The 72,089-nt window shown below is 43.9% G+C and overlaps 2 protein-coding genes across 3 annotated transcripts; one reads left to right on the top strand and one right to left on the bottom strand.

Annotated features, from left to right (window-relative positions):
- Window positions 1–17,261: 17,261 nt before the first annotated feature.
- LOC147616961 (alkaline ceramidase-like) lies at window positions 17,262–64,703 on the bottom strand. 2 transcript variants are annotated; one of them, XM_086776609.1, is made up of 4 exons: window positions 64,496–64,703; window positions 64,296–64,372; window positions 24,970–25,302; window positions 17,262–17,850 (listed from the first exon to the last, which is right to left on the bottom strand). In XM_086776609.1, the coding sequence occupies exons 3-4, from the start codon at window positions 25,224–25,226 to the stop codon at window positions 17,340–17,342; spliced, it is 768 nt and encodes a 255-aa protein (XP_086632735.1). In that variant the 5' UTR covers window positions 25,227–25,302; window positions 64,296–64,372; window positions 64,496–64,703; the 3' UTR covers window positions 17,262–17,339. The 2 variants fall into 2 exon arrangements, with proteins under 2 accessions (XP_086632735.1, XP_086632736.1); XM_086776610.1 differs by having other exon boundaries at window positions 64,282–64,372; window positions 64,496–64,645.
- LOC147616962 (uncharacterized) lies at window positions 38,431–49,236 on the top strand. Its single transcript, XM_086776297.1, has 3 exons — window positions 38,431–38,612; window positions 38,681–39,311; window positions 48,970–49,236. The coding sequence occupies exons 1-3, from the start codon at window positions 38,431–38,433 to the stop codon at window positions 49,234–49,236; spliced, it is 1,080 nt and encodes a 359-aa protein (XP_086632423.1).
- Window positions 64,704–72,089: the final 7,386 nt, after the last annotated feature.

The following is a 72,089-nucleotide window of genomic DNA, read 5'->3' as shown; positions in this document are numbered from 1 at the left end:
AAGCTTAGCTTTTATAAAGCTAAAGATTTAACCAAGCCTTTTTCACGACGCCTCCCTGGTGTGCTTGTGGCCTTCAGTGCCCCAGCGCGAGAAGGCGATGGCGTGGCCAACGCAAAAATAAAAGGGAGAGAGGGAATAGAAAAGTCTGCGCAATCGATAAAGAGGGAAAAAAAAAGGCTAGTAGGTAGCACAATTCAGCCCGAAAATCAGCAAAATGGAGAAGATGGAATGAGAGCCCTCAAATCAGCAGACTCCTGAAGCTTCTGGCCTTAGTAATTCTAAGAGTAGGGTGTTATTGCTCTTGACTTGCTGATTGCATCCGTGCTTCTTGATCCTTGAGGGATGAAAGATTGAAAAAATTGGTTTTAACCAGTGATCTTGTGGATACTTCTTTTGGAGATGTTCCTACAGTGAAGGATAGCGGGCTAGTTTTGCTCACTGCATCTGAGGAGTTTGTTTCTCCTGTTGCCTTGCCTTCAGTTTTTGTGCATACTTTTCCTTTGCCAGGATGATATCTCTCGTAATGTTTTTGAGGAAGATAGTGGGCTATCTTTGCTCACAGCTTCTGAGGGGGATTTGTCTCCTATTACTTCGCCTCCAACTCTTTCTTCGTCAACTAGTGACCAGGATGTGTTGTTGGTCCCTTTGCCTTCTATGGAGGAGGAGCCTGCTTCTACGTTGTATGATGCTATTGAGGAGGCTACTACTACATCAGTTACCACTACTATGAATGTTCCTATTTTCCTTACTCTTCTGTGTGAGGATTTTGGATTGTGGTCATGTGTGTCCATGATCGTGCGTGGGGCATAGTGGTACTTCTAGGGATTGAAGGATTGGGATTTGGATTTGGTTGGGCTTATGGAGTCTGGACATCAATTTTCAGAGGGGGAAGTTGAGTTCTTACATCTGACGATGTCGACCTTCAAGGAGGATGCTATTGTATAGCATTTGGCTACTTTTAGTAGTACAGAGTTGGAGCAGATGAACTGTATTTCTTTTTAGGGTATTATCTTCTTGGAGCTACAGGCTTCTAGGGATTTCTGTGGCACTGTGTTTGCATTTGGGTTTGACATCGATATTTGGAGCAACACGACGTAGCCTACATGGTTGTTTTCTTCTAGAGGAGTGGTGTACCTGGCAGCTTGTTCTGTTGCTTTTGTAGCTGAGTTTTACTGTGAAGATTGCTTGTGGAGCTTTCTTGGGACACCTATTGTTGTTGCATTCTTTTGTCTTTGGATAGAGGACGACTTCTTTGGCTTTTCGGAGTTTATTCAGTATCTGGTGCTGATGAGAGGGGGTGTTAGCATATTCATCCCCATATTCTGTCCATGTATTGTGTCCATATTTGATCCCTTTTATGGCCCTTGGTTGTGGGTTGGCCACCCCTATTTTTTCCTATTTTTTGGTATTTTTCCAGTCGGCCATATTATTTGTCGAGTCGGCCAGGTCTTGTGCTCCAGTCGGCCAGCCCTTCATGACCTCCTATATATAGGTGGTCTAGCCTCTTCACTTTTTTCATAGCTTGGTCATCTTTTTGTATCCCTCACTTATGAGACCTTTACGTCTCTTGCTGGGGATTGCTTTCATTACAGTATATTCAGCATAGTTGCTTCTCTCTCTCTTGCACTTCTCAGATCAACACACTCTAGTTCTCATCTTGCTTCCGCTCTGTGCACTCATCCAGAAGAGAGGTGGTTTTGTGAAAAAAGTGACTTAAAACCCTTGCCCTTAATCCAAATCTTCATCCAATGGTCCAAAAATTTCCCACGATCTTCCAATCCTTTGTCCAAGAGTTTCTGAGTCTTTGCCCCCACTAGATTTTTGTGAGCTTGTTCTTTTTTTTTTTCAAGTACAAGTATCCATAACTCCTATACCACTGTCACAAGATCTCTAGTACCTCTTTAAGAATTAATCAAGCACACATACACATTAAAGGAACAAAGCATAGACTTAATTCAAATTAACAAGATTAAAGAATAACATAAAAACAGAAAATAGAGTAAACATCAACATCGACACAAGTTTGTTTGCAATCTCCTCCCTCATGCATGCAACTCCCTCTTTTTCACGACATGAATATTTTGAGAATTGTATTCAAAATTTAGCCCAAGGAGCTAATAATAGTTGTGTGTACAAAATAGGGTTTTAATTTTACAAAAATAACTCAAGCACTAAATTTTAGCTTGTTCACATACTAAGTATTAAATAACCAAAATTCCTCTAATACATGTGCTATTAAAATAGCAAATGCTACGCACAAGCGCGCATAAATAATATGTACAATCATTTGGCACATGGCCAACCAAAATAATCCATATGAAATAATAATCCAACATGTCATAGACAAGATCCTTCATGTGTGACACAGGCACTACGCATCACCTATCTCACAAACGTAAACACATTAGTTGTTCCAATTAATTTCTATCACAATAATTAATCCCAATATAAAATATTGATAAGCATAAACACAACATACACTCACCATTTGTTACACTTCAATGAGAGTATCATTATACACATCATCTAGCATGGCATGTCATTTGCATAAACCACTTGCTACACTTAGACTGTGTAGTTATTTAGTGTAGTCCACTTGTTTTACTTAGACAACACACAGTTGTAAAGCATGGCACTACTTGTTACACTTCGATAATATATACCCGTCAAGCATGGTCTCAAGCGATACCAATAACACTAGGTAACTAGTATTTAATGTGGGCTCCACCCACAATACCAATTCACTAGCATGGCACATTAGCTTCACGTGCATCCCCGTTAAGCCAAAGGGTGGACATTATGTAAGACCACGACACTTCAGTCCTTCCGTACTTAGAGTCTCCTCCTTCTAATCTGAATGTTTTTGGAATATTTCCTCCCATGGGGACTCTAGCACTTGAGGGGTTCCCTCTTGCTAATCTTTAATTTCTCTCCTATAATTCTGACTATATCTTCCTCACCATTATGGCACTAACTATTGGGTCGAGTAGGGGAGGCGTTATTGGCTTGGGTTGCAGCTGTCATTGCTTGGGTCACGGCTCAGAGTTTCTTGGGGTAAGTCAATGAGGTATGCCCCACTATGTAGCACTAAAAACAATGACCCTCGTGTTAATATTGGATACGTCTATGAGGTATTCCCTTCTGCATGACCAAAATCGATGGCCCTTCCTCTAATATTGGGCCTTTTCAGTCTCGGTCCAACTGCCCACTCGTCATGCCTACTTGGGCTTTTTGGTGAGCTTGGAAGTGATCATGGTGGCTAGCTTAGAGCCCGCGGCTCTCGAAGCCTAGCATGGGCTTGCCCTCATGTGGGTCTAGGTATGTTTCTTGTTCTGGCCCTTTGAACCTGCATTCAATGCCTTGGGTGTGTGGGGTTAAACTATCTTAAGCTTTCCACCATTGTACTTCATCTCAATACTCTACGCAAGCAAGAGAACCAACTTGAAGTCCATGGTTGAAACATTCACACATCCTATAGGATCTGCGACGTGCCCATATAAGGATTTCCCCTTCTTGTTCACATTAGATTTGTGCAGCTATAAGGCTAGGTGAGTGAACTTGATGGATGGCATCGCCATTATCCCCACAGGGACTACACCCCTCAATTTGCCTTCACTCTCTTCTTTTTGAAAGCCCTCTCTAAGGTGCTCTGTGTAGCCTCTATGGCACAGAGCACCAAATGTATAGTTCTGATTAAAAAATCCCTTGCCTTCGATGTTTTTGGTTCTGGATTTAGGGGTAAGCTTCTTGCTCGTATAGGTATTGCCAAAAGCATAGGCATAGAGGATCCTCAAGAAATAGCCCAATCACTCCTTGAGCACACTCTGCCCAATCACAAGAGAAGGAAGCTCAATATTGTAAGAAAGATTTTGTAAAGATGATGTCTCACTTCTTATTATGAATACAATACAGTTTTTGCAAACTTATTTTCATCAAGTATATCATTGTTTTTTCTAGTTTGTACCATCAATGTTTTTGTGAATGCATCAGAAATGACCCTGGGAGCCTAGGGGAGAGTGCCAGAACAGTGCGAATTTTGAGCCTACACCGCCGCTGCTGTAGAGCCCAAATTCGCACTATTTTGGCACAGCTTCCTCAGCCCTTCAGGAGCAATTCTGATGCATTGGATGACAAATAATGTATTTTTACACATGATTAAAGGTATTTTTATCTTATAAATTACTGTTTTTCATAATCAATGTACTCAACTTCATTATAAATGCATCAGAAGTGATTCTGAGTGGCTAGGGGACCAGTGCCGCAGAACAGTGCGAATTTTGAGCCTACACCACTGCTGTAGAGCCCAAATTCGCACTGTTCTAGCATAACTTCCCCAGCCCTCCATGAGCAATTCTGATATATTGGATGACAAATAATGTATTTTTACACATGATTAAAGGTATTTTTATCTTGTAAATCACTATTTTTTATAATTAATGTACTTAACTTCATTATAAATGCATCAGAAATTATCCTTAGTGGCTGGGAGAGCAGTGCTAAAATAGTGCAAATTTTGAGCATGCAGTGCCGCTGCAGAGCCTAAATTTGCACTGTTTTGGCATAGCTTCCCCAGTCCTCCAAGAGCAATTCTGATGCATTGGATGACAAATAATGTAATTTTACACATGATTAAAGCTGTTTTTACCTTATAAACTATTGTTTCTCACAATTAGTGTACTCAACTTCATTATAAATGAGAAAGAGAGAGAGAGAGAGAGAGAGAGAGAGAGAGAGACTGTTAAAACTTTGCTGTTGTTGGAAGTTTAACACAAATCCGTTTTTCTAAGTAGAAAATGATATTTTTGATATACAAATATACTAACATGGATTTTTTCACCAATAAATTACATTTATGAGAAAATTTAAAAAATAATAATTTTTGGGGTCCCCACAATTTCGAGATCTCATGGATGTAGTGGTTCCTGACAGTTAGTTATGTTTATGGGGTTGTGGGAACCTGACAGTTAGTTATGGATGTACTGGCTCCTGACAGGCTTGTGACGTGACCCTTGAATTACAAGCTTTTTGGAGGAAAAATTTTATTTTCATCATACATATTGGTTGGGTGGTGTTTTTTCCACCTCAAAATGTAAAAAAATAAAAAAAATCACTTTTTGGGGCCCACCTAAATACGAGAATGTTTTGCTGATGTGGAAGGGAGCTATGGTGGGAGTTAATGAGAAAGGAGATTTCAAACTGACAAGAAAGATTCAATTTGTAGAGAGTGAAGATAAAAAATTCATACATATTGGTTGGGTGGTGTTTTTTCCCTCAAAATGTTTTTTAAAAAATCACTTTTTGGGACCCACCTAAATACAAAAATATTTTGCTGATGTGGAAGGGAGATATGGTGGGAGTTAATGAGAAAGGAGATTTCAAACTGACAAGAAAGATTCAATTTGTAGAGAGTGAAGATAAAAAAAATCAAAAAGTAAGAGAGAAAGTATGAGAAAAGTCAAAAAGTAAGAGAGAGAGAGAGTATGAGAATATTCCCTTTAAAAAGTGAAACTAGGGGGTATGGCTAATGTGGCAAGGCAAAAAATAGGGGTCATCATAGCCTTTGTCTCCCTTAAGCCCAGCTTTTTAAGCTCTAATCCCTTAAAATTAGGAATCCTTAGGAGGCCCTTTTTGGGTCCAAAAATTTCCTAATGAGAAGCTAGACAAGAAAAACTTCCAAGTATGCAAGTTTAGGATGACAAACTTCCTCATCGAAAAAGTATATTAGGAGTTTGTTAGAAGTGATGAGGAGCCCGAGATTCTAAAAGAAAATCCCACTCCACGACATACATGCCTTAGGCATGGCATAAGAAAATCCCACTCCATGACATACATGCCTTAAAGGCATGGCATAAGAGGGCCATCAAGTTTATGTATTAGCTCTCTATTGGTGTGTCTGATTCTATTACTGGTCACATATAGGATACAACGACACCTAAATATGCATGGGATACCTTAGTTAAGTTGCATAACACAAGTAACAAGGCTAGGAAGATATAGTAAATGATGCAAGAGCTACATAATGTGCAAAGGAATATGTTATGTATCAATGATTACTAATTGAAGATTACAGATACCCATGCCTCTATTGGAGCACCAATTAATGATGATGACTTGGTGTCAATCACTTTGAATGGGTTTGGAAAAGTCTATGATTAGTTTTGGACATCTATCCTCCAAACTCAAATCCCTTCTAATCAGTGAGGAGATGAATGTTGGGAATGAATCATCCTCTAATACTATGAGCAGGCCTTGTATATAAACACAAGTAAAGGTAGAGGTAGATCTTCAAGTGCATGCTGATATGGAAATAGGAATCATGGAAAATAATATCAAGATTCCAACTCGCAAACATGTGGAAGAGACCACTCTAGAGGCAGGGGGAGTTAAAGAGAGGCGGTGGATAGCAAAGAAATTAAAGTGGAAATAGCAATAATGCAGAGTTCTATTATTAAGGCAAACCAAGGCATGTAGCAAAGGATTGCTATAAAAAAAAAGAATGACATAAAAAGTGGGGGAGTTATAGCAATGGAACTATGCATTGTCAAGTAAGCATTGAAGATAAAAGTGAGCAACTCTTTGCGATGCACAATATGCTAAGTTCTACGACTGTTAATGCACAAATTTAAGAGATGTATGGTATGTTGATTTGGTTGTAGGACTTACCATGGTGGTTCATAGAATTAAGGGATTTGGAAAAACCAGATTATGTAGAAACATGTGATGATATAGCATGCCACTCTATTGCACATGTTGGAAAAGTCTCTTTTTCTATGTAGGAGGATGGCAAAATGAAGTATCTTGCTGATGTGCTTCATGTGCCAAACATAACAAATGAAGTATCTTGTTGATGTGCTTCATGTGCTAAACATAACAAATAACCTAGTTTAAGTTAGAAAAATGATTAAGCGGGGTCTACAAATTGAGGTTTAACCCTCATGGATGTTACATGGAAGATTCCAATAACTAGTGCCGCTTAGTTCTAAAATGAATCAGATTTGGGAGAATGTTTAATTAGATGTACACATGCTTGAATTGAAGGCTTAATGTTTGCACGTACATATGTGATTGCATAAATTATATTTGGCATAAACGCAATGGATATGTCAATATTCAACTATGTAGGCCTAAAGTATGGTTACAAGTTTGCCAAGTTCTAAGTGGATGGAATGCACAAAGTATGTAAAGCATATCATTTCGATACGCAAGCTCAGCATGCATTTTTGCATGATAAGCATGTAAGTCAAAGAGCTTTCGGATGAGGTTCATTCTAATGTTTAGGGACAAACAAAGATGGAATCAATCATAGGATGCCATTATTATGTATCTTTCATTGACAATGATTGCAAGTGAAGTGTTTACTTACTTTCAGAGCTTCAAAGCTATGGTAAAGAAAGACAATGGCATGCACATAAAATTCCTAAGGTCAAATGGTGGAGGAGAATATTTCAGCAAGGGATAAAGGAGAAATTTAAATGCAAGTACACCCCACATCAAAAATGGGATTATAAAAAAAAACATCTATTATAGAATTTTTCTTTGCATTGATGAATGAGAAAGGGATGCCTCATTATTTTTGGATTGAAGTAGTATAGCAACTGTAAAATTATATTATAAACAAAATGCTCAAAGCTAGATTTGGCACACTTAAAAGTGTTTTGGTGCATTATGTGTGTACATGTACTAGATGAGGTGAGAAGGAAGTTGGATCCCAGGGCAAAAATTATATTATAAACAAAATGCTCAAAGCTAGATTTGGCACACTTAAAAGTGTTTTGGTGCATTATGTATGTACATGTACTAGATGAGGTGAGAAGGAAGTTGGATCCCAAGGCAAAAACTGTATATTCATTAGTTATTCCCTTGAGTAGAAAGGTTATAGATGCTATAATCCCACTATACATGTAATGCGAGTGAGGAGGAATGTTGTGCTTCATGAGGTGGTTGATATATATGAGAGTGAATAATTCTATAGAGGCTGAAGCAAAGAATCAGATGGGTGCCTTAAATACTGAGCAATAATCACAAGCACTTAGCAGGGATGTGTTTCATGAGGTGGTTGGTATATGCAAGAGTGAAGAATTCTACAAAGGCTGAAGCAAAGAATCAGATGGGTGCCTTAAATGCTAAGTAAAAATCACAAACACTTAGTAGAAAATGAGAGCCAACATGACTATTGTGAGATCTTGGTCAAGTAGGTTGAGGTAGAATGTTAGGCATTCTAATGTGTCATGTGGTGGTACTACATGTGTTGAAACTCAGCAAGTTCACATGTATCACGTAAGGGAATATCAAGCATTATAAAAGGTTGATCCACCTTTTCTTTTCCCTAGCATGATACATGTGAACTTATTGGATTTTGTGGATTGTGCTAGTTGAGGAGCCTTCAGAATGGCTAAAAGGACTAGTAGTTTCTTTAGCACCGAAAGCATGGGTTGTGGTGCACCTAGTTGCCTTGGTACCAACAATAGTTGTATCATGGTTCCCATGGTGCTAGCAATAAGCACCAATATTATTGATATCTAGGCTTTAATAATGGACACTCTATGCTTGTAAAGTTTTGGTTGCAAATTACAGACACCAAACCATATCTCTTCGTGGAAATAAGTGTAGGGGTGTCCAACTTTAGGAATTGTGGCTTGAGTTTGCCCTTGGGGTTCGACTGCCACTGTTGGCCGATTTGGTTGAGAAAATTTAATGCCAAATCATCCATGCTTATGTCCTTTACTAGTACTCTTGTTGGTGCTAGTTTTGGCTCCTTTAACTACTGTTGAGGCTTTGGATGATGTATCCCCTTATCTCTTAGTTTGGGTGGACAACGTATACATCCTTGTCTTGGAGATTGTCTACAAAGTCTATTACCTTGTGGTAACACTCATCAAAGGTGTAGTGTCTATACATATTGAGATGGCCATGAAACCTCTTTCTTGAGACACATTAATGATTTGATAAATCATCTAGCCTTTTGAGAACATCTCATAAGGAGATAATTAGTTACACATCGACCAAAAGTCCCAAAAATCACACGGTTATTTACATGATTACTTGGCCAAAAATAAAAAAGTCTTATTCTCTTACCCTTAAAAGATTCTGGCATGAAAGAATCAATTTTTTTATTTTTCATGACCGTGAAAATCAAGGATTTTCACGTCAACAACCAACACAATTACTTGGCTAAAAATAAAAACTTTTATCCTCTTACCTTGTTTTTCACAACCATGAATGTTTTTCATGCATGAAAAATACCAAGATAATCATGTCGTGAATTTCTTAAGAAATTCACATCAAAACATTTTAATCAATTGAGGATATTGAGATGTCCACATGAACTAAATTGATCATCTAAGTTCACCACAAGTGACTTTAATACAAAAGGCTCAAAAAAGTTTTGCGTGAAAAACTAAGGTTTTTTTACATGAATTTCTTGAGAAATTTACATCAACATTATATCATTTATTTTAACTTCTAAGGTGACCAATCATTGGATATAACCTATGAGACCTTATTGGTGGTGATTTTTCATCCAAATTTTGAAACAAGTTTGGTGTGAAAAACCAAAATTTCTCACGATCATAATTGTCTCAAGTTATTTACGTGACTATCTTTAGATATTCGCACCGGGATTATCTTTTGAGATAACTTATTTGTGAATGGTGCTTGGTCTAACTAACTAAGGGAATAGTAATCAAAAGGGTAACCTTGAGCTAGAGGGATAGGTTTAAAAAAAGTCAAACATGAAAAACCAATTATTCACATCATGAATAACTTAGCCTTTGGGATGCCAAAGGCTCATAAACCAAAAAAAAAAGGATCTAGAGATTGATATTTGGCTTGCTGAAAACACCATTTCATGCACTTGAGATTTGGAAAAATTTTGGTAGTAGACAAAGTCTCTCTCCAGATGATAGTGTGCATCAAATTATCAAGGATCATCCTACCAAAGGAATATTGGATCTAGTCCTTTGTCTAGCACACATTAAAGTGCGTTTGTCTGAGGTAGTCTACATTCAAGCAAGACAAGTAGGCGACGAATCGATGGAAGGCGCTTAGATAGTTAATGAGCAAGTGGAGGAGAGAGTTTTGAACTCCCCCCACTCTATCCCATGGCTTGTTGTGAACGTTATAAAATGGTTATTCGAGATGCAACCAGATGCGGAACAAGAGGCTCATTCTATTGATGAAGGTTGTGCAATGAGCAACATTTCAAGGAAGTGTCACAAGCCGGACCTCCTATACAAACCTTTGTGCAAAGAGAAACCTTTAACCATTTCCAAGAGCCAATCTCTTATACTTGTAGGATAAAGAGGGACACATAAAGTATCGCTAGAACGAGAGAAACTTTTTTTCCTATGAGTGAGATGGAAATAGAAATGAAATTCAAGGAGGCCCAAAAACAATTACAAATCTATAACCAATAGAAACAAGAACTAGATGCTAGAACTGTCCTATCAAAATATAAACATGTGGACATATCAATCAGCTCACCAAGATCCATTATTTTTTCCTAACGTTAGGTGGGAAGGCACATCAGTGGTATAGGATGCCTAAGCTAGAAGATAATGCCAATTTCACTCGGGCTCTTAAGAATCTCTTTGTGCCAAACTTTTTTACAAGCAGTGACAAGTGGGTGGTGGCCGCATAGCTCTACAACATTAAGCAACAAGAGCATGAGTCGATGAGAGATTATGTCTCTCATCTTAAGAATTTTGAACTCTCAATGTAAGCTTCAAGAGAGGCTCACTGAACAATTATTGTTGTGCTTTCAAAAGGGAGTACGAGACCCTACAATGCATGACTATTTACTTTTGTCGAAACCAGCCACACTGGATGCGTGCTGTAAATTGGCCAATTTAATTTGAGCATAACATGTTAGAATTACCTCATCCTAAGGAAAACAAGACTCCGTCTTTGGCTACACTGTCAAAGTGTCAAATTGACACTAGGGAAAGGCAGGTAAAAAGTATGACTATTAATGATCTAACATCAACTATGCTTGAAAAGGTTAAGCTAAAGGAGGCAAGGAAACCTCCCAACAATACACACCTTTACCCAAGGAAAGATTTAGTCTTGTTTTCAAGATGTAGCCAAAACCTTATAAGCAGGGAATGCCCGTTTGTGACCTAGACCATTGCTCCATTATGCACAATGCCTTGAGAATCATGAAACATCCATGTGTAGTTATGGCCCTCAACAGCTACTAGCACAAATGTCGATAGCTAGAACAACCCTAGCTTTACCAGTGCCACCAATCTAATATTGTACCTACACCCACATCAGGACAAGGATACGCACACGGAATCTATAGGGTTCCTAACGTGACCTTATTTCCACTTGTCCTACCACCACAACCACCTCCACCAATGACTACTTTGATTTGCTTGAAGAACTGCGAGAAGAAAGTGAATACCCGCGTGAGGTCATGAACTGTTATGAGGGGCCATAGGATATTATGCCTGATTTCTACGTTATGAAAGTGGCAACACTAGTGCCTATCCAATGGAAAGGGAGAGACATGAATGTAACAATGCCCCTTACAATTTTACCATTACAAAGGACCTCATCGGGTAGCAGAGTACCCACACAAACTAGTTGCTTTTGCTTAGTAGCAAGCTCCACATCAAGTATTAATAACTCGAGCATTAACATGTACAAAGTGTATAGTGGACCATCTAATAAATAATTATCCATACAAATCAAATGGGGAAGTGACAACTTCCACTAATCATAACAACAAGCCTTTGCTTGATAGTATACAACCAGGATACATTATAGCACCATTAAATGTGCTAACACATGCCCATGCCCACAAGATAAACAAAGACAAGGTGGATGTTCACCAATCATCAGCTTCTACCTCTAGAAAGCTAGACGACCAAAAAGGGTAAGCAAGAGTGAGTCAATGATCTTGATCCATGAGGGACAATAAAAATAGGGTCAACACAGTCAAGAGAGTGTCCTTATACAAAGAGCCCCCAAAAAAATGACCTTGGAAAGAAGGCTAGCAATACTGAAAGGCATGGGAGAATGTCCCGAAGTAGAAAAAGAGATTGAGAAACTTGGAACAGCCAAGTGATTGATTAGAATCCCATGAAAAAATTGAACAAAGGCTAATAAGGAGGAAAACCCTTGAGACAGTGTACCCTTGAGAGAACATAAGGTGAAAAAGAGAATTAGACATCCTAGAGCCAATTCGAGAATAAGGGAGTAGCAAGAACTTAGCTCCATGGGTGGGTCAGGAGATGACCTCATGAATAGAATGTTTGAAACAATGGATGAGGTGTATACTTCTAGGTGCATATCTGGTTAGGGGAAAAAGTGATGTAGCATATGGACCATGGGATGAAGCCACCCTGATAGTATTCTTGTCATCAAAGGTGAAAATGTCTATTGGACCCTTGCTTCGTAGCAATCCTATGCTATGGAGGGACATAAAAGAATGGGCTAAAGTAATTTGAGAATCACATGTTAAACCAAGACATGAGCCAGAGGGTGAGACCTCACAAACAATTAAGGGAAGAGCGTAATGCTCCTAAATTTATATAAATCTTAGTCAACAAATTGGGGCATTATTATGAAAATGATGACACAAATATAGCCATTATTCATATCTACCATAACGAGCATAAGAGGTAATTGCAGGGTGAAGCAGGAGTGAGCGTCATCACAAAGAAATGCTAGGAGAAATGGGGAAAATTGACTTTAGAATAAACACGTCATTATAAAAATGGCTAATGGAACATCTGAAAGGCCCATGGGAATCTACAATGAACTAAGCTAAAAATATTTTTCTTATCATACCATCACACGTTTGTGGTGATGAATTTCTTGTGCCAACCAGATTCATATGACATCATACCTAGCAGACCCAAGGGAGGCTAGGTTGGTGCACGATTAGGCCTTAAGACCAAAAATATTTATGTATCATAGGTCACCCAAATCTTTCATTTCAAACTTCTTCTTAAGAAGCATCTTTACTCATCATCACTATCACCAATCAAGTCATCAACGTAGGTGACCACTAGCACAATCCCCTATCAATGTTTCTCACATAAATGACCACTAGCACAATCCCCTATCAATATTTCTCGCATACATGACCACTAGTACAATCCCCCTATCAATCTTTCTCATATAGAGTGAGAACTCAGCTTTGCATATTTGGAATTTTCTCATGCTTTATCTGACCATTCTCTAGGTGCCTATTGAAAGAATGATGAATGCAGAACAGCAAAGCACACTAGCACACGTGCAAAGTAGAAGCAAAGCACCACCCAAGCAAAGGCCAACAACTGGGTGGGTACCCCACCTGAAGATCCCGTGAACCACCATAAAGGTGCGGGATACCAATGGGCATTTTGCCCTATAGGGGAGTCAATTTGACCCCAACCCACTATGTGGGATAATACACTACCACATGACAACATGAGGAGTAGGATGGTAAGAATTCATTCCAACACACCCTGGATGCAAAGCCCGATATCGAGCAAGAGAAAACGAGGCTTTGATGCAAATCTCGATGCTGAGCAGGAGCTAACAAGGCTTTGATACCATGAAAGAACACCGAACACGAAACAACAGAGCACATGCGTAGAGTAGAAATAGAGCACCATGCGAGTGCACAGGCCAACAACAACCAGTCGATTCTCCCCCACCTGAAGATCTTGTGATACACCATAAGGTGGGGGATACCAATGGGCATTTTGCCCTATATAGAGGAGTCAACTCAACCCAACCCACTATGTGGGATAACACACTGCCACATGGCAATGTAACACACTGCCACATGGCAATGTGAGGAGCAGGAGGTTAAGAATTCATTCCAACACTACTTCAAGAGCCATAGAAGGCTTTGTACAACCTGCAAACAAAATCGAGGTGTGCATGGTCCTTGTATCCTAGTGTTTGCGCTCCATGTAAACCTCACCTTGTAAATCACCATGTAGAAATGAATTCTTTATATCTATCTGATGTAAAGACCATCGCTTAGGTGTAACCATAGCAATGGTGGCTACTCTCTGATGATTGTCATCTTATCAATTGGGTTGAATGTCTTCTTATAGTTAATGCCATATGTCTGTGCATATCTCTTGGCTACAAATCTTGCCTTGTACCTACGAATAGACCCCTTTCATTTGTTTTAACCCACTTACATCCCATTTAATTTGTTTTAACCCACTCACATCCCATTGCCTTCTTCTCCTTAGGCAAAGGCACCAAATCCCATGTCAGATCCATCTCTTCATACCACGTCATCCTCCTAATGCTTATGTCCAAGTCCTCCTCAAAACATGTGGACTCTATCTCTTGAATGGATTTGACCATATATGCATAATGATGAGTTGTATAGCTCAACTTGTTAACTAGATATCTAACCTTTCTTGACATGCATACACTTGGATCAATGCCAGGTGTTCTCAACCCTGCTTGGACTCTTTGTACATAAGTGTATGTTTAGAGCGAGCTTGTGCAAGTGAGATTATCCTTGACAACCACTCTCTCTCTATATATACATATACCTCCCTTCTTCTTCTCACTCTTCTTTACTCCTCCCCTCCTCCTCCTAGCCCACCCTGCCCAAGCTCACCCAACTCAGCTCGCCTAGCCCTTGATGTTCTCTCTCTCTCTCTCTCTCTCTCTCTCTCTCTCTCTCTCTCTCCTATTCCTCTCTGAGTATGATCGTGATATCATATTCAAGTTTCCACCAACCTAATAGAAAGAATAGTGAAACAATTTCGATGGAGCACAAGTATGATGACTATCTTTAGACAAGAGAAAACACATCATGACAATCTTTGATAGCACTATTAAAGTAAGTCACTACTTGGGGATGTTACAAGGTGGGAGTCGCTCATGTCCTTGCTATAAAAAAAACTAGATCTTATAATTGACACATACTTCATAGAGATTCTTTACCAAAAAAATGTACACTTGTGGTGTACAATGATAGAATAAATCAAGTGGTTTTTCAATCTTTTTAATGTTAAGTACATGCATAAAGACATTCCCATGTGATGTCTACTATGATGAATCCTTCACAAGGCTAATAATATATCCTAGTAAACATGAACACAAGGTCCAAGCACAAACATATAAGAGAGCCATTGAGAAGACCAGATCGTTGGTTTTCAACAAGAACTAGACATGGATGGGAATACTGATCCAAGAAAGATTCAAATGACTACTACTAAACAAATAGTCATATCGTCTATAATGAAAGATAAGAGGGAAAAACCTTGAGCTTGTAGAAGATGTTAAGCTCTCATATTTACTAGAAAAGATGAACCCCCTTGTGGAGGATTGAAAGTAATCCGCTTTGTCTTTACAACAAGAACAAACCACTTAAACTATTGATTGTTGAAAAGCACTTACATGATTGTTTGTTCCAAGTTATAAGGACGTTAGTTACAAAGGAGAGGTTAAAAACTTTTCATACTAATGCAAGTTATGATATCATATTGCTATTAAAAAAGAAACGTATATATGATTTTTTAAGGGGAGTAGATTTCTAGAGCTTCGGGAGAGAAACGATTAGGAAATGATGGCTTACATGGGTGTGAATCGAACACACAAGAGTACCTAATTGGAATGATTGATTGGAAATTGTTATGATCATGCGTATGTGTGTTATTGCCTTGCATATGAAGTGAAAGAGAAATCTCAAGTGATTTTTTGGACCATGCTTAATCAAACCCTAGAAAGAGCTAGGCATCTAGAAGCACGCTTTCATGGGTTGAAACTCAAGGGAATACAATGAGATAGTGTTCAATGGGGGACCAACAAATGTAATGGAGGGGCATGAATAGTCTAGGCATTTCCATTGCTCATTCATAGAACACATTACATTAGATTGAGTTGTGCATAAGGATCTTTGCGTGAAGAATAGTCTTGTCACTTCCATTGGAAGAAAATCTAACTTTATACTACAAAGAAATATTAAGTTGAGCATAAGGAGCTTTGCAAGAAATGGAAAGTTAGAACAACTATTGGAAGAAGAAATGGCTTAAAGTACGGTGATTTGAAATTGGTGGAGGGTAAGGGTCCAATTTGTTAGCAATGAATAGCTAGTTGAGTTGGTGGCAAGCTTGGCAATTGCAAGTCATGAACCCTTGTACTTATGTGAAAGCAGGTCCATGCTATATAGTATAAGAATTCGGTGATCAACATTTCTAGTATCTTTGTCCTTCTCTCTATGAAGCAAGAAAAACTCGGTGGTAAAATGCCTGGTGTGTTTAACCTGTTGAAGCTTTACTCAAGTCTCAAGGAAATGCAATGATGTGTTATCCATCGTTCCAAGGCTCCAATGAAATCCAAAAATCTATTATTTTATGATGGGTTAGACTGCAAAAGACAACTGTAGATTTGAGGGAGAACATTTTCTACTGCACATCCATGCGTATCACAAATTAGCGCACTATTGAGATTGTACTCTAGTTTAGCAACAAGTTTTTGAAGCCTTCATTCCCTTCCCACAACTTTCAAAAGCAAACACAAAAGTCAACCATCCGAGAAAGTGATCAGGACTTTAAGGGACAAGGATCCAATTTAAGCCTTGACAATGCACTCAAATAGTGAGCTCTAGAGGCAGAGCTTAAGTAAACACTATGGCTTGCGATATGTAGGTTTAGTGAACACTATCAAGACTAATATCTAGCCCTGAATAAAGAATCTCTGCTCTTCTTTTTCGACAATGCATTGCTGCCACCTCTAACCCTCTATATGTTCAACAGTAAATACAATGAATTTTCCAAAAGCTGGGTAACTCCTTAAAGCAGCATCCCTGTGTCTGGTAAAGATAGCCTTCTTTCTTGTTTCCAAATGCACTGTTGAGCCTTAGAAAAGTCTTAGTTCAGAAAGCAAGTTATGCAAGTATGCTTTGGTTGGGAAAACTTATAAGCTTGGGAGAAAGATATTCTTACATACTTCACAATTACAGTACAGGTTAATTAGCAGTTCACTAACTGCTTAAAAAAACCTCATAAATAGATGCATAAACACTCCCCTTCGTGGTACATACTTCACAATCACAGTACAGGTTAATTAGCAGTTAACTAACTGCTAAAAAAAACCTCATAAATAGATGCATAAACACTCCCCTTCATGGTGCTGACCCCTCTTAAATTCTTAGAAGATCCTAGGGCAATACGTTAGATCCTCTGGTACATTACAAAAACATCTAGATCTACAAATCTTCTAGCACAATCTGTAGAGAGTGATCAGAATCAGAAATGGTACAGCAAAAAAAAAAAAAAAAGGGACACGAACACTTTAAAAAAAACAAATCCCATCAATTCCACAATAGCTCAAGGCCCAACTACTACTACTACCATGTTCAGTGACCGTTATCACTGTAGTTTCGGTTTAGATACCTTCACATAAGGCAAACCACAAAAATAATGTAGTTCAGGACTCCAATTGAGCTGCTGGGCACGGCAAAACTGCAAGTATGTGTTGGCAAAGAAAGTATCAAGCCCAATCAAGAAATGCCACCATGCGTGCCCATGAGGGTTAACCGCCCATGTGGAGATTTTGTCGCAAAACGCCCAATCCAGCACCCAACATGTGCATCCCAACAACATAGAGAGTATGTACATATGAGCCAGCCACTTAGCATGCTGATCTGTTGTGTGTATGTAGTACTTGTACATTCTAGGCAAGCAAAGCAAACCCAAAAAGAAGTAATGAATTTGATAGCTTAGGATAAACCGAAGCTGAGAATGGACTATCGCAAAGATGGAACCATAAATGAAAAGCACAGTTGGCATGGTGCTTCGGTAGTGCCAGTCTGGAGAGTAGAGAACATAGAAATACATGAGCATCAGCCAAACCATTGGGGTTTCTTCACTCTGTTGATGGCTGCAGAACTACCAAATCATTAGCATGATTCTCTCTCTCTCTCTCTCTCTCTCTCTCTCTCTCTCTCTCTCTCCCCCTTTGACCTTAAACAAAAACATGCAATCCTTCCATCACATTAACCTTCAAGGGGTACTTGAGAGACCACACAAAACAGAGGATATGGACCCAACAGCTTCTGATCCCGCCTGGAGTAGCATGCAAATATACGTGAGGATGCAAGCACACAACCAAAGCATGCAAGAAGATGGTTGACAGAAACACTTGATTGAATGTAAAGATTCCAGAACCTTCTGAATGCATTAAGCTAGCATTAAAATTCCCATGCCTAGTAGCTTGTCTTCAACAAGGATCATCATGACCCCTGCCAATCTAAAAGGCTTTATTGCAACCCTCACCCTTTGTCCATCCCAACATTCTGCACCAATGCAGATTTGTTGCGGATGGCAACGGTGCCATAATGCAAATGTGTGGACCTTTCACGACACTGCAAAAGCTCCAATTTGATGGAGGAGGGGGATTTTTTCATGCAGAAGCTCCAATTTGATGTAGGAGGATTGATTTTGGATAAATCCTCAAATTTCTCCAGCTGCAATTTGATGGTTTCCTCCATATTTCAGAAAATCCCTTTGTCCCCTTATTGCTGTAAATGACTGGGGGGAGTGACTTAAGGCGTTGTAACATGCGGAAGCTTCGGGATCGTTCCGGTAACTTCAATGCTCAGAATTCAGCAACGAGAAGAACGCACAAAACTGAAGTAGATGTGCAGAACATATATATATATATATATATATATATATATATATATATATATATAGAGAGAGAGAGAGAGAGAGAGAGAGAGAGAGAGAGAGAGAGTAGGAGGACACGGTATTGGGTCCCAAATACCCTCTGTAGGGCCCTCACCACGAATGGTGTATTTGCTTTATTAGAATGATACAAATCAGAAAATAAAAACTGAACCTTGACCTATTTTGGCTGAGATAAATCTCTGCCCTTGACCTTCAACCTTCACCCTTGAGTTAGCTTCTCCCTCGGCTGACCGGGCCCTTGAGTTGCTGCAGCACTTCGTGAAATATAAGATGAATGGACTGAAAACAGGACTTGGGTATTTATACCCCTTCATGTATCCAATCGGCCACTTCTACAGGAGTCAGCCAGCATAATAATGCTCACGACTGGCTAAAATAGTAATAAAATGCTTGAAAAAGGTATTCACACTTCTGTAAAGTGTCCTGGCCATTTGCTCATGGCTATAGACTCCTGGGCAGCCTGTGTGGGCTGCCCCACACCTGGCCAACAGCCATTCTAGGCCTTGTTGCCCAGTGGGCTGGCTGTCCCAAGGCCCTAGGGCTGCCGGCCAGCCCCTTACAGCCCATCACATGGCTGGGCATAGCCGGGGCCCTCCTGGCCCCTTGGGGGTGGGCCTACACCTCCCCCATGTCCACATCAATGGTCTTGGGGTAGCCCTATGGGCTGGGCCCCATCTCTACATGCAAAAACCTACATGCCTACACAGAGGTCTGGCATCCAGTAGCATACCAGATACACAGAGCCACTGACATCATTCCAGAGGGAGACTCATAGTGCAAACTGACACTGCTTCATGTGCAGGACAATGCACACCTGACCTCAGACGCATAGAGTGGAACCCTGACTGACTTGTCCCGGACTGGGCTCACATGGGACCAGCTTCTTCCACTCCAGGTCCTGCACCTTCTTGTTCAGATATGTCCACGTGGCATCCAAGTGTGGGATGCACGTGACATCCCCTTCTCCTTAACTTGACGGAAGCTGCATAGCCTCCAAATAGTCCATCAATAAAGCCAGATGGTCGTCGAAGAACTCTTTGTCAAGCCATACCGCTTCATGGGTCCCTCGGTCCTAAAACTTTGTGAGGAACTGTATTTGTCTTCGGCCTGAGCCATGCTTGAAGCAATGCAAAAGGACCTATTCTGAAACCATCACTTCAACTTCATCAATGATATCTGGTTCCGCTTCGTCTTTCACTTATGAAGGGATTGGACCTGTATACGGTTTTAGCCAATTGACATAGAACACATCATGCATAGTCCAACTCGAAGGTAGCTTCAACTTCATTGAAACCTCGTTAATCTTTCTCTGGATGAGAAAAGGTCCGAAGCTCCTGAATGATAGCTTTGGGCATCGCTTGCCCACCTCTTTCAATCTTTGCTTCATGATCCCAAGATAAAACCAATCTCCTTCCGAGAACTTCATATCCCTTCGGTCTTTGTTGGCCTATCATGTGTAGGCCTTCTGTGCTTTAGCCAACCTGTCTTTCCCTACTCCAAAACCTCCTGGTAAAACTCCGTCATTCTGTTCGCTTCAGGCACAGAAGACGAGGTTCTCGTCAACAGCGACTAGAATGGTCTTCCAAACGCTGCTTCATATCTTGTTAATAGTTGAAGAAAAGAAATCATTCAAAATTGAACTAAAGGCAAATAAGATTCCCACTTACCTTGCTGATAGTGAACATAACACTTCAGCACATCAAAGGCCAACTAGTTCTGTCCGGCCATCAGTCTGTGGGTGAAATGCACTGGAAAAATTCAATTTAGTACCAAAGTTATCAAACAATGCCCTCCAAAAATGACTGGTAAACTTGACATCTCGGTCTGACACTATGGTCCTAGGGATCCCGCCAATCGAGTACCAAAGCCGAATGAACAAATATCCTCGACGGTCACATTGGCCCTACAAGGGATAAGTATAACAAATTTGCTACATCTATTAACAATAGTCAAGCACTGAGTATCCTGGACTGGGAGACAGATTCATGACAAAATCCATGGATATATCTTAGAAAGGTCCTTCGGGCATCGGTAAAGGCTGTAACAATCCTATCTTCTTCCCACGAGGAGCTTTCACTTTCTCACAAATTTCACATTGTTGCACATATGCAAACACATCTCGCCTCATTCTTATATACCTAGATGAATCCAGGAACATGCCCAAATTCACCTTTTAGAAACGTGTATGTTATATACTCGTGATAGTCATCCCACAAGACTGTATAACTATCAACTCCATAATGCATAGTATGGACTAGATACTACGACATCCCCACTAACGTCATCAGTGCCCAATAGTGGGTGTAGAACTATCTATCAAGATATGCTCTCACACATGCACTCCACACACACACACACACACACACACACACACACACACACACAAGAGCATATATTCACACAAAGCCCTTCGTACTGAGTTTCTGTCAAACCTCCAGAGATGCAGGGCAGACTCAGCCATAATGAAGCCTAGCACTAAGGAAAGTAGCAAATAGAAAAAATTAGTACAACAAATAAGTGGTTAATAGAACAAATGCACCGCTAATTTCTCCAGAGTTGAATTCATGCCCCAATGACCACTAGTGATGGCGTCATGGACATCATGGAGAAGAGCTACCCTGAACGACTTCATGACACACAATCGACCTTTGTAGAAAAGCCAACCATCACGTATCCAAAAGTGACATGGTCCTATGGCATCCAATGCATGTTTCCATTGTGTACCAAATTCCTCGAAATCCGCGTACGTGTTCTTCATGTCATCTAGTCCTGTGCCAGCGAGGTTGAGTCTAGTGGTCTGAATTAAAGTCACTTGTCCCTTCCTGCTTAAAGCATCGGCCACTGCGTTAGCCTTTCCTGGAAGGTACTGGATTATACCACCGAATTGCTAGAAGATCTGGCTCCAACGGTGTTGTTGATCACTCCACTGTGCACTTGGCATTGTCTGAATCCAGTGTAATGCCTAATGGTCAGTGCGAACCTCAAATTCACGGCCATAAAGAAAATGTTTTCAATGTTTCAAGGCCTGAATAACTGCTAGGAGTTCCCGATCGTAGACCAAGTAATTCTTTTCCGCGGGCAGTAACTTACGAGACTTGTAAGCTACTGGATGGCCATTCTATTGTAAAACACCTTCAATTGCGATGTTACTCGCATCGGTGATCGCTTGGAACGGCTCGTCCCACAAGACAAGCGCTAGACAAGGCCTTTCTGACAAAGCCACCTTAAGGTTCTTGAATGCCTCCAACGCTCGTGGAGTCATTCAAATCCGTTGCCTTCTAGTCTTAACACCCTTTAGCAAATCAGTGAGATCCGCCGGAGGTCAGAGAACTTGTCTATGTGGGTGGAGTATGCCTGGCATATACCCACAAAGGATCGGATGTCAAACGCGGTCTGTGGTACTTCCCAATTGATAATCTCAACCACCTTGGCTAGATCAAGTCGGATGCCCTCGACACTGATAACGTATCCAAGATAGTAAACCTCAAACAAATAAAATTCTGACTTCTTCTCATTGACATAGAGCTCGTTACTTTCCAACAACTTCAGGACTTTCTCCACAACAATGTCACTCACAATGGTCAAAAATACCACATGGTAAGCATAGTTCCAAGGAGTTATTTTGATTCTAGGACTTAGGGAGTCGTGGATTTTCCACCTGTTTGATGGGATGTAACACATGGACATGTTTAAGAGATGGAATATGTTATAACCATTGTCCTTCACAATCTCTATTAATGGGATTGCATGGACTTTTTGTAACCTAAAGTTCATTCCAATTTGGTGGGGTGAAAAGTAGCTAGAAGCCGTATGTTGTCTTCACGCTATTCGAGGACATGGGAAACACGTAGAAATTACCGGAGAGTTTTCTGCTTGCCCTAAAGTAGACGTATCTATTGGTTATATGTGAAAACACAATCTCTGTTCACTCTAAGATGAGGATTGGACAAGGGAGATCTTGTGGCTGAAATATTGTACTGGGACTCAGGATTACATGGCACTAGGACTTGTTTGTGCATTAAGTGGACTAGTGTTTGCCGACAACTAAAGCAAGATGCCATTTGGTATGACAAGTGAATTGTGTTGTGGGTCTGTGCTAGGTTGCATGGTAGATATCTAAAGATTCGCTTATAGAGATTTGTCTCCTTATGCATTCATGAGAACGTGAATTGAACAAAAGAGGGAAAGTATGTTACATCCCGACAAGCCAATGATTAGGGCTAGGGATGTGTGGTAACCCAAGATTAGGGTTAAGGCTTAGGGGGCATGGGAACCTAGAGGTTTCACACATGGGCTAAGGGTGCTAGCAAAAAAAGGTCTAGATTGGGTAAGAGCTTACAATTAATAGCCTAGGGCTAATAATGGCTAAAATCTTATAAATAAAGCAGGAAAGCTAATAAATAAAGCAAGGGCCAATAATAGCCAAGTTATTACTATATGAGTGACCCTGGGGTCACTTACTAGACACAGGAGATCAACTAGTCATGTAGTGGCCTCACGCTAGCAAGGAAGTGTGCAAGATCTCGTGGCCACGGAGCTGCAAGGTGTGTGGTTCAGCCTAGTGGCATGGAACACTAAGCTAGGGCCATCAGTACGAAGCAAGCAAGATCCTGTGGCCATGGAGCTGCAAGGTGGACGATTCAGCCTAGTGGTATGGGACACTAGGCAACCAAGCAAGCTCACGGCAATTAGACCTTAGGCTCAGGGGTGGCTCTTGGCATTGAACCTACAGTTGGGTGGTGAGACGCTAGCCACAATCTATCACAATCATGCAGTGCATACTATGTCAGGTCTATGAAACCTCGTTAGGGTTCCGATTCTAGGTGAAATAATCCCCGGGCATGGTCTATGGAGACCTTACAACCAGGTACATGCTTTTATAGCCTTATCTTTTGATCAAAGCCTAATAAGGGCTGTTCACACCCAAAGAGGGTGTTCACACCAACTCACTCCGAAACACCCATCAGCATGGCCATTGATACCGAGGGAACATTCTAAAACTATTGTCCCCGTTTCTCTTCGTCACTTTGAGTGATATTGGGGTTACATCGGATGGCTGTGTTTTCCTACATGGTATTATGTTTGCATACACATGCTTTAATTAGTGCAGATCAGAAGATTTTGGAACAAATAAGCACAACCATATCTATGAAAAGAGCCCCACCACACCTCTTCTAGAGCATGAAAAGGCTTGCTGGAATCGACTATCCTTTATCAAAACTCAAATTAGAGTCACCTCTTGGGAGCTACAAGAGACTGCCACCAAACATGTCTAGAACCTAAGATGCAAAACAGTCAAATGGCCCAGAGCCAAGAGCCTAGAGCCCAAAGCTAATGCAGGAACCACCCGAAGAGCCTAAGGTTCATAGTTCTACAACCCCGTGGCAAGAAAATTATTGCGAGCCACAATATGAAGGGCCACAATAAGTGCAGAAGCTCCCCGAACCCCGTCCATTGTACCACAACCAGCTAAGCCATTCCTGGGGTGGTCAACTTCTGAAACTTGGATTCATCACATCAAAAAAAAAATTGACAAACAAAGAGCACCTTGAACGATCTTGTAAATTATGGTCTAACGACCATTGGAAGTCATGAATGAACTACATCGAAGGCACAAGATCTTGGCATAACCTATGCTTCCATCAAGACCTTGACCAGGCTTTGTGATTTAGTAGTTAAAATGGCACTCGTCTAAAGGAGACATCAGACTTCGGATTGCAAATCAACACTACTCAAGGCTCAAGAAAATGCCTGGGTCTCCACTAGCTCCCATTTTTCAGACCCCAATTTACTAAAAAAAATGGCAAAGTTCAGCAGCATGCCCGGATGACAAGGCAGCAAAAAGTTAAACCAGAGGGCTGTGCAGAAATATGGGCTGCAAATGGGCAGCTCAAGCCCTGTTTCAGGCATGCTGGGCAGCCAAAGGCCCCTCCCTATTGGCTGCACAGAAAGATGTGCTGACACGCCAAACAGCTTTAATCTGGTCGAATGCAGACCAGACCTGTTGGTCAGGCTACATCTGGGCCTCAAAGAAGGAGCCCTTCCCATTCCTAGCTTCTAACTTCATCCTCCAAGCTCCTCAGATTGTAAAAGCAGCCTTCCTTCTCTCTGGTGTTCATCCAAAGAAAGTTCCCACTTCACTCATCAACATTTCTCCACCAGAGCACACACGTTGGATTTTCATACTTCCTTGTTCTTTGTGTTTTGCCAATATATAGAAAAGAAAGATAAAGAGCGCAGTGTACAAATGTTTTGAGCATTCTTAGAACATGTAAAATAATGTGAAAGCTTTCAAGTAGGAGAAACTTACACATGCTGCAATGTGCCATGGAAGAGCATACTCCCTAGACCCACCATGATGGCCACAAGGTTTAATGTACTGAACCGTTTTTCAAACCTTTGACTTATTGAGTTAATTAGACCTAACACACCCAAGAGTATGCCCGGCACATTTGAGATAGTGTTGTAGAACTCTGCTATATATGCTGAAACTGCATAATGACTCTCACAAGTTGTGCTAGAAGTAATGGGTCCCCAGTAGCCATTCACATCAACTGAGTCTGCCATTGCACCACTTGGCAAGAAGAGTCCAAATCTTTGCTTTTCACATTTGACCACTTATGCTGCAGCTCCTACGTGTACACTACACACCCACACAGATGTCAATTTTGAGATGAGAACATATAGGGATCAGCAACACATAGCACCCCCTGACTACAAGAGGTCTGCAAAAACTCAAGCATCAATCTCTCTCTCTCTCTCTCTCTCTCTCGTCATAGATGTGGAGAGCCTCTATACAGTCATAGATGTGAAGGACCCACTTTGATCCCTTCACATTGTAGCATTGTACGCTCTCTCTCTCTCTCTCGTCATAGATGTGGAGAGCCTCTATACAGTCATAGATGTCAAGGACCCACTTTGATCCCTTCACATTGTATCATTGTAGCATTGTACTACGGGCACTTACAGTGCTGTGTTTTGTTTTTCTCTCAGCTCTAGTTAGGTTTCTTTATCATGTTTTGTAACATTTTTAGTCTCATAGACCCTAAAGTAGATGTTAATAGAACTCTCTCTCTCTCTCGGCTAGTACACATTGAACGCCATGTGTAATGCATTTTAACCCATTTCAGCTTGCTGAACAGGTTCTGAAGAGAGGATGGTGCGAGACTCTCAAATTGCCACCAAAGTCAAGGAAAGTCAGACACACTAGTCAAAGTCACAGGAAATTGATTGAGGGAGTCACTGGCCCTTCAAATCCACATGGAAGGATGACAAGTGTTTTGAAACATGGGAGACTTGCACCGAAGCTTGGCAAAGAGGTAAGCATACATTAACCACTTCAACACCAGAACCAGTAAGACTCTAGCAAATAAGGCATACGAGTCAGTTGGTGAGGCTGCGATATCATGAGGTACATCAGTTAACCAATCGAGCTTCGAGCCTCAACTTGTTGTTTGGCCTGCAGAAATCCTCTTCTGCCATAGAAGACTAGTAGAAAAAATATTTTTCTTGCTGTGTTTCCTTTTCAACACTACAGATTTAGCTGTAAGACCTCCATGGTCTTCATGTTTGCTCTCTATCTCTCTCTCGGTTTTTGAAGTCGGAATCAAAACTCAAACCAAAAAATGAAACTCAAAGACCACATACAGATGGCTTTTGATACTTCCCTGATTTACTACTTGCTTTGTAGGATGTTTTTTTTGTTTGCTTTGCCAGACCATGGATTGAGGTTAAGTTTTTTGTTTTTGTTTTTGTTTTTCGAGCCGGAGTCAGAAATGAGCAAGCTCGTTTTGGTGGTCTTTGCCAAACCATGGATTGAGGTTAAGACAGATATGGTCTTTATGATATGTAATTTGTCTCATAGGTTATTTTGGCCTTCCGTAAACATTAAATATAACCCCTCTCTCTCTCTCTCTCTCTCTCTCTCTCTCTCTCTCTCTACCAAAAACGGAGAAATGTTTACAAGAGTTAACGAACATCAAGAAAAAAATTGCTACCAAGAATACAAGTTTGGAATGGATCGATGGGCAGATACACTCGTTCAGTTGATGAGAGGTGCACGCACACGACCAGAAAAAATGCAACAGTGCAAAACCTAATTATAAACCCTAATATGGCAGAAAACAAAAAACCTAAAAATGAAACCCTAAACACAGAGAAACCCTAAAAAAGAATGTGTGGCGTGATACCATTTATTGGCCTATGCTATAAGGGTTAGGGTTCCACACCTTGAAGGTATCCATGGCTAGAGATAAATATCAAAAACACGGAGAGCCACCCAGGAGCACCCCCAGCAGTGCAAAAGAGGATAGATGGAAGAGGCTTAGCCTGCCCGGGTCGCCCCTACCCCGAATCCCCGTGACCACCATAACGGTGGGGCATGAGGGAGACCATGGGATTAATTATCCCTTTATAGGGGGTCACATTGACCCCAATCCCACATATGGGATATTGGATGCCACGTAGTAATGTAGGAGAGGAAGGCAACAAAATCAATGCCAACACTTGTCACCATTTTGGGCATCTCCAAAATTCATGTGTGTGGATGGGCTTTGGATGCTCAAAAGATCAAGAATGTACAAGCTTTGAGAATGGGGGATTATCCAGTTCAGAGGACCAAGTATTCGTAGCATGGTCCAAGCACTCGAGACGGGTTCTTGGACACAAAAATGAGCTTTGGAGCTCAAGTGTCAAGTGGAAAGTATGTATGGCGAACTCTTGAGGATTTGGAAGAGATTGAGCAATGAAATAGGTTTCAACATGGTGTTTACATGTATTTATCATGTGGTGGAACACAAAGAGATCATCTCCTAAATTTTAGGAAAAGTTGCTATTTTTAGCAATCTCCGATGGAATTTCCGTTTGCGGCATTACCTCCGGAATTTGACACAGATCAAGTATTGCCAAAGTGCCATTGTGAAATTAGCTATCATCTAGGATATTTTTAGAGCTAGAGATTGTGGAATTTTTGGCCTTTGGATTTGGGACATGTGGAAGATAAGAGGATAAAAGTGATGTCAATTCAGCCCCACACATGTCATTGTAGCATTTTCTTGCTTATTTGAATATGAGAGAGTTATCTCTTGGGCGAGTTTGACTCCTTCACATATGATGCCCAATATTATTAATAATGTCTAGCCTCATTTAAGTGAATGTGAACACATGAGTTTATAAATTGTTCACCATAGAATGTACCAACAATAAGCCCAGCGGGACATGCCGTGACAAATTCAACCATGTGTCCAAGAGCTAATGATAGAGAGAGACGGGAGAGAGAGAAGGGAATAGGGATCTTACACAGTATACCACACTGAGCGAGGAACAGGCTCCGCCGCTTTCAGGAATTTATTCAGGAACTATCCACGAGCACCCTGGCCAAGATTAATACAACAATGAATACAAAAGCAAACAAATATGCCAATGTAGAATCCCAAGTCGAAGTCGGTGTCAGGGCATGAGATCTCTAATTCCGAGCACACCACGGGGATGACCCACAAGTATCCCTGATCAGGCTAATAGCAGATCCAATATCCAATATCCAAATCCAATGGATCCATGTCCAATGAATTTAATATCCAATATCCAAATCCAATGAATCCAAGTCCAATGAATCCAAATCAAAATCCAAAATCCAATATCCAGATGTAAGCTGAAGGTTTGCACAGCATAGATATGCTCCTGCGAGCTCCGCCCATTCCCCCCTCCCGTCTCCCCGCTGCTTCTCACCGTCGCGCGCCCCCCTCTCCCCCCCCCGCCTGCCCCCGCCTTCTCCTCCGCCTCTCCCCCGCCTCCTTCCTCGCTTCCTCCCCCGCCATCTCTCCCCCCCCCGCCTCTTTCCTCGCTTCCTCCCCCGTCATCTCTCCCCCGCCATCTCTCCCCCCCCCCCCCCCCCCGCCTTCTCCTCCACTTCGCGGCTCTTCCCCCCGCCTTCTCCCTCACCTCCCCCTCCGTCTCGCCCCTCCTCCCACCGCTAGCTCCCCCGCCTCAGCTCCCCCCTCCCGCTCCGCCCCCGCTATCCTCTCTCTTTCCGCCTCTCCGTTTCCTCGTAGGGTTGTGTCCCTCCCGTTGGTGACCCCGGTCTCTGGCCTTTTCCCTCTGGAGGACTCCATGGAAGCCGCTCCGACTACCCCTGCCGATTCCGGTCTCCGTCTGGAGTTCACAGATGCAGATCATCAGTTGTTTGTTTCCACAGTATCCGCTCTTGAGGCCTCCTCCTTGGTCTGCAAGATAGTGGGTAGCCGTCCGATGCGGAGAGAGCTTCGCGACCTTCTGCAAGGCAACCTCATTGGCGTGCCTGCCAAGATCGTCAGCGTCGATTTTTTGGGACGTGGCTACTACCAGGTGGATTTCGAGTCCCCCTAGGCAACTCAGACGGTGCTGGCTCGGAGCCCCATTGACCTCCGCTCATCTCGGGCGTTCCTGGCGCGATGGACACACGGTTTCGACCCCGCTTGACCTGGGCAGGTGGTGGAGACGCCTCATACAGCGGCTTCAGTGATAGCTCGGGCAGCAGGACTCCCGGCCATTCGTGTTGTGGTTCCGTCACCGGAGTCCCTCCCGAAGACGATCCTCCTCCCTTGTCTTTCTGGAGGACATCTGATACAGCGCGTGGAGTATTCGGGCCTCCCCGGCCAGTGCTACATCTGTCGGGAGATGGGCCACCTCACACGCGCCTGTCCCCGCAAGGGGGTTCATCCTTCACGCTCTGCCGCCTCTGGACCCCCTTCAGGAGGCCCGAGGGGTGGCCATCCACCTCAGAGACCGGACATCCCTGGCTCGTCTCAGCAGGCGCCATCATTCGACGAGCAGGCCCCGGCGGAGGATGCCGCGCAGACCCAGGAGGCTGGCGGATGGCAGGAGGTTCGCCGGCGAAAACGCCCGGCCCGCAGGGACCGTCGCAGACGCCAGCAGGCAGCACAGGCTGGCGGACAGGCGACTCCGACTGGCGTCGAGGCACCTACCCGCACTTATGCTCCAGTCAGGGATAGGCGGCCAGCAGGTCCCACCCCGATGGACGAGGATTCAATCTCAGTGCCCGTTGAGGCCACCGGTGGAGCCCCCCACGTGGAGACCCCGCTCCCGCCTCCCCCCGCGGGGGGCCCCGCCCCCTCCATGGAGCAGATTCCTGAGGATCCCGGGCCGCACTCTGCGACCCCCGGCCCCTCTTCCCCTCACTCGGAGAGCACTCCTTCCACCCCCCCCCCAGCCCCCCCCCTCCCGCCTCCCCCGACGGCCCCCCCCTGACAGCTCTCCTCTGGCAGATGCCTCTCCATCCTCTCCTCGCTCTCCCCCCTCCTCTCCGCGAGCCACCATCCCTCCCTCGGCCTCTCCAGGATACTCCTCCAGACCACCCACTGCCCCGGGGCAGCGCAGCTAGGTAGGCCAGAGTTCAGTTCAGCGGCGGCTGTTCCATCGCCACTCCGGGCCGGTGGAGATGGCGATCCTAGCTTCGCCCGCCACAAAGTTCTCTCCAGCCTCCCTTGGGGGGCCCCCGCGAGTGATGGGGCTCCCAATGGATTACGGTTTTTTCATGTGTCTCCAGCTGGATGCTGGCCCATTCGAGACACTGGTCGCGCCCTTGCGAGTTTGCGTGGTGTGCCATCCCTCTCGTTCTCCTTCAGTGGTGAGCAGCATGGTGGCCTTCTCCTTTCCTCTTAGTGTTGCCCCAGACACAGCATGGGATTGCAACTCTGTAGAGGAAGTTTTGCGTGATCAGATACTGGAGTTTTCTCACCACTTCAGTGACTTGGGGCTCACAGACCTATTGCAGACCCGATTACACTCAGCCTGCATGAGCTTGTTTGGTATAGGAGATTGGCGGGCGGATTCGGTCCACACCTCAGTTGAGGCGGTGCTACTGATTCTCCTCCACACCGCCCCGAGGATGCAGCCTACCTTTAGATACATATATGCAGAGGATTGGTCTCACGCCTATGCCCTGGACAGGGCGAAGGTGGAGTGGGGCTGGACACAGAGACAGGTCACCCTCTTTTTGGAGAGACTCCGCACCCGAACAGACAGTGACTATTCTCCTTCCAAGCCGGCGCCCAAGACTCACAGAGTGGAGGGCAGCTCATCCAGGCCGGCTGAGAGGGGTGAGCCAGTGGCGGCTGCTTCACTTGCCATAGCTCATCCATGAGGATCCTCTCATGGAACATCCAGGGTCTTGGTGGACCTCGCTGCTACATTGGTCGGGGCAAACTTCGCCAGGAGATCCAGAGGGCTCTCGTTGGAGGACCCATAGATATCCTTTTCATCCAGGAGCACCACCTTTCTGTCGGGCGTACCCGCACCTGTGGGAAGATCTTGCCAGGCAGGAGTCACACTTTTTGGTCACCGGCATATGGCTCCCAGGGGAACCAGGGTGGAGTATGCATCTCAGTCAGCGAGCAGCTTCTATCCGAGGTTGTGGATTCTGGCACTCTGGTCCAGGGTCGAGCGCAGTGGATCATCCTTCGGGTTGGGGAAGACCGCATTGGCTTCCTCAACTTCTACGCCCCTAATGGGGCGACCAGGAGAGCTGAGTTCTGGAGCACCATTAGGCAGTCCCTCCCCATGGCAGACCATTGGTGCCTAGGGGGGGATTGCAACATGCAAGAGGATGCAGAGGACAGGATGGGGGGCAGCCAGGAGACCATTCATGGGCCGGAGCTCGCTGCATGGGAGGAACTAGTGCTGCACGTGAGAGGCCAGGATCCGTGGACTCTCTCGAAGTTTGGCAGGTTGCAGGGGAGTTTATCTTTCTCGCGCTCGGATAGACGGGCCACAGGAGTTAACCTTTCCCGCATCGACAGGTTTTACATTGATGAGTGGGCTTGCGATAGAGGTGGCACTGTGGGTATACTTGCAGACTCCTCGTTTTCAGACCACTTTCCAGTGCTTCTCCAGATCGAGGACCCTACGAGAGGAGAGCGAGGCCAGAGCGTCCGGATTCCAGATTGTCTCATAGAGGAGCCCGAGATTGCGACCAGAGTTGAGCAGGTCTGGCAGGAGCTTCAGTTCAGGAGAGGATCGGCAGCCAGCGATCTTGACAGGGGTTTGCAGGAGATCAGTAGGATGCTCAGACAGGCTGCCCTGGACCGTCTGGAGGCTTTCAGAGAGCAGGAGAGGAGCCTGCGGAGGAGTCTAGCTTCCCTTCAGAGACTTCAGGAGAGGGATCCTACGAGCCCTTGGATTTCAGAGCAGATGGAGTCAGCTCGCACAGAGATCAGATCCATCGAGGAGAGGAGGGTGGAGTTCCGATTCCATGCTCGGGCTTCTTTTTGGACACAGGCTGGAGACAGAGTGACTCGAGATTTCTTTGAGGCGACAGGGCCTCGCTTCAGACGAGAGGATCTCAGGCGGCGTCTTCGGCAGGCTGATGGCCAGGTAGTGGTGGATCCTCCCAGGGTTCGGGCGATCGCCACAGATTTTTACAGGGATCTGCTCTCTGCTGAGCCAGCAGATGACAGGGTGAGAGAGGCTCGGGAGGCAATCTGGAGCTTCACGAGACCGGTTGTGCCGGCCCATTTGCAGCACTCCCTTCTCTCCCCCTTCTCGGATACGGAACTGGAGGAGGCTCTTCAGGCACTTCCTCGGGGCAAATGCCCAGGAGAGGACGGTCTCTCAGTGGCCTTCTTCCAGAGGTACTGGGGTCTCTTGCATAGGGGTTTCACATTGGCATTCCAAGAGATCATGGAGTCGGGAGACATGCCGGACAGCATGGCAGAGGGGTTGATTCACTTGATCCCCAAAGAGGGAGGAGACAGACTGGAGATTAGACAGTGGAGACCGATCACCTTGCTAGGCACGGCCTACAAGGTCCTAGCTAAGGCGATCAGCAGGCGGCTTCAGCCTCACCTTCCGGACATCATCCACTCCACGCAGACAGGCTTCATCCAGGATAGGAGCATCCTGGATAACATCTTCTCTTTCTGGGAAGCTACGGCTTTGGCTAGATTTCGGCAGGAGGATCCGACAGTGCTCCTTCTCGACTTCAAGAAGGCATATGATCGGGTGGACTGGGCCTTCTTGGAAGGCACTATAGAGAGGATGGGCTTCCCCCCTCAGTGGATCCGTGGGGTCTCTGCACTCTACACATCGGCTCATAGCCAGGTGCTGATACAGGGCGTGCGCGGAGAGAGGTTCCAACTCTCGCGCTCGGTGCGGCAGGGGTGCCCCTTGGCACCCTTTCTTTTTCTTTTTGTGGCGGAGGCCATGAGCACTTTCTTGACGGCACAGGATACAGGTTTGCGGGGCCTCCAGCTCCCCATCCGCACCTCGGAGGAGCTCCTAGACTCGGAGTTTGCGGATGACACTGCTGTCTATCTTCAGGGAGGGGAGGAGAACCTCCGCCGCTTCGCCTCAGCCATGGACAGGTTTTGCAGAGCTTCGGGCGCTTTGATCAACTGGCACAAGTTGTGTGGGTTGTGGGTCAGTTCTGGCCCCCCCCCCCCCCCCCCCGACTTGGAGGCCAGTTGATGGGTTTCAGTGGCTGCCCCCCGCACTACAGTGCGCTATTTGGGATGCTATGTGGGCATTGACATATCTCCGGAGCAGCAGATAGCCCCCCTTCTTCTGAGCATTCGGAAGAAGCTTCTGTATTGGAGTACCGCTCGTTTATCTCTGGCAGGCCGAGTGGTTGTGGCCAACCAGGTTCTGCTTGCTACCATGTGGTACATCACTTCTTGCTGGGCCTTCTCTCGGGCGTGCATTGGCTAGGTGTAGAGGCTCATCAGGAACTTTCTTTGGTCTGGTGGCGACGGGAGGCCCGCCAGGGCCAAGGTGGCATGGGTTGTGATCACTCAGCCAAGGGAGAGAGGCGGCCTGGGCATAGTTGATCCTATTTGTCAGAGCACAGCTTTGCTTGGCAAGTTGGTGGTTTGTGGCCTCCTACCAGGCGCTGAGCCGTGGAAGGAGTTTCTTATTTCCAGGATTCTCAGCCGCACTCCTTCTCTTAGCGGCCCCTGGACCCCCAGCATCAGGTGGATCTTTGCAGAGCAGCGATCCAGAGGAGTGGGCCTTGGCTTCGAGGAGCGTTTTGCAGCTAGCCTTCTGAGGGCCTGGGAGCATCTGAGGCCGTCACTCTTCCAGACTCCCCTGGCCGAGTAGGGATCTCGCCAAAGCCACTCGCCTGGATCCCACTGAAGGCGAAGAAGAGGCCTGCTGTCCCAAGCCCGTAATCTCCAAGAATAGTCCTCCCCTATCGAGGCCGGTGAGGGGTCTACATGCCACTGTCTCTGATGAAAGCCGACCACCCGCACCCTCTGAAAGATACAACCCTGGAACTCATCCAAATCTAGTCGGGTCCTCTGAAGCTGGCCTCCCTCTCCCACCTTGAAGGTGAGTGGGGCGACTCTCTCTGCTGAGCCGCAGACCGCTAGAAGGATCTCATGCCGAGTAAAGACACCCATCCACTGTGGAGGTGGAGGGTCCTGTACTGGAGTCCGCCACTCCCGGGGGATGGCCGCCTCAATGTCCTGCCTCATCAACTCTCTGCCCCTCATCCCGCTGAGTCTCCTCTCCTGAACCTCTAGAGGCAGCTGCTGAAAACATATCCAGTCATCTAGGGACTGGGCTGGGCCGGAGCTCAACGGGCTCCACGACACGTGAGATCACGATCCAACCATATGACCACTGGGAAGTCGGATCAAGGGGTTCCACAGGGCGATGGCGGTGGTTCCGACGCCAGACTTCTCTTCGGCAGTCTCCCAGGAGGGGGACGGGCACAGATGGGAGATGATCAGCAGCATGACGGCTTGGCACATATGGAGAGCCCGATGCAGGGAGGCCATAGACCGCCAGGCGACTCCACCGGCGGAGGTCATACAGGCCCTCTTGGTGGACATCATTCACACCTTGAGAGGACACTGGGGGAAACTTCAGGGCAACTCGGACCGCATGAGAGATCGCCGCAAGGCGTTCCTCCGCACCTCGCAGCCTGGCCCTTTCCTCACAGCGAGGGGCGAGGATGTCACTTGGCACTACAGGCCTCCAGTTTGGCTCTTCTCACCTCACGCATGTACTACTAGGTAGCCCCCCCCAGAGAGCGGCCAGCCACGGGGGTGGAGCTCCGGTGTTCACTGTGTTTATTATCCCTCCTTGTGAGGTGAGCTTTGTAGCCTTATGGCGTTTTCTCATTAACTAATAGAAGGATCGTTTTTCCAACAAAAAAAAAAAATCCAATATCCAAGTCCAAATCCAAAACCAAAACCAAGTTCCAAATCCAAATCTCAAGTCCAAGTCCAAATCCAAGAAAACTCAATACCCAATCTGTAGAATATCCTCAAGAAAGCGAACACCAAGTTGGCGATGGAACCCTTAAACCTGATGGCGGATTTATGAATCCGGCGTCAAATCTCATGCCAAAAAGCTGAAGTGTACAAGTGGCAACGTCGATGGCTGAGGGCGGCACAAGGCAACGGCACAAGCGACGCTGGCGGCACAAGGCAGTGGCGCTGGAAGGCGGCGCAAGGAGACTCTAGACGGCGGCCGACAGCGCAAGGAGACGGAGGTCGACGGCAAAACCGGGCAGCAACGCTACACAAGCGGCGGAGGCAACGGCCGACGGAGCTGGCTGGCAAGGGACTCAAGAAATCAATGGTGATGATCTCCTTGCTCTCCGAAAACTTGATGATGATGATGTTGATGGAGGTGAGGATAATCTCCACGCTTCAATGAATGAGGAAAAGGACTTCTTTTATACCCAAGGGAAAGGGGGGTCTTGCTTTTTGCCAAAAGCTATCTGTCAAATCCCCACGGATCTCCTCGTAGAACGCTCCTAAACATGACTCGAAATCTGCAAAACAAAACCAAATAACGTGAAGGGGATGCAGACCCGACTCACCACCCAACCTTGACAGCTGTGGGTAAAACCCACAAGTCTTGGCTATCCCCACAAACCCACGAGCTGAGCTAACTAGCAAGACGTACCGACCAATCTCTACCCCACGACGTCCCATACCGCCAAGGAGCTACCCTCGCGGGCCTCGAGACTGCTGTCAGCCTCAGCTGCATATAGCAAGTGCACGTCTGCACTAGATCCAGGCTCCTAACCATAGAGCTCTCACAAAGACTCATGAGACTCTATGAACAATTGACTAACCTTCGCCACCCTTTTATAGGCTCTTGGCCGGTCACCGAGCGTCCACACTTGGACGCCCGCCCGTCCATACTTGGGTGCATAGTGGTTGAGTACTTTAGGTACAGTGCGGTATGGTACGTGTACAATACGAGTACGTAAAGTACGCATCAAGATAAGTACTTTAGAGAAGAAGTGGTAAGGCAGTCCCTTCCACTATTTCTTCTCCTATTAGTAGGTCTACAACTTCTTCTCCTTCCACAAGTAGCAACAATAGGTCTGAGAAGGCTCTTGATAAAGGCAAGAAAAAGATCAGATGCAACTATTGTAAGGCAACTCATCATGTCATTAAGAATTGCCCTAGGCTAAAGGCTAAAGAGGTAAAGAAGAAAGAGTCAAATGCAGCCACAATAGCGGATGCTTCTACAAATGCAGATTCTGCAAATGTTGTGCAGGATACACAATGGGCGTTTAGCGTGTATTGCCAGTATGACCCATCTGTACATGATGCATGTTTGGCAGTTTCTGTTGACTCTGATGTATGGTATTTTGACAGTGATGCTACAAAGCACATTACCTCGCATCGTGATATGTTCACTTGTCTTGAGACTGTCCCTATTGGGAATACTGTCACATGTGCCAATAATGCTTCTTACCCAGTGAAGGGCGTTGGTAAAATTATGCTTACTGCTGCAAATGACAGCGCTTTCACACTTTCAGATGCTTTGTATGTGCCAGGGATAAAGAAGAATCTATTGTCTATCTCTGCGCTTGCTAGACTTGGACTTGTAGTCAAATTTGTGGATGACAGATGTACTGATCATGATTTGACTTCTAGTGATACGATTATTGCATCTGGCACCTTGTTTCGTGGGCTGTATAGACTTAATTCTTATGACAAGTGTGTGGAAGATTCAGCAAATGCAGTTTCTGATGAAAAGACATTTTCAGATGCAAAACTATGGCATGCTCGTTTTGGTCATCTGAACTTTGCTAGTTTGCTGCGTTTGCAAAAATTTGATATGGTTGCTTCATTGCCCCCTCTTGAGGCACCATTGAAACATGTTTATGAAGGTTATATTTTGGGCAAAATGCAGCATTTTGCGTTTCCAAAGGATGGTTCTGTGCGGGCCACTCGCAAATTGCAACTTGTACATAGTGATGTATGTGGGCCTATGCAAACTCCGTCATTTGGTAAACACTTGTACTTCGTGACTTTCATTGATGATTACTCAAGGCATACATGGGTATATCCACTGAAGGCAAAGTCCGAAGTGTTTTTGCGCTTCAAACAGTTTTTGCTTATGGTTGAAAATGTATCCAATTTTACTGTGGGCACCCTCCATTCTGATCAAGGGGGGGAGTACATGTCTAAAGAGTTTGATGCATTTTTGGCTAGTCATGGGATAAAACACCAATGTACAGTGTCGTATACCCCTCAGCAAAATGGTGTTGCTGAGAGGAAAAACCATAGTGACAGGGGGACGGCGGGACGCCCACGTGGGACGTGGGAACGCCATCCCGACTAACGGCAGTTGCGTAACGGCGGCGGGACGGTCTGGGAGACGGGACGGCCGAGACGTGACCAGGAGACGGGCGTCCCCGTCCGGGGGGACGGAGGGACGTTGTCAACCGGGGATGGGGGGACGTCTGCAACGGCGCAACGGCTACAAATTCAAGCCGTTTTTTTTTCGGGTAACGGCTACTAGCCATTGGCGGCTGGCCGTTTGAGAGTTTGAGAGAGAGAGAGAGGGAGAGAGAGAGAGAGAGAGAGCTACCATATACTATATAATGGGCTTCCTGCTACTCCTCTTCTACTCAAGCCTTCCAACTTCCAAGACTTGAGTACCTCTCCACCATCTCCCTCTCCTACTCAAGCTTTCCTCTCCACTATCTCCCTCTCCTACTCCACCACCTTCCTCTCCACCCTCTTCTACTAGACTACTTCAATCTTCCCTCTACCTCTTCTCCTACTCTACCCTCTAAGCTCTCTCCACCCTCTTCTACTAGACTACTACTAAGTTACTAACTATTCATAGCATCCTCTTCTCGTGCGGGCGGTAGGAGTAGAACGGATGGGTGGTCATGGTGGGATGAGGTCAACTTCGAGCCTCCTACTCATGCGGGGAGGGCACGTCCATGGACATGCAAGCTTTGCCAATATAAGCGTGTGGGTGGGGCCAATAGGGTGAGGGCCCATTTGTTGCATGAGCCCGGTCATGAGGTGAAATTTTGTGAGCGAGTCACACCGGAGATAAGAAAGGAGCTTCTTGCAAAGCTTGCCGCCCATCAAGCTTTGAGTGCAAGCCAAAGGGTGCGTGGAGTGGATCCCAACACTTATGTCACTCCAACCCAAACATCAGGTTCTACATCGGGTGGTGGTGCATCTTCATCTACCCCTCTATCACGTCCTCCTCGTGGCACTACTCGAGGCTTCACACAAGCCGCCTTCTCAATGCCGCAACCTGGTCCACCCTCTCTCTCTCGTCGGCAAAGTACTCTTCAGGGGAGTTGGGATCCCAAAAAGGAGGAGGAGGTTGATGCCGCGGTGGCCCGCTTTTTTTTTCATGACCACATTGCTTTTCATGTGGCACAGTACGTATTTCACTCACATGATTTCATCATCATGTCTCACGGGTCACTATTTTGCCATTCTAATTACTTACCCTCTTTTTTTTTGAAATGATAAATAGGTCCGACTACTTCAAAACGATGGTGAAGAAGATTGGCGAGGACGGTCCTCACTACACACCTCCATCCTCCGAAACCTTGCGGACCACTATGCTTGACAAGGAGAAACGCCTTGTTGAGCAAGCGGCGGCAAACACAAAGAGACAAAGGGCTCGCAATGGAGTCTCTTTGATTGCAAACGGATGGAGTGACACGCAGAAAAGGTCTATCCATGGCCTTGTGGCATACTCACGGGGGGGGATGTACTTTGTCTCCTCACATGATGCTTCAGGGGGACGGGAAAGAGTGCGGATGTACTTGCTACTGAGTGGAGTAGTGCTGTCGAGATTATCGGCCTCGAATGTGTGATCGGTTTCGTCACGGATGGTGAGGCGACCAATAGGGCAGCGGGAGCTATTCTTGAGAGTATGTATCCTCAAATCACCGTCTCTTTTTGCATGGCACATTGTCTCAATAATCTTTTGAAAGATATTGGGAAATTGTCATGGATTGAATCGGTGATTGATGATGCATGTGCAATTGTGACCTTCATCAACAATCACACATACCTTCAATCCGAGTTTGGGAAGAGGTCCACAAAGGTCCTTCTCAAGTACTCGGACACTCGCTGTGCATACAACTTTCTTGTGTTGCATCGCTTGAAGGATTGTCAGGGTGCCGTGCGGCAACTATTCATCAGTGATGAATTTTGCTCCTCATCTTCTGCACGTACACAGGTAGGGATTTCATGCAAGAAAAAGGTCGACGATGCTGATTTTTGGGAGGACCTCAAGCGCACTGACGCCATGGTGCATCCCACTGTCCACTTGCTCAGGATTGTTGATGTTATGCAGCCATGCATCGGCAAAGTATATGAAGCCATGGACCAGATGATAGAGAGTCTTGAGAAGCTTGAGCCAGACGTAGATAGATATGAGGAGATCCACTCGCTTTGTGAAACCGATCCCGTCAAGTGGGAAAGACTCCGTTGGACACCCACACGCTTAATAGCACAACTTTAAAACCACAAATATGAAATGGACAACTTAAAACAACTTGAACTTTAAATGAACAGAAATGGAAAGATGGACACCAGCACTGGGGCCGGAACGGGCCGACCCCCCCCTCAATATATGATATATTTATTGGGAGTATTTAATGAATACAATGCTCCATGGGTTCTGAGAACCAGATAATGTCCATGTACATATGAAAACAGTACCAAACAAATAGGCTCGGATTTCGATGTAGAAAACTCGAAGTAGAATGACCACTAGTGTGGTCCAATCTCTACGGTCCTGTGCTTTCATTGGACTCCGCGGAGAGCGCCTCACTGGTGTTCCAAGACCACGCACAAACAGGCGCTCTCGTACTAACGCCTGGCTCTCCCGATCTCAGCACCTTTGGACCGAGGTTCGCCAATACAGCTTGGACAACCCGGCACCGAACGGGTGTGGCCGTAGAGGGATGAATCCCTTATCAGATTTAAACATTAAATGCTTTACTCAAATCTGAAAATCACTTACTTGTAGATGGTTGATTAGAAAACCAAAACTAGTGGTTTGCTAAAGCCACCCTTGTTGCCGAAACAATTGCCTTGTGGTAAACCACCAAGACAAGAGTCACCGCAAAAGACCACCACCGCCTGTGGTGGTGGACAATGTCCTAGAAGCAAGAGACCACTTGTTGATGATGCACACGCAGCCTGTAAGTGCTGGACACACAGCCAGTTGCTTTGAGGGGCTGCGTAGAAAGGAGGGGATGTAGTCGCCTTGTGAAGGTGGCCCACGTCTAAGAGCAGCCACAGCAGTACCTTGTGAAGGGGCAGCGCAGCCTGTTGGAGCAGCCGCCTGGGAGCAGAGGGTAAACACAGCTACCAGCAGAGTTTAGTGTTTTGGCGACTGCATGGAGGAGAGTTGGGAAGGGGCAGCGCAGCCTGTTGGAGCACAGAGGCAGGTAGCCTTCAGATGGTGGCAGCCGGCTGCAACCAGTAGCCGCCTAAGCACAGCAAATTCAGCAGCCGCCTTGGGGAAAACATGCGCCAGAGTACAGGCTGTGGGTAAACACCAGCCTGCGCAGCCACCTGGATGAGAATATGCGCAGCTGTACGGAGAAAGATGGTGACCACCTGCTGTGCAGTTCGCAGCCAGCCGCCTGGGGACAGGTACGTGCAGAATATAGGGAGCCGCCTGCAGCAAGCTAGTCGCCAGCAGAAAGGGAAGAGTCGCCGGTTGGTGAAAATCAGCGCCAGGGAGAAGCGATTGATTCCACGCTTGAAGGGGGGCCCTTTCTTAATAAAATTAAAGTGAAGATAACCTTAGTAAATTCTACACATGCATGTGGGGGAACTAGTGGGGGTTGGTGACCATGCCCACCCCCACACTCACTTAAAAGTGGGGCTCCCCACCTTGGCCCCAAAGCCTCTCTACACAATGACCTATAATCTGCGTGTCAACCAACGACCAAATCCGATAAAGCATCTAATCCTTCAACCCCATCGTGCCCAAAGGGGGTGCCCACTTTTTAAATAAGTGTGAACCCCTAACCTTATAAAATAAAGGGGTTAGAATAAAATAACATTAAAACAACATGTGTAACATACTTACCACCTGTTCACATGCACTAAAACTTGTCAGAATACAGGGCAGACTTCACGACTCACCGGCAGGCGTCCCCGCTCAGTAAGTAACACGTCAGGCAGGCAAACACACAAATACATGTCATGCGAAAACAGTTTCAAGCATACAAATCATGTGTGCATGTGCAAATAGTAACATGGACATATCTCCCGTTCATGGAACATGTACAAAATATCTGTCGGCACAAAACTGGCACGACATAAAAAACATAAAAACCTGGTCTTCCTATGGAGTGACAGTCCCATAGGTAAGACACAGTTCCAGGCACGAGTTTCCCTATGGTGTGACAGTCCCATAGGTGAAACACGGCACGAATACTGGCTCTTCCATGGCGTGACAGTCCCATGGATCGAACACAGTCCAGGTCATACACGGGTGGCACTGGTCTGGCTCCCGTCCATACGACACCATCCTGCTAACACACGGGTGGCACCAGTCTGGCTCCCGTCCATGTCAGCAAAATACTGGCCTCTTCACATGAGACACCGGCCTAGCCTCAAGTGAACGAGACGCAAAAACTAGGAATGGACCAAATGGTTGGCCAATTGATGACATCCCCCCGGGCTTCTAAAGAGTTGACCTCAACTTAAAAGCCTCAAGATATGCCTGCAACAATTGCGGATAATCTGCAAAATAATCCTCATTTACCCATTTGGCATCAATAGGCAAATAATTCTTAAACTTCACAAGGTATCTCCTGGAAAGCTTTCCTGCAGGTAGCTTTCTCTCCTTGTGAAAAACAATCTGTTCTGGCTGGAGGATCTCCTCAAGCTCTTCAATTTCTGGCGGATCTTCTGTGACAGGCTCATCAGGATCTGGCCCCACATATTTCCGAAATAGACTCACATGAAAAGCATTGTGAATCTTCCAATGACTAGGTAAAGCAAGCCTGTAAGACACTTCATTGATCTTGTGAATCACCTTGAAGGGTCCATAATAGCGAGGAGAAAGCTTAGGATATGATCCTTCTCGTCCTGGCCTCTTCCGAAGCCTAGCCTTCTCAAATTTCAGCAACACCCAATCACCTTCTTTGACTTCCATGTCCCTTCTATGCTTGTCAGCAGCCATTTTATGCTTATCCTGAGATCTTGCAATGGCTGTCCGCACCTGACCAAAGGCAACATCCAAGTCTCGAACATATTCATCAGCTGCAAAAATCTCATCCTTAGTACGAAGGATGGGTGGCAATACCACTCTGCCATAAATAATCTCAAACGGAGCCTTTCCTGTGGAAGCATGGATTGTATTGTTGTAGGCAAACTCAACAAGTGGAAGATACTTCTCCCATGCAGTCTTTTGATCTACCACATAACACTTCAACAAATCCAACACGGCTGAATTTGCAGCTTCACTTTGGCCATCCGTTTGGGGATGATAAGCTGATGAAAACTCAAGCTTAGTACCCATATTATCAAACAAAGCCCTCCAAAATAGGCTTGTAGACCTGGGATCTCTATCCCCAACAATGGATTTAGGCATACCATGATGCTTGAAACTATTAGCAAGAAAAAGCTTTACCATATGATCAGCTTTAATGGTTTTCTTGACAGGCAAGAAATGAGCTTGCTTGCTAAACCTGTCCACAATAGTCCAAATAGCATCATTCCCATGCTGGGATCTAGGCAAATCCATAATAAAATCCATCGTGATACTTTCCCAAGGTTGCGAGGGAATAGGCAATGGCTGAAGCAAACCTGGAGGCTTTTGCCTGTCAAATTTTACCTTTTGGCAAGTAAGACATGCACGCACATAAGCCTCAATGTCTTTACGCATGCTTGGCCAAAAGAAGTACCTCTGAATCATGCGAGTAGTAGGCATAATACCTCTATGACCAGCATATGGTGGAGCGTGACATTCGTCCATAACCTTTGGACGCAAATCCTTCACCACACATAGGCAATTATCCTTCATTAGATAACCCTCATTGATAACATAAGAGGCATGTGAATGACCAGCCATCAAATCAGTCCATATATGGCAAAAATCAGCATCCAAATGATACAAATCTCTCATAGCAGATAGATCTCCATGAGAGGCGACTGAGACTGCAACAATATAAGGCCTCCTAGATAGTGCATCGGCCACCACATTTTTCTTTCCTGGAGTATGCACAATTTGAAAATGAAACATGGAAAGAAAATTGGCCATTCTCATCTGCTTCTCTGAAAGCTTGGTTTGAGATAGAAAGTATCTCAAGCTTTGATGATCTGTCTTGACTACAAATTCAGCCCCAAGAAGGTAATGTTTCCATATTTTTAAGGCGTGAATTACAGCCAAGAGCTCTTTCTCATAAATATCCATATGAAGCTCGGCATCATGCAAACGACGGCTCTCGTATGCAACTACATGCCCTTCTTGATTTAGGACAGCTCCTATGCAATCACCACAAGCATCACATTCAACCACGAATGACTTGTGCAAGTCAGGAACAATCAATACTGGACCACATATGATCGCATGCTTGAGCTGCAAGAAAGCATCCTCTTCTTTTGAAGTCCATTTGAAAGCAGTTTTCTTCTTCGTGAGATCATGTAGAGGAGTGGCAATCATAGCAAAATGCCTTATGAAACGCCTATAGTACGAACATAATCCCAGAAAACTACGTACTTGATGTACGTTTTGCAATTCGGGCCAATTCCGAATAGTCTCTATCTTTGCAGGATCCATTGTAACTCCATCCTTGGATACAATATGACCCAGATAATGAATCTCTGAAAGGAAAAACTCACTTTTCTTTGCATTGACGAAAAGTTTGTGCTTCCGCAACTCTTCGAACACTGTGACCAAATGAGTTCTGTGTTCCTGCTCATTCTTGGAGAAAACCAAGATATCATCAAAGAAGACTCCTGTAAACTTGCGATGGGTTCGGAATATCCTATCCATCATACGATTAAAAGTAGCAGGAGCATTGGTGAGACCAAAAGGCATTACCAAGAATTCATATAATCCGAAGGCTGTCCTGAATGCAGTCTTATGGACATCTTGTGGCACCACTCGAATCTGGTGATAACCACTCTTCAAATCAAGTCTGCTAAAGCAAGCGGAACCATCAAGCTTATCCAAGATATCATCAATACGTGGAATAGGAAATCTGTTCTTGATGGTAAGCTTGTTCAAAGCTCTATAGTCTACACACATACGGAATGATCCGTCCTTCTTTTGAACAAGAAGCACAGGAGAGCAGTAAGGTGAGGAACTGGGCTAAACCAAACCTTTCTCTAAAAGCTCGTTGACCTGCTTCATAATTTCTTCTTGTTGTGCAGCACTCACTCGGTATGCGGGTTTGTTAGGAGGAGAACTACCTGGCACAAGATCTATACGATGATCTTCGGGCCTTTGGGGAGGTAATTCACCTGGCAATGAGTCAGCAAAACAGTCTTTGAATGCATTAAGAAAATTCAGCCTATCATTAGACATAGCATCCAAATTTTGATGATTTGGCACAAGACTATCACGCACAAAAACCAAGTACGCTGAAAGACTCTTTTTCATTGCTTTATTAATTTGGATGTGTGATACAACTGGGATGGAATCCCCTTCTTTGCCAGCATCAATAAAATGCATGCGGCCTTTATGCATAAAAGAAATCATATTAGACTTGTAGTCTTTGCGGGGCTCAAGCCTATGGTGCCACGGCTTGCCCAACAATACATCACATCCATTCAGAGGAGCAACTAGGAAATGCTCATTATCAAGATAGCCCTGGATATGGAGACGCAACTTCCCAATCAAAGGGGTAACCTGCACCTCTTTGCCAATAAATGCAGCTTCGGCTTCAATCTGAGGTCCCATGTTTTCAACCTCAATACCCAATGCAGCTGCCAGTTGCATAGAGATGAAATTGTCAGTTGCACAGTCATCAAACATGAATAATGCGGGCTGATCCTTGATTTGCCCCCAAGCCTTGCAAACCATACGCTCTTTTGCATCATGACCTGTATTACCTTGCACATCAGGAACTGCATGAACATTTGCTTTGGTGTGCTTGTCCTCGTGCTTTGGTTTACGATCTGGGCATTGCCGAAACATGTGGTCTTTGCTACCACAAGAAAAGCATTTTCCATCCTTAGCATATTGCTCTCTTTGTTCCGGGGTTAAGCCAAATTTGTTCTTTCTTGGGCCCTGTTCTTTAGATGTATAATTTTCAGCTTTACCACCCTTGTAAGGCTCCCGGAAGTTCTTTTTAGATGGCTGTCCACCCTTTTGCTGATTTGGGACAGCCTTGTCCTTCCCCTTGGAACCTCCTTGATCCTGCTTGATCTTGAGCACCAATTGCTCTGTAGCAAGGGCAGAAGCTGTGAGTTGTTGCAACGTATGTTTTGGGTGCAATTCAATACCCGATCTATATGCAGGTTGCAATCCAGAACGAAACTTCCTCTTTCTTTCATCTTCTGTGATTAGCATGAAGGGAGTCACTTCCAGCAACACTTTCCAAAATTTGTTAACATACTGTTGCACACTCTCATTATCTTTTTGCTCCAACCTGTCCCACTTTTGAGTGAGAGTTTGCTCTGCATTGGGTGGCAAGAACTGAGCATAAAATCTATCTTTGAATTCCTTCCAAGTAGAGATGGGATCCTTGGTGATCTTTTCGGTGATCCACCAATGGGCAGCAGTCCCTTTCAAAAACATGCTAGCATGGCGCACCTTCGACTTTTCTGTAAAGTCCTCATCGCTAAAAGCAATGTCGAACTGTGCCACAAACGCTAACACCTTAGAAGCATCATGTTCATCATGAAAGACATCAAATTTGACAGATTTATCACCTGCTTTGAACTCCTTGAGCTTCCTGGCATGAGGCTCATGGTCCTCTCTTTTTCTTTTCCCCTTATCCAACAGGGTAGCCCTGTCTGCATGGGCTTCATGGGCCGTCATAGAAGCTTCATGGGGCACGGTGGCATGTGCTCCACGAACTCGAAGCTCAGATGCATGTGACTTACGTGCATATGGCATGGTCTCTCCATGAGACAACTCAGAAGGCAAAATTTTTCTGGAAGCAGACCTGTCACCATGAGATACATATCTTGCATGCATGTGACTTTCATGCCCTCCATGAGCACTGGCATGCATAAATCTATCAGGCTTAGTGCCTTGGGGAGAGGATGCATGACGAGAGGTGACTGTCACCTCTTCCTTTTGCATAAAAGATTTCAGCCTCTGGGATGCGGGATCTCCATGCTTCAAACGAGGTGGATTTCTGAATTTCAGCTCTCCGTCATCCCCCTCTTTGATATCACCTTTGCGAAGGAGATAGGCGAGTGCCAACTCCCTTGGTTTCTTGCCCACTTCATGAGCCATTGATTCAAAGGTTACATCAACCATAGCATCAGCCTTCCTGGCTTCAATAGCACTTTGCAGATGTGGATCTTCATGCAAAAACTTTAATTCTTGCTCTTGAGCCTGCAAAAGTTTTCTCATATGTTCCATTTCAGCCCTCATAGCATCAGGGTCTTGTTCAAGCATAGCTGTCTTCCCTGGAGACAGTTGACCCTTGGATTCACTATCCATAACCCTTTCAAGGGGCTTGTGCCTACCACGCAGGGCATCAGACCCACGAGAGGCACTAGATGGACCCCTCGAATTTGGCACTTCCAAAGGGTTGCCTTGGCTGTCCATTGTGTTTTAAGTTTGCTAAAAGCGGGATGTCCAGTACACAGGTTCGTTTCCCCACTAGGAAGAGGGAAACAACCGTGCTCTGATACCAATGAAACCGATCCCGTCAAGTGGGAAAGACTCCGTTGGACACCCACACGCTTAATAGCACAACTTTAAAACCACAAATATGAAATGGACAACTTAAAACAACTTGAACTTTAAATGCACAAAAATGGAAAGATGGACACCAGCACTGGGGCCGGAACTGGCCGACCCCCCCCTCAATATATGATATATTTATTGGGAGTATTTAATGAATACAATGCTCCATGGGTTCTGAGAACCAGATAATGTCCATGTACATATGAAAACAGTACCAAACAAATAGGCTCGGATTTCGATGTAGAAAACTCGAAGCAGAATGACCACTAGTGTGGTCCAATCTCTACGGTCCTGTGCTTTCACTGGACTCCGCGGAGAGCGCCTCACTGGTGTTCCAAGACCACGCACAAACAGGCGCTCTCGTACTAACGCCTGGCTCTCCCGATCTCAGCACCTTTGGACCGAGGTTCGCCAATACAGCTTGGACAACCCGGCACCGAACAGGTGTGGCCGTAGAGGGATGAATCCCTTATCAGATTTAAACATTAAATGCTTTACTCAAATCTGAAAATCACTTACTTGTAGATGGTTGATTAGAAAACCAAAACTAGTGGTTTGCTGAAGCCACCCTTGTTGCCGAAACAATTGCCTTGTGGTAAACCACCAAGACAAGAGTCACCGCAAAAGACCACCACCGCCTGTGGTGGTGGACAATGTCCTAGAAGCAAGAGACCACTTGTTGATGATGCACACGCAGCCTGTAAGTGCTGGACACACAGCCAGTTGCTTTGAGGGGCTGCGTAGAAAGGAGGGGATGTAGTCGCCTTGTGAAGGTGGCCCACGTCTAAGAGCAGCCACAGCAGTACCTTGTGAAGGGGCAGCGCAGCCTGTTGGAGCAGCCGCCTGGGAGCAGAGGGTAAACACAGCTACCAGCAGAGTTTAGTGTTTTGGCGACTGCATGGAGGAGAGTTGGGAAGGGGCAGCGCAGCCTGTTGGAGCACAGAGGCAGGTAGCCTTCAGGTGGTGGCAGCCGGCTGCAACCAGTAGCCGCCTAAGCACAGCAAATTCAGCAGCCGCCTTGGGGAAAACATGCGCCAGAGTACAGGCTGTGGGTAAACACCAGCCTGCGCAGCCACCTGGATGAGAACATGCGCAGCTGTACGGAGAAAGATGGTGACCACCTGTTGTGCAGTTCGCAGCCAGCCGCCTGGGGACAGGTACGTGCAGAATATAGGGAGCCGCCTGCAGCAAGCTAGTCGCCAGCAGAAAGGGAAGAGTCGCCGGTTGGTGAAAATCAGCGCCAGGGAGAAGCGATTGATTCCACGCTTGAAGGGGGGCCCTTTCTTAATAAAATTAAAGTGAAGATAACCTTAGTAAATTCTACACATGCATGTGGGGGAACTAGTGGGGGTTGGTGACCATGCCCACCCCCACACTCACTTAAAAGTGGGGCTCCCCACCTTGGCCCCAAAGTGGGTGCCCAAAGGGGGTGCCCACTTTTTAAATAAGTGTGAACCCCTAACCTTATAAAATAAAGGGGTTAGAATAAAATAACATTAAAACAACATGTGTAACATACTTACCACCTGTTCACATGCACTGAAACTTGTCAGAATACAGGGCAGACTTCACGACTCACTGGCAGGCGTCCCCGCTCAGTAAGTAACACGTCAGGCAGGCAAACACACAAATACATGTCATGCGAAAACAGTTTCAAGCATACAAATCATGTGTGCATGTGCAAATAGTAACATGGACATATCTCCCGTTCATGGAACATGTACAAAATATCTGTCGGCACAAAACTGGCACGACATAAAAAACATAAAAACCTAGTCTTTCTATGGAGTGACAGTCCCATAGGTAAGACACAGTTCCAGGCACGAGTTTCCCTATGGTGTGACAGTCCCATAGGTGAAACACGGCACGAATACTGGCTCTTCCATGGCGTGACAGTCCCATGGATCGAACACAGTCCAGGTCATACACGGGTGGCACTGGTCTGGCTCCCGTCCATACGACACCATCCTGCTAACACACGGGTGGCACCAGTCTGGCTCCCGTCCATGTCAGCAAAATACTGGCCTCTTCACATGAGACACCGGCCTAGCCTCAAGTGAACGAGACGCAAAAACTAGGAATGGACCAAATGGTTGGCCAATTGGTGACACTTTGTGTGGCGAGATGGAGCTCATATTCCTCTCCTTTACATGCAGCTGCTTTTATGGTGGACCCAGAATTTCAGGGAAAAGGACAGGAGGGTGATAAAGAGGTGAGCAACGGTTGGAGACTCATCTTGGATCGCCTCACGCCGGATGCAGAAATCAGGCGCAAAATTAGAGACCAGCTCTCTAATTACAAGGCATTTCAAGGCTCATATGGATGTGCAGATGCGCAGCAGGACAGATTCAAGGTTGGTGCAGCATTATGGTGGGAGGACTTCGGATCAGATGGACCAGAGCTACAACAGTTGGCGATCCGGATCTTGAGCCAGTCCGTTAGCTCTTCTTAAGTAGAGCAATTATGGTCCTCCTACAGTCACATTTCATCAAAGAAAAGAAATCGGCTTGGGGTGGAAAGAGCTAATGATCTTGTCTTCATTAGCGCAAACTTGCGCATGCTTGGCAAGAGTGCAAGATGCAATGCCGATACTTTTACACAGTGGGAGATGGAACAAGAGGAGGCAGCTACAACTATTACACAGGAGGGTGGGACACATGGTTCTCATCATGAGCCTTCATCGGATGACACAACCCCATCCACACTTCACGCACTCATGATCATGAGGCTAGCACCTCTCTTATTGGGAGCGCAGAGTATGAGAGCGAGTGACTTATATTTTGTATCGCCTAGGCCCCAACATCTTTTGAGTATATCTATTTAATGTTATCAACTTTAAAGTCTTTCTTTTCCGACTTTGCAAGTCTTGACTCTTGACTCTTGCACCTCGTAGCGTAATTTAATTTTAAATGTAATGTGTATCATGATTCATAACTTTTGGAGTTAGAAAGCTTGTTGTTATTGATTGATTAATCTTGATTCTTTACTCCTCTAAAATTAACAATTTTGAGTGCCGTCCCCACCCCCCGTCCCCGTTCCCTACCTTTAGCCGTCCCCGTCCCCGTCCCCGTCCCCGTCCCCGTCCCCTGGTAACTATGGGAAAAACAGGTCACTTATGGAGATGGCACGATATATGGTCAAGAGCCAAGCTTTGCCACTTGTGTTTTGGCTTGAGACTGTCATGTGTACTGCATATGTACTCAACAGGTGTCCCACTAAGGCCTTGCAGTCTGTTACTCCATACGAAGCTTGGCATGGCAAGAAGCCTTCTATTGGTCACTTGCGTGTCTTTGGTTGCTTGGCCTATGCTTTAGTGCCTGTGCAACAACGTAAAAAATTAGATGATAAGGCTGTCAAAACTATAAGGGTGGACATTATGCCTTTACCCCAACAGTCTCCCACTTAAAGGCAAAGTGCCCTTAAGTAAAAGAAAAGAAAAATCAACATGTACATGATAATATACAAGGCCATATCAAGGCTGAAACTGGCCTCATCCAATGCCCATCCAGTGTCTGCAAATGAGCAAACCGCTCCGGAGGCAAACTCTTTGTCAACAGATCAGCCGGGTTGTCATCCGTATGAATCTTAACAAGCTGAATTTGCTTGTTCTCTATCACCTCTCTGATGAAGTGATACTTCACATCCACATGCTTCGTCTTTGCATGAAAGACAGGGTTCTTTGCCAACTGGATGGCACTCTGACTATCACAATGCAACAATGGAACATCCCCTGTATATCCCAAATCAACCACTAACCGAGATAGCCATAATGCCTCCTTGCAAGCCTCTGTGGCTGCAATATACTCGGCCTCTGTAGTAGATAAGGCAGTGCACTTCTGCATCCTGGATATCCATGACACAGCACCTCCTGTGAATGTAAACACATAACCGGTAGTAGACTTCCGGTTATCTGGATGACCGGCATAATCCGAATCCGTGTAACCATGCACTAATGCATCCTGTTTGCCAAAGCAAATGCACATATCCTGTGTGCCCTTCAGGTATCTCATGACACCTTTCACTGCTTCCCAATGCTTCTTGCCAGGGTTGGCCATGTATCTAGAAACCACTCCCACTGCAAATGCAATGTCCGGCCTAGTAGCAACCATGGCATACATGAGACTGCCACAAGCTGAAGCATACGGAATCTTGGCCATATCAGCCCTGTCTCTATCTGACTATGGACTGTCCATAGCACTGAGTTTCACATATGGAGGCAAAGGAGTACTAGTCTTCTTCCCCCCGTCCATATTGAACCTCTGCAAGACTTTGCCAATGTATTCCTTCTGAGACAAATACAACACATGCTGATTTCTGTCCCGAAGTATCCGCATACCCAAGATGTGATTTGCATCACCAAAATCCTTCATATCAAAGGTTTGATGCAGCCTCTGCTTCAAGGCATCCATCTCCTTACGAGATTTTCCGACAATCAACATATCATCAACATACAAGATGAGGATCAATAGACTGCCATCCAAAGCTTTCTTGGTGTACAAGCAGTGATCTATGTCACTTCTCCTGAATTTCTGGGATTTCATGAATGTATCAAATTTATGATACCATTCCCTTGGTGCCTGTTTGAGCCCATAAAGACTCTTTTTCAGCTTGCATACAAGCTTCTCCTTTCCACTCACTGCATAACCCTCTGCCTGCTGCATATATATCTCCTCATGGAGATCACCATGAAGAAAAGCAGTCTTCACATCCATCTGAATCAAGTCCAGATCATCATGTGCAACCAAAGCTAACACAGCTCTAAGTGTGGTCATTTTGACCACTGGAGAGAAGATCTCAAAGTCCACACCATATTCCTGCTTGAAGCCCTTAGCCACTAACCTGGCTTTGTATCTTGGCTTTGCATCTGGTGCAACTTTGAGCCTGTATACCCATTTGCATGGCAAAACCTTCTTGCCTGCAGGCAAATGCACCAACTTCCATGTTCCATTTTTATGCAAAGAATCCATCTCTGACTTCATGGCACGCTCCCATAGAGCTTTGTCTGCCCTCTGTAAAGCCTCCTTATAACATGAGGGCTCCCCACAGTCAGTGAGCATCAAGTAGTCAACCCCTGGAACAAACCTGTCAGGGGCTCTGGAGGGTCTTGTGAACCTCCGTACCCAATGACCATCATTTGCAGGTTGCTGTCCAGCCTGCATATCACCCATTGGTGGCTCCTGTTCCATGCCATAAGGCTGAAATATCATGCCCGGTATCTCCTCTAACTGTGGTATATCCATAGGGATATCTTCTGCCATCTCTGGCTGTCTATTTGGACCATTTTCAGCACCATTTAAGGGCTGGTTTTCCTGCTGTAATGGCTGATTTACAGCCCTTGGTTGTTGTCCATGATGTCCATCATCATCAAAGATGACTCTGCCAGGCTCCTGTTGCCTTGCAGGCTCCTTATACATGCATGTTTCATCAAAAATGACATCATTGCTGCGTATAATCTTTCTATTCACGGGATCCCAAAGTCTATACCCCATTTCACCTCTGTCGCCATATCCTAGGAATATGCATTTGTGAGACTTAGGATCAAGTTTGGTGCGCATTTCCCTGCGTATGTGCACGTCCGCAACGCAACCAAACACTCTCAAGTGCTTGTATGGCGGAGGCTTCCCTGTCCATACCTCTTCTGGCACTTTCCCACCAAGCCTCGTGTTAGGTGACCTGTTTATAAGGTGAACGGCTGTCATAACAGCTTCAGCCCAAAAACCATGAGGTAACGCAGCATGTGACAACATAGAACGGACCTTCTCCTGTATGGTCCTGTTCATCCTCTCTGCTGTCCCGTTTTGTGGAGGATCATAAGGAGTAGAGAGCTCCCTCTTGATGCCTTTAGCATCACAAAAATCCTGAAATTGTTTGGACATATATTCTCCACCATTGTCGGAACGCAAAGCCTTCAGTGTTTTGCCAGTTTGATTCTCAACAAGAGCAACAAACTTCTCAAACACTGAGAATGTATCACTCTTCAAACGAAGAGGATAAACCCACACCTTGCGTGTGGCATCATCTATAAAAGATACAAAGTATTTTGCCCCTCCCAAAGAAAGCTGAGGCATCTCACATACATCTGTATGCACAAGCTCTAACTGAGCATCTTTCTGTCCAAGAGCTTTCTTGTGGCAGCACTGTAGTTGCCTACCATATTTTCAATGCTCACAAAACTGAAAACTTGAAAACTTTAGAGAAGACAAGTAACCCAAACGAGACAATTGCTCCATTCCTTTGACACTCATGTGTCCCAACCGGCTATGCCACACAGAGATTTCCGGCAGCTCGGTTGCATTTACATTAGCATGGTGACAAACACCTGCATGCATGAAGTAAAGAGTGTCCACCTTAGAGCCTCTGGCAACAACCAGTGAGCCCTTACTAATTTTCCACTTTCCACGACCAAATGTGGTAACATAATCAGCATCATCAAGCTGTCCAGTAGAAAGCAGGTTCTTCTTGATCTCAGGCACATGCCTGACATCATGGAGCATAAGCTGTGAGTTTGAAAACACAAGCCTCACATCACCTCTGCCAAGAATCTTGCATGCATGGTTATCACCCAAATAAACCACTCCTTCATTGCCAGCAGTATACCTGACAAACAAGTCTCTGCAACCTGTGACATGAAAGGAGGCACCTGAATCAATGATCCATGAGTGCATACCATGACCACCTGTAAGAAGTGAATGGGCATCAAGTGAAGACGTAAATAGGACCTCATCCTCACTGCCACCTGCATGTGACATATTGATTTCTTCAATCTTGACTCCACTTTTGCCCTTTGGCTTTACATCTTTGGCTTCATCTTTCTCTTTGTCTTTGCCTTTTCCCTTTTCTTTTTGATCATTTTTCCATTTGTAGCATTGCTTTTTAATGTGTCCCTTCTTGCCACAATAATGGCATTCCAAATCCTTTTTGGAGCGAGACTTGCTCCTTCCCCTTTCTTGGCTTTTTCCCCTTTGCTGGGATCTCCCACGTGCATTCATTGCATTGGACTTCCAACAGAGTTGTTTTTCCTGTTCATCTCTTCTTGAAGAAGAGCACCCTCAACATCTGCATATGACAGCATAGCATGCGAATTGCTAGTGGCTGTCCTGAATGTGTCCCAACTCTCTGGCAAAGTGCATAACAGAAAAGTGGCTTTGAACTCATCGTCCATTGCCAACTTTTGATTAATGACCTGGCTGACAATACCATTAAACTCATTTAGATGGGCTATCATAGACGCCCCTTCCTTTATCTGAAGACCTATGAGTTTCTTCAACCAATACACTTTGCTTGAGGCACTTTGTTGGGCATACAAGTCCTGCAATCTCTGCCACATTCCCCAAGCTGTCTTCTCTTCACGAATGCTGAAAAGTAATGAGTCTGACACAGACAACATGATAGTAGATCTTGCCAGCTCATCCATATCTTCCCACTCTTCAGCAGTAAGAGAAGCGGGCATTACACCCCTTTCTTTGATAGGCTTGTGCTGCTTTTTCTGGAGCAACACATTGTAGCACTGGGTTTGCCAAATATCATAATTATGCGAGCCTTCAAGCTTCTTGATGTGAAGCAATGAAGAGCTCTCACCTGTGGTTGCCATAGCAATATGCAACCTGTCAATGCCTGACTCCCTGCAAAAATGTGCAAACACTGCACCAAAAGCACACAAAGTGCTCACAGTTGTTCTCCCAAGCTTTATCTCCCACTGCGGAAGCAAGAATGCAACTTTTCTCCCACTTTTTGTGATGAAATCACCAAAATCTGGTTGCTGCAGATTTTGGACAGCACCTTAAATGTGCTCTGTTGCCCTTCCAAAGTACTGTACAGCAGTACCAAGTGCTCACCAATGATGTACCAAACCTGTACCGGCAAGTACAGCAGCTGAAATTGAACCTTTTCCTCACTCAAATCAGTGTACAGCCATGCCAAAACTTGCACAAAGCTGTGCCAAATCTGTACCAACAGGTACAGTAGCAATAAATGCTATCCTGGCTGTCCAAACGAGTGAAAATCAGACTTTTACAGTCCCGAACACTGCATACAACAGTCCCGAACAGAAATTGGGCAAAAGCCCCTTGACTGCAAGCTGATTTCTGAGGATTCAAGGCATAAATGTTTTGCCTGTTGCTTTGCCAAGCTTAACAAGCATAAAATCTTGAAAAGCCTCTTGATTTAAGATCAATTGCTGATCATACATGGTACATTGACACACATAAAGGCATCCAGAGTGTTCACGATGCTTCCCCCTGGCCACATATACATCCAAATAATGAAAGCCCCTTGATTTACAGGCACATTGAGTGCTTGTAAGGCATCAACACATTATCCACAGCATCAACTGCGAGTGCCTGCATGCAAATCAACCCAATCGGCACAAAAGCCCCTTGATTTGCACTGCAATTTGCTGCAATTTTGCCCAAATGTGCGATTTCTCACATCATACAGCATGTATGAGTGCTTAATTGCACAATTACATCAAAAGCCCAAATTTCGACATCCAATTTCCTGCAAATTGATCCTGATTGTGACCAATTTCCTGCAAATTGATCCTGATTGTGACCAATGTCACCCAATTTTGCCAATTTTGCTCAAAAATTGAGCAATTTGGCACCTGTACCTGCTCAATTGATTGAATTGATAAGAAATTCTCAAAATTGAAGTCAAATACCTCTTAATTTTTTGAATTTCTCTGATCTGCAGGCTGAATTTTAGTTGTTGCAGGAGAAAGAGGGGGGGCACTTCTTGTTGATGTTGATGCTGTTGCTCCTGCTTGTTGCTGTGGATTCGATTCTACCTTGACATTCACTCCATCAGGCCTCGTGACACCTCTCAAAGAGTTGGCTCTGCCCTCGCAGGTTCAAATCATGCAGCTGTAGCCACTTCCTGCAAGTCTTCTCTCAGGAGCTCTTCTCGTCTGTCCTCGTTGCCGATAGAGAACAAGGGCCACGTTGGAGTCGACTAGTGATAGCGATAGTTGAAATCGCCTCCGCCTACTTACGCGGACCACCACGCACCAGGTATGTGTGTTGTTCTGGTTCGCAGCCAGTTAAGTGTCCGTATGCTTCGCCTAGCGCCAGTCTACACCCAGCTCTACACGGCGAAGGCAGCAAGGCGAAAGCGTAACGCTCACTGCACCGTCAACTTCTTCGCTCGCCTGCCTAGAGGCTTACGTGGCCTGTTATATTGACGCCTTGTAGCGCTACGAGCTCGCCTTTACCTATCTGCCTTGTGGACCAGCGAAGCAACCAAAGCTTGTGCGTGAGGTGTCGCAGGGGCTAAGCTGCTGCGCAAGGAGGTCAAGGCTTCCTTTCAAACCTCGCCCTCACCCCGTTTTGTCCTCACCACGGCCCGCTTTGCTCGTTGTCAAGCTCTGCCACCAAGTTGATGGAGAATCAAGTGAGAGTCATGCTCAAAGACGACTGTCAGCAATTGCAGCTGCCTTGTCCTCAGCAACACCTGAAGAAAATCCCACTTCTTTCTCCTCGAAGGAACTGAAGCTCTGATACCAGTTGAATGGGAGAAGGAAGAATTAGGGTTAGGTTAGAGATTCATGTGGGAGACATACACAGAGAGAACAAGGGAGAGAGAGAGAGAGAGAGTTGTGGGGATAAGTCAACTCATGAAGATATGAGTGTGTGACTCCCCTATCACACATGTATATTGCACTAGTACACATAGTGCACTTAGTACATTAAAAGTACTAAGTGTACTATGTACTATAACTTATGGGCTTGTACACACTATAAGGGTGGGCATTATGCCTTTACCCCAACAGTGTGATAGAGGTATTGCTTTGTGTCAGACAAAGTATATTGAGACATTATTGCGGAGATTTGGCCTTAAAGATTGCAAGCCTATTGCTACTCCAATGGAGACAGGTTTGAAGTTGAGTCTTCATGATGTTGGAGATCACTTTGATGTCACACTCTATCAGACAGCTGTTAGTTGCCTCATTTATGTATGCATTACGAGGCCGGACATTCAGTTTGCAGTCTCACAGGTAAGCAAGTTTATGCATAGCCTAGCGTCTCAGCATTGGAAGGCAGTTAAACGCATCTTTCGCTACTTGAGTGGCACCATACATCTTGGGTTGTTTTATCCCAAGGGGGGATCGTTGCCGCCAAATTTACATGCTTTTTCGGACTCAGATTGAGCTGGTTGCTATGACACAAGAGTGTCCACAAGTGGTTTTTGTTTCATGCTCGGTAGCTCATGCATATCTTGGTTGAGCAAGAAGCAACCTACTGTGGCCACTTCTAGTTGTGAAGTTGAGTACAGGGCAGCTTTCACAGCTACAGTTGAGTGTGTGGGGCTCAGACGGCTTATGGCTGACTTGGGTGTTGGACAGGAGTTTGCCACCTCTATCTACACTGACAGTCAGAGCGCATTGGCAGTTGCGAGAAACCCAGTTTTTCATGCTCGCACAAAGCACATTGAGGTGCATTATTACTATGTCAGGGAGAAACTCTCTCCGCACGAGAGATCAGCTTGGCCTATGTGCCAACACAAGACAACCCCGCCGATCTTTTCACAAAGGCGCTTCCTCATGAGAAGTTCGAAGCTTTCCGCAAAGCTTTGGGCTTGCTCCCCTTTGTGGACTGATCTACTTCGGGCATGGCACTTCTCTATACATGAGTGCCAGCTCTCGTTCACACCATCACTCCCAGGGGGAATTTGTTGCCATATATATAGGCAGTGATGTGTGTGAACACACTTAGGACCGCCGGGGCACTTTTTTCCTCTTTAGGAGGTTTTTTCTCCCGGCTTGTATATACGCCCATTCTTCTAGGACTAACTAATCTTTGTACATTGACACAATCTAATACACTGTGTCTTGTGTGCATTCTTGCTTCTTCTCCTCCAAGCTGTGTGCGCTTTCCTGCAACCCTAATTCCAACAATACGGTGGTTGGTACAACAGGTACAATAGCTGGTACAACCGGTACGATAGCTAGTACAACATGTACAGTGACTAGTACAACAGGTACAATGGCTGGTACAACAAGCACGGAAGCTAGTACAATGGTTGGTACAGCAAGTACAAAGACTGGTACAACAAGTACAATGGCTAGAAATCATAATAAATGATTAAATACCCTTGCCTTCAGTATTTCTTCGCGATGGAAGCCTCCAAAACAGTCCCCAACAGCCGATATTCTTCATGGGCAACCTTCAAGAGAGAGAGAAAGAGAGTAGCCATAGGCCTCCCATGAGCTAAAATAACAAGAGAAGGCTACAATGACAAGTGGAGAGCCACACAATAGTTGGAGTGACAAGTGTGAGGCCACTTGTCTCACTTTGATCCACTTTCTAACAAGTGTCAGGCCACTTGTCTCACTTTGGTCCACTTTCTTGCCACATGTCCCAATCCAAAAGATGGTTCCTTCCATAAACTTTCTCTAAAAATATCCCAATTGGTAGACATTCTGTCATAGGCACTTTGCCAACTCTTGGTATTTGCTCAATTCCAGATGTAATGACGCGAACAGAATTTCCATCGGAGTCGGGCCAAAAATAGCAACTCTCCTAAATTTTAGGAGTGTGGTCCTTTGTATTCTAGGATAATCCCCCATTTCCAAAGCTTGTACTTTCCAAATATTTAGACATCCTGGAGTCCACCAGACCCCTTTCATACCGGGAAATGTCCAGGCTAGTGACATCCTCCCCAGCTTCTTAAAAGTTGTCCGCAACTTTAGCTTCAAGCTATATATTCAAGATATAATCATGTCCCATCGAGTGGGCGAGACGAGACAGTCTCAAAATTCCAATATAACTGAAGAATCCATGTTCCAAAGAAATGGGTGAGACTAAATAAGTCTCTATAATACTAATAACAAAATCATGTCCCAAGATAAATGGGCGACACAAAAACAGTCCCATAAGTCCAGATATCATAATCCATGTCCCAAGTAAATGAGCGAGATAAAATAAGTCTCTTGCCAACAAGACATCGGTCCACATGACCCTTGGCATAGACATAAGTCCTGTGCCAACCAGGCGTCATGTCCACTTTACCACTTGCACTCCGTGTTGGTACTCTGACCACACACCTTGAATGAGAGGTGGGCTCAAGTAACAAGATAAAACAATCACTCGCACGCATAGATAACCTGGTGTTCCATAAGCATTTCTGCTACACAGTTTATAGACATTTTGGCCACCAACTCACACTACCCTCTCAAGTGCCCATGTTCCCTTCCATCTGCTCTCTATTGTTCCACCTAGATATGGTAGAAACAATCTTCAAGAGAGCAGGTAGGACAAGAGAACACTACACACGGCATGTTGTGCTCAACACTACCCTCTGAAGTGCCCATGTTCCCTTCCATCTGCTCTCTATTGTTCCACCCACACATGGTAGACACAATCTTCAAGAGAGCACATAGGACAAGAGAACACTACACACGACATGTTGTGCTCAACACTACCCTCTGAAGTGCCCATGTTCCCTTCCATCTGCTCTCTATTGTTCCACCCACACATGGTAGAAACAATCTTCAAGAGAGCACGTAAGACAAGAGAACACTACACAGGGTATGTGAACCATGAGTTTCATAAGTCCAATGCATCCCAAATAAAGGGAGCCAAAAAGAATAATCCATAAACCTGAGGATAGATCCAAATCCCTAGAAAAGAAGTCCAGGAATCCATAGACCTGTATACCATAATCCTTGTATACCATAACTCTTACCACATACTTCGTGCTAACCACACACCTTCGAGTAGTGGTGGACTTTATCCATAAAAGCATCATATCCATGAGATATCCAAAGATTTCTTCTATATAAGCTCGGACAGATTCGTCCATAGAAATTGCTTGTGAAACCCAATATCTATATAAATCTCGTCTGAGAAAGAAATCTCCATAGATATAATCCATCCCAATAAAGGGAGCCATAAACAATGTTTCACTGAAACCATCTCAAGGCAAACAACACCACCTTTTTGCTTGCATGGCTATACAAGGGTTAGTGAACATCAAAAACACTTCATAGTAAATAGCAAAAGCAGCAACTTTGCAAACTCAAAGTATACTTAGCTTTTCTTTGCTAGGTTGATCATGAAGCCAAAAGAAATATCTCATCACCATATCCTTAAGATATCCTTAGATATATCTCCATATAGCTTACCTGTAAGCTTGATAATATAATCCACAATATCCATATGGAAAGAGTGCTAAACGTGTGCACATAAAGCCAACTCCACACTTTCAAAATAAATTTTGTGAATTCATAAATCCTAAGATCAACAAGCTGTCTACTACTCATGCTCTTGCTTCATAAGCTATGAAGCGGCTGGCCATGCTTAACAGCAATGATGGTAAGTGTGGTCCCCACTTGAGATCTTCTCTCTTCCTTATTGATAGAAGAAAGCCTCCGCTTCCAAGAAAGCCTATGCTTTAATACCGATGAAACTCGCAGCTGGTGCCCGGGGAACTAGGACCTTTGACACACTTGTTGATACCATCAATACATATTAAAACATTTAAACATGGCCACAACCTTAACACGTATCCATCATCACTTTGCATAAAAAAGCTGGACAAAACTTCCACAAATGCTGAAAATGGAGCTTGCACGTGTGACACCGCATAGAGGCCGGAATGGGCCGACCCCCCCCTTGGAGTATTTTATTACCCAAGGAGAATAATATCATGTACAAGCTTTGAGAGCCTTACTCTCCCTACGGGAGATGTCGGATTATCCATATACAAATGTCATAACACAACCCAACACGAGGCAACCAAGCCGGAACATAGGCTATAGAAATGCCGAGCCAACAACATAATCCATATACCTCCATGTGGGTTCTGATTCTTTCCCAAAAACCACGAGTCTTCATGCAATAGAGCTGGTACAACAAGTACAACGCTCCATTCAATCGGTACAACAGGTACAGTGGTTGGTACAGCTGGTACAGTGGCTGGTACAACAGGTACAATGGTTGGTACAACCAATACAGTGGCTGGTACAGCAAGTACAAATGCTGATATAGCATGTAGAGTGACTAGTACATTAGGTACAGTGGCTGATACAATAAGTACAAAAGTTGGTACAACCGGTACAATGACTGGTACAACAAGTATAATGGCTAGAAATATAAATGATTAAATACCCTTGCCTTCAGTATTTCTTCGCGATGGAAGCCTCCAAAACAATCCCCAACAGCCGGTATTCTTCATGGGCAACCTTCAAGAGAGAGAGAAAGAGAGTAGCTATCATTAGGGCAACCTATAACGGTGGTACAGGCTAGTGTGCAGCAAGAGAGCCTCTCTTAATGAAGAGAGAGGGCTCCAATTTGTAGATTTGGACCTCCCATGAGCTAAAATGGCAAGAGAAGGCTACAATGACAAGTGTAGAGCCACACAATAGCTGGAGTGACAAGTGTGAGGCCACTTGTCTCACTTTGATCTACTTTCTAACAAGTGTCAGGCCACTTGTCTCACTTTGGTCCACTTTCTTGCCACATGTCCCAATCTAAAAGATGAGTCCTTCCATAAACTTTATCTCTAAAAATATCTCCACTGGTAGACATTCTGTCATAGGCACTTTGCCAACTCCTGGTATCTACTCAATTCCAGATGTAATGACGCAAACAGAATTTCCATCAAAGTCGGGCCAAAAATAGCAACTCTCCTAAATTTTAGGAGTATAGTCCTTTGTATTCCAGGATAATCCCCCATTCCCAAAGCTTGTACTTTCCAAATATTTAGACATCCTGGAGTCCACCAAACCCCTTTCATACTGGGAAATGTCAAGGCTAGTGACATCGACCATGCCAAAACCTTTTGAATTCTGTCATAGTCAATGCTCAACCCATCTCTTGTGATCTTGTGTCCCAAGTAAATGATTTCTGTCATAAAAAACTCACATTTACCTAATTTAGCATATAGTTGATTCTATCTTAAAATAGTCAAGACAATTGTGAGGTGTCTTACATGATTCTCAAGAGTACGACTATATAATAAAATATCATCCAAGAACACAACCACGAACTTTTCCAAATGTTCACGAAAAAGATCATTCATCATTTGCTGGAAAGTGGCGATTCGTTAACCCAAAATGTAATACAAAAAACTCATAATGGCCATACCTAGTCCAAAAGGCGATTCTTTCGACATGTCTTTCATGAATACATATCTGGTGATAGCCAGTACGTAAATCTATCTTTGTGAAATACTTCGCTCCTAGTAAACAGTCAGTCAGGTCATCTGATCTAGAGAGAGGATAGCGGTTCTTAATTGTCATTTGTTCGGTCTCTTGTAATCTACAAACATTCTCCAGGTGTTGTCCTTCTTTCTCCTAAGTAACACAGGTGCACCCCAAGGTAATTTACTTGGACGGATCTAACCCAACCTTAAATAATCTACGAGTTGTTTGGCCAATTCATCTTTCTCAGCCTGGCTCATCCTGTAAGATGGAATGCTGACAGGTTGAGCACCAGGGAGCAAATCAATACGATGATCCACTGCCCTTTCGGCTGGTAAGCTCGATGGCAACTCCTTAAGAAATACATCTTGAAACGAATCAAGTAACTTCTTTAATTCTTTGCTTTCAAACACACTTAATTCATTGACATCCATAGTAGGTATGAGAAATAAAGAAAGTGAAATCAAGACACAGTGGAAAGCATTATACAAAGAAGAATCCATTATATTTCCAAAATCAACGTTATTTACAAGAGATCCCTGAGAGGGATGTATACAATCACCTAAGATACAATACTGGGTGTTTCTATGTTCAAAAGAAAAAGTATAAAATGCCAGTTTTAAATCCCAAAATTATGACTACTAACTTACACAGCTTGTTATAACTAAATGGAGAAGAATCTTGCCAATCCCAAATCAAGATGAAGTTTGTTAGGTAAGGAACAACTTTTCAAAAGACGTCAACTTGATCGAATTGCTAGATTTTTTCTTAGAAGCTTCGCAAGGTAGGTGTAGGTGTAAGTCATGTCATTCTACCCATCAACTTAGCATATCAAACATCTCTTGATTGATTTTCAGAAAGATTTCAGAGGTGATAGTATAGTGTATATTATGTACTACATATTATCTTTTTACGTCAAACAAAAATATAAAATTACACTTCCATCTATATCTTATATTGATGATATATTGGATCAGTTAGCAAGTAAGTTGGACACTGAAATCGGGATGTAACAATTTGAGAATCCCATGCAAATAATATTTACTATTTAGGTTGTTTGAATTCTCGATGATACCATTTGCACTAGCACCTTCAACTGAATGAAGTCCCAAATTTTTCCCCTAGTATTCTTGTCATTGTGTTTTTGGACAACATATTCTCATCATTGAGTTTTTGGACAACATACTGACCTACAATAGGTCCTTTGCCAAGTACAACAAGCATTTGGGCACTTGCCATAAAGCTTGTTCTCCATCTTTTCCGCTGTGGAGGAAGCTTTGTAGACCTTTAGGCTTTGTGTCTTTGAGCATAAGAATGGTATCCTTTGTCTTCTTCTTTTTAATGACGGTAAAGGTTTCTTTGTTAGGCCCGTCTCCTTTACCCGCCCGCCACTCCCTCAAGAAGAGCTAGACATTCTTGGCCTCCATTACAAGTTAAAAATTTTATGGCATTCACGTATCAGAACAATCACATCATTTCTGCTAATGGTTTGCCACCAGTGGAATCCATTTTGCTTTGGCCAAACATCTTCATTTCTCTATTGTATATGCAATGTACAAATTGCCCCATCCACATGGGGGTCAGTACAGCTGACAATCGTCCACACAGCTCACACATGTTTGTCTGTACAACTATTGACTGCCTGTAACAGCAGTACAGACCACAGTGTGCACTCAGCCCCTAGTTGCACATGCTCAAGCTAAAAGCACTAAGGTGCTTGCACTAAAGTGTTGGTAATAATTTATACATTTGGCAAAAAACAAGCTTTTCAATGCCTACTGGGGCTGAAATCCCGAAAGTTCTCATGCAATTCTAAATCTATTAGGGCACAACTCTCTTTGCTGGACTTTTTGGATAGACTGATTTTAGAGGCCTTAAACAGCTATAGCCCCCAACTGACAAAGCAGACCTAAGCTTGTTAGGGCATGTTCCTTAGCATCAAAGGTCACTTATCTAATGCTTCTCTCTCTCTCTCTCTCTCTCTCTCTCTCTCTCTCTCTCTCTCTCTCTCTCTCTCTCTCTCTCTCTCTCTCTGTGTGTGTGTGTGTGTGTGTGTGGGGTGTGTGTGTGTGCGCTCGCGCGCAGCACCCAATCAAGAGATCCTGGGTCCAAGAATCCCCCGCACTTCAGTGCCATCATATGGATCATATATGGTTTGCCGGACTCCTCTCTCTCTCTCTCTCTCTCTCTCTCTCTCTCACACACACACACACACGCACGCACAAAAGGCTGTAAGAAAAACAACGCTGGGGTTGAGCTGCAATACTATCACATTACCAAAGCAAACCTGAATATCGATGATTTTTTTTTAAAACCCTAATGCCAATTGAAACCCAGAATCAGATCGGCGCAACTAACCAAAGAAACCCCACCTCGCAACCGGGCCTCCAGAGCGCCTCAAAATGCTGGCACAAAGTCGGTAAACCTAAACCAAAACATGATGAAGAACCTGCAGGACAGACAGCGTGCACAAGAAAAAAAAACTCATCGACGATACAAAGATAGGGAAAAGCACTAAAAAGAGCACCCAGGCGTGCCCATCAAAAGAAAAGATGGGCGTCAGAGAAAATACCCAAAAAGGGGAAAAAAACCGGTTTTGCTGCTGCGCGTGAAAGCCCGCTTGCCCACCCACAACTGGCCTTCCGGAGGCTAGAACAGCAGAGAGCAGCTCCTGTGAGAGAAGAAGCTAGGTGGCAATCTGGCATCAATTTAAAGAAGCCCTTCCTCTTTTTTTCCCCATTTTTTTTTGGACCTTCCAAATTGGCTTCCCAAAGATCTATGGGTTGGTGGTGGTTTCAATAAACCTTTTATTGTTCGTAGGTGAGCAATAAAATTAGGTCTGAAAAGTGCCTTTTTTTTTCCGAAGGTACAGGAAATTTTTAGAAACACACACACACCCAGCCTCCGTGAGGTGGAGGCGGCCCCGCTGGGATGAGGGCTGGCGAACCCATCGTACATGCTTATAATCAACCCATCAAGGGTAGGTACCTAACGAGGCCCCCAAGACTTGAACACAAGACCTTGGGAGTAGAGACCAACGCTCTACCAGATGAGCTGGCACTCGTTGGTAAAGTGCCTTCTTGGTTCAAGGATTTCCAACTCAAGTGTTCAGACACAACAGAGGCAACCTATGAATCACCCTATTTACATATAGATGCTCATCTAGCCTACCAGAGCTTTTCCCTCTCCAAGAAAGCTCCACTTTCTCGTAGATGTCCGAAGGTAGATGTTTGGCCTCTACAAGCTGGATGCCTTTTTCATGCATGGCCTTCCATGACGTGGCACTTTCTCCAATGAAACTTTACCACACAACTGTAACCCCACTTCTTCACTGCCCCCATCTAAACCATGCCTTAGTCCCTTTGTGGTTCTAGAAAGGGTGTGTGCTCGTGCGTGAACTCTTACATATGTGCATTTACTTTGTGACTCGTGCCAACTTTGCAAGAATGGGTGCTCGTGTGTGTGTGTGTGTGTGTATGCACAGGTGCATGTCTATGCAAGCATATATATGTGTGTATGCATACATAGTTGCCCTTAGGTAAGGAAAATCCTTATGTTCAAGATTATTTATTATTGGTGGGGTCTAGGTGTATGACCCATTTTTCACTAGCAAGAATGTAAATGAACATCATAACACGAACTCATTCAAAAGAAGACATCATCATATCTTGATCATCTTGGCTCTCTTAGTAATAGAAACATGATAATATGGTGCTCCATGTAAATAGAATATATAAAGAAAATTATTATTCATTGTAAGAAAACATATCTTGTTATTAAAAAATCATGAAAGATAATTTTTACTAATAGATTTAAGAATAAGAGTGAAAAAAGATAAGCTATAAGAATTTTCGTTATTGTTAAGTGTCATAGTCTCTACCATAAATTCAAAAAGAAGAATGTACATGGAGGAGGAATTCTTCATTAATTGTATTATGGTTTAAATATTATTCATTATCATCATAAGAATACTTTACAAAATTGAAAGACTTTGATGCTTGTCACATCTCAGTGGATCAAAGAAGAAATATTAGGAATGTGGAAAAGCTGGAATTTTGTGTTATGTTTAACCACCTTTTCATGATAAATGGGTTATACTTTAATGATAATGGGTTTAAAGGCTCATGAATATGTATATGTCCATTCCATCCAAGTGTGTGTGTGAAGGGATATTGTGTTGTGTATAACCACCTTTTCATGTAAAGAAGTGCCACATGATAAATGGGTTATAAAAGTAACTCTTCACATCATCACTTAAAAATGACTTTAATGATAATGGTTTAAAGGCTTGTGAATATGTATATAAGCCAAGAATGTCCATTCCATCCAAGTGTGTGTGAAGGAGAATCCTAAGGTTGACACACTCTACCCTGCTAAGACATGCTAAGGACAACCATGACACCGTAGGGTACTTAAGTCACTTAGGGCGCCCAATTCATAAACTATTGATTTGTGGTTAAAATTTTCCTTAAGATGATAAGAAAATGAGAACTTAATCGATACAATCCAATTTAGGCTCATTTAGAAAAGATAAAAAATGCGTTGGACATTGTTTTGACCTTATATAGGATTTCTAGGGATTTAACATTTTTCCTACACTTGAGATGTGAAGCATCTTAAGTGTGATTAATATTTTATCATCCACATATCCATTTACCCATCCATAATCTTTTTATTTTGGGGCTAGATTTGTTGGTTTTTTAGACCTTTCTTTGTCATCTCCCTTATTGAATGAAGAAAGACATTGATAAGGGCTAGTTATGATGATGATAATTAAGTTGTGAAAAAGATATGCTTTTGGTAACTAGATTGGAAAGGTTGGAATTTGTTAAAGATGTAAGCCCTTTTTAAAAGCCATTTTTATCTTTTTCATCTACCATATTCAAGTATTAAGGCAATATGCACATCTTCTAATTTCCATCCTCAAGTTTCCTACTTGTAACTAGATTGGGAAGGTTGGAATTTGTTAAAGATGTAAGCCCTTTTTAAAAGCCATTTTTATCTTTTTCATCTACCATATTCAAGTATTAAGGCAATATGCACATCTTCTAATTTCCATCTTCAAGTTTCCTACTTGTAAACTAAAGGAGATGGTGGCATGATAACTCCAGCTATACCATAGCTAAGGGAGCTCCTTACCTAGAGATTATATTATAAAAGTCCATAATCGCATTGGACAAAAGGCTAGAAACCCAAGCTTAAAGAAATGCTTCATTGCTTGTCTCACAATCGAAAATCGAAGGCAAATCTGCTGGGGGGAACAAATAGCTATTATAGTGGGAGAAGTGAAAGTCTCATAAACATTACATTATTATTTCAAATAGCTATTTTAATGGAAGATCAAGTAGATTGTGATGATTGGGATGCTAAAAACAAATCCTTTCCCATAACATCTAGGTCTAAGAACTAGAAGCACATTCAATGGAAGGAAAATGGAGCCACTAGGTCTAGCAACCAATAGCACATTCAATGGAAGGAGACTAAGCCATAAAATGCAATGGCTAATATAGCCATGGAGTTAGTGACCATGATGTAGAAACAAGTGCCAACCCTTACAAGTTGCATTCGTAATCATGATATAGAAAGAAGTGCCAACCCTTCCAAGTTACGATCTTAACCCTGATGTAGAAACAAGTCCCAACCCTTCCAAGTTGCAGTCGTAACACGATGTTCTGCGGTGTTCCATTTCTAGTGAAAACCATATAGCAAATGAATGCCCTTGATAAGGAGCCATGAGGTATTTTTATCACATATGCAACTAGGTGGGAAACTATAGTGCTTATAATTATTTGTATAGAGTAAGGAGGTAGCCCACATGAAGTGCTGCAACTTCCCTAAGTTTAATCTTACAAGCTCTTGCCTAAAGCCAGTGAAGTTTTTATCCAAGGAGTATGTTTGCAACCTTCAAAGAGCACTAACCAACATCATTAGTCATCATGGCAACAAGGGGATTGGGTGGCTATAAGGCTATGAGGACCAAGGGCAACATAATAATGCTTTATACTATATGGAGGATGAAAGAGGAGGTTGTTTCCTTATGTATGCAATAGCACATTGTGCAATGAAATTAGGGGTATTAAACTTCATGCACTTCTTATGTTTCTAATACACACCAAATGGATAGCTACATATGCTAGATGTCATAATGCTTCCCAAGGCAAATAACTAACATAAAAATGAAGACATCCTTAGTGACATTATGCTCAGCCAATGGGAAAATAAAAGGCTCAGGTGAATTGAGGATTTCACTCAAACTCTCTACACCTAACATGAGAGCTATTCTTTGCATAAGAATAATTTCCTCTCTAAGATTATGTGAATAGACACAAAACACAAAACTTCATAAGTTTCATCGGATCAAAATAGGTCAATTTATTCGAAACATTGTTGGATACACTTAAGTGTGCAAAAGGGTAATTTAGGAAACAACACAACACAGAGAATGAAAGGTTTTTATTGAATCAAAGATAGGAGAATTGAACCCACAAATGAAAAAAGCTTGAAAAGGGATTCATGTTGGTATAAAAAATTTTGAAATCAAACCACTGATCAAAAAGTTATGGCAATTTTAGTGTCAGGAGGTAAAATTGTCCCAAACTACATGGTTGGTGATAAAACAAAGAAACACAAAGCATTGCATGTGCAACATGGTCACTCTTATCTTGTATATACTTGTGGGCCGAAGCCCATGGTAAAGTGGGAAAGGCCAATAATAGGACTAGTATAAATGGGGATCCAAGTATATAAGCCCATGGATCTCTTTCATTAGGAACTTTTGGAATATATAATTTACTCTCAAAGCTACATGCTCAAGTTGCTTTGGTATGGCATACCCATGTGCGTACTCCATGTATAGAGTGCAAGGATGTGTGTACTTGAGTGCAGCTCATAAATCTCTCAATCTTCTTGCATTGGTATCAAATCCCTTGCTCTGATCCTTCTTTTGCTCAAAAAGTTCAAATTTATTTCAAGAATATGAATTTTTTAATATTGCCTATTTTTGAAAAAAAATCTTGAAGTCTTTTTTCCCCAAAACCCTAGGGCTTTAAGCGCACGTTGCCTTGTGAGCTCTTGGGTGGAAATTGTGAGTTTGATTAGGTCTCCAGATAAGGATTTTTTTTCAATAATAAAGAAGAACAACTAGGCATTGAAATGATGATGGCGACATCATGATTTTAGGAGCTAACAGTAGTTTTCAAGCAAATCTGAGGTGGCTGGCTGGATAGTGCAAATCTAAGTGTTAAATAAGATTTGTGGCTTAACATTTAGTCACATCATTAGTTTGTTGTCATGAAAATTGAAACAAAAAAAGTAGTAGCAGACAGTTAGAAAAGGTTGATGGTCATCGACGACATGTATATGAAAATAGAGATCACAAGCTTCCTATTAAGCTAAAGAAATTCTAAATCTGACATCATTTTTGGGTTTAACCACTTGAAATATGTTTTCAACTATGTCGAGGGGAAGATCAAGGAAGTTTTGTAAGACATCAAAGTTGAGCATGATAATGTGGATGAGAGAATGTTACCCAAGTGCATTTGGGTAATGATAGTCACAATACTATGAATCAAATTCATGGCATGGATGAGAATGTGAATACCCATCGAGGATGACTAGTACAAACCCTCCAATGATCATGGAGATGCAATCAATTATAATGATAATGCGTTCTATGATGGAGGGAATGATGGATAGTTTCAATAAGAAATAAGAAAGTTGATTGAAGGAATGATGAGTGAAATGTCTTCCTTAGAAATGAGCTCAAGAATGAAGGCATACATCATGGCGGCAAATCATCTTTTAGTGCAATGCATGGTGTAAATCCAATGCATGGTACACAAGGAATGGGTTCTTCTTCTAGGATGTATGAAGAAAAAACATCTCAATCAAGGCAACACCCATGGGCATTTTGGTTGGCAATGCAAACGAGGATGGTCATGCTAATAAAGAGAATCATCCACCACCATCACGGTCCATGGCAGGAAATCATTATCAAATGCCTTCTTCATTATGGAATCAAGATAAAGGGAAACATTTGAACTTAGATTTTGGATGGCACTTGGAATGATAGAAGACCTTCTACATGGATGCATTTGGAACAACACTAATGAAGAGAGAGATAAATTCAAAGGGGTTAAAGGCAAATTAGTTCTCACCAAATTCAAAGGAGAGAGAAATTCCAATGAGGAGTTTGAAGAATCCAATCCAAAAAGTACAAGGGTCAAAGTCTTTTTTGCCACTCTTCACCATGAAGATATGCTCACACTTGGTGGAGACACATTTTTTCTCGTGATTATGAGGTTACTGCTTGGACAACTCCTTTAAAGAAGAAACGAGGGAGACTTTCACATTGGAATTGCACACAACAACAAGGTCATTGGTGCTTGGAATGATTTGGAACAAAAAGGAACTAGTGTAAAGGAGTACTCACACCAGTTTCTCGAGCTTGTTTTTTTGTATATAATAAAAGGAGTGAGTGAAAAGTATCAAATGATTAAGTACATCAAGGGCTTAGAGCTTAGCATTAGTGCCGATGTGAATGCCCAAAGATCCCTTTCTCTTAAGGAGGCTATGATGTTGGCTGAGATATATAAGGAGAAATATGCTCATAATTGAGTCCTAGTTCTTATGTGAAGGCTCCATATGGTTCTACAATAGGACCTACCATTCTGATATATCCTACAATCTATGGAAGAGATGCAAAAACAAAATTTAGATTTAGGAATTCTTCTTCTAAGGGTTCGAGTGGGGATGGAAAGCCTTCAAGCGGATTGACCAAGAAAAATGTGATTAAGGAGAATTGCATTAATGAGCTCACGAACAACGGCTTTTGTTTCAAATGTAGGGAGAAATGGAGCAAGAATTGCTATAAATGAGCTCAGGAACAAAGGCTTGTGTTTCAAATGTATGGAGAATTTGAGCGAGAATTGCTATAAAGCATGCAATGCCAAGAAGTTATTTTTTAGCATGATTCTCACAAAATAAGATGGTGAAGGACTTTAGGACGATGCTAAAAAAATTTGTGGATTACAATGAGCATGAAGATGATGATCATTTTCATGAGCTTAGTGGGGAGTTTCCTTTTGATCTTTGTGTAATTTAAGATGGGGATTATGATAATGGATTACCCCCTACCATATATGTTATGGATTCATCAAGGTGTAATGCTACCTTGTGTTCACTTTCTTATGATAAATATGTCGGCTACAAAGCTACATGGTCATGAGCTTAGTTGGGATTTTCCTTTTTATCCCAATGGAATTCATGATGGGGATTATGATGATGGATTACCCACTACCATGTAAGTTATGGATTCATCAAGGTGTAATGCTACCTTGTATTCACTCTCTTATGATGGATATTATGGTTGCAAAGGTACAAATACCTTGAGACTTAAAGCTTTTAGTAAACGAAAGAGTGGCACGTGTATTAGTGGGATAGTGGTATCACACGTAATTTTGTGAACCGAAAGTTATTGTATAACCTCAAACTGCATCCTATGGCTTTGTCTTCTTTGTATATAATGGTTTAAGTGGCGAATGGAGCAAAGAAGGATTGTACAATGGTTTGCAATGATGTGGATGTCATGCTCTCTAATGAATGCACATGAAAATTTGATTTACTAATGTTGGACATGGGGCTAAGAGATATTGTGTTGGGTTGTAATTGCTATCCATACTTGGGACTTTCAACATGAATTTGTAGGAAGGTTTCATGAGCTTTATGTATCAAGAAGGGTGTGTTACATTAAGGCTATCTTGCTTATCTAAGTTGACATTGATCAATGGCACCAAACTCAAGAGAGAGCTCATGAAAACAGAGTGTGTTAATGCATTGTAGCTTTACAAAGATGAGGTTATTGAATGGAGATAAAAAAGTAATGCATGAGGGCATGGCTAAACTCTTGGATGAGTATAAATAGTGTTTCAAATGCCCAAGAGTTTACCAACAAAAGAGAGTTGTTGGTCATGGTATTGATGAGCTTGAATCGAATTCTAAGCTGGTCAAGCCCCCATATAGGCTCTCGAAGGTGGAAAAAGATGAAGTTGTAAAGCAAGTCAAAGAACTCTTGGATACGGGATGGATTGAACCAAGTCAATTACCATTTATTTCACCCGTTCTTTTGGTGAAAATGAAAGATGGAACATTCTATATGTGCATTGACT

The sequence above is a fragment of the Cibotium barometz genome, chromosome 37, assembly GCF_041138505.1.
Source record: "Cibotium barometz isolate CiBa-2024 chromosome 37, ASM4113850v1, whole genome shotgun sequence".
NCBI classification, from domain to species: Eukaryota; Viridiplantae; Streptophyta; class Polypodiopsida; order Cyatheales; family Cibotiaceae; genus Cibotium; species Cibotium barometz.
Note: the sequence above shows the minus strand (reverse complement) of the source record. Positions and strands in the feature narration are given on the sequence as shown.

What these genes read in the sequence shown, in the direction of transcription:
- LOC147616961 (XM_086776609.1), bottom strand. Translation starts at nt 25,226, where the DNA reads ATGGCAGACTCAGTTGATGTGAATGGCTACTGGGGACCCATTACTTCT. An exon ending in CATGGCACATTGCAGCATGT is followed by an intron (nt 17,851 to 24,969) that starts GTAAGTTTCTCC and finishes GTAGTTCTGCAG; the next exon opens with CCATCAACAGAGTGAAGAAA.
- LOC147616962 (XM_086776297.1), top strand. Translation starts at nt 38,431, where the DNA reads ATGGTGAAGAAGATTGGCGAGGACGGTCCTCACTACACACCTCCATCC. An exon ending in TGGAGTGACACGCAGAAAAG is followed by an intron (nt 38,613 to 38,680) that starts GTCTATCCATGG and finishes ATGATGCTTCAG; the next exon opens with GGGGACGGGAAAGAGTGCGG. An exon ending in TTGAGAAGCTTGAGCCAGAC is followed by an intron (nt 39,312 to 48,969) that starts GTAGATAGATAT and finishes CCAGAATTTCAG; the next exon opens with GGAAAAGGACAGGAGGGTGA.